Here is a 72,089-nt window from a genome sequence, read left to right on the forward strand (position 1 = left end):
TACTTATACATACCAAATATTTTTGACTTACCAATAGTAGTTCACCATAAACTAGACCTAATCACAAACTAATACATTGTTGACGTCGCCGTCGCCGCCACCACCACCGACGCCGGAAACAGCATACTTATGTCTCGCTTTTTGACTCCGTCAAGCGAGACAAAAACGTTTCATTTGTCTACACGTTACACTACAATTTTTAATTCTCAATTGAAAAATCGAGTACATCGTCTTAATAAACAGTGATTTTTTGTACAACATGTAAATTGAGACACACATTTCTTGTAATGACCTTTCATACGCTATTGAAGTCTTACGTAAAAAGAAGAATAGGTGTTATGGTGAAAAATATTTTACACTGTCACGTAAAAAAAACCACAACCAAGGAGTCCAAATATCACACAAAAATTCCAAAACATCACCTAAGTACATCTTTAAATTATCCACAAACTACATCACAACGGAAATAACCGAATGGCAGGAAATACGGACAACTGGGTCAACAGCCCGTACTTCGGTTTTTATTAGACTGATTACTTTTTATAACAAAAATAAAGTCGTGCACTTATGTCCAAATAGCAACATTCTTCAAAATAATGTCAACTTCTGTAAGTGGCGGTCTCAAGTAAGGAGACTGAAAATTCGTGTTGTCGGAAGCTTTCTCTTTTAGTTTTGCACATTGTTAAAGGCCATGTAGAATGACACATGATAGTTGCTTGCACCAACGTCTTTTGGTCACTTGTTACAAACACGTTTTGGAGCTAGGCAATACATGAAGAAAAACATGTTTTATAAAATACTACACCAACATTTATGTTAATTTCACCATTTTTTTTTGTTTTCATAACAAATACTGAAAGGCAACAATCGTATTCTTATCGTTTCATTTATAAATAGAGTCTTAAATGAACGCAATTCACTTTATATTAATTTTTCCCTTTTATCATAGGCGATTATTTAAGATAGAAATTTCCTTTCCCTTCTCAATCGAGAAAGGGTAAAATCGCAAAAAAACTGATCTCTGAGGAAAATTAAAAAGGGAAAGTCCCTAATCAAATGGCAAAACATATCAAACGAATGGATAACAACTGTCATATTCCTGAGAATATATAATTGATTCCTGAAAAAAAAAATTGATTACCTTTCCGAGCCGTATTATTCTAAACTCCATTTTCTAACATTGTTCGTAAAAATTGAATATTAATTGTTATGAATATGTTGAAATAGCTTACCAGTTAAAATCTTTAATTGTTTTCCATAAATGTTTATTCGTTATGTTTTAATAAATATTTCAACACGGCGAATCTTTATATTATCTGCGTTCAGATCGAATTAATTGTAATCTTCAATCAATCTTCAATCAATCAAAAATCATTGAATGACGCAATGTAATAGTATACACTGGACATATTTTAACATGACAATGTAAAATGGCAAATTAAATTTAAGAGTTATAAAGTCATTTGCATTAGATTACTGTTGTTGTATTTGGTAATACCTTTTGGAATTTTGGATCCAGTATGCTCTTCAACCGTGTTTGTTTTGCACACACATCATTTCTTGTTCATTAAGATATAGGCTGTCTCGTCTTTATATACATTGATTACTAGCGTATATATATATTATGGAATGATATGCGACAGTCATAAAAGTGAGAGGTTTAGCTACCGATAAAACCAGGTTTAATCCATCCACCGTTCTACACAAGGAAATGTCTGTACCAAGTCAGAAATAGGACGGTATATCAAATACCGAAAATGCTAACCGGTTAATTATATAACCGGACTTTTTTCAATTTTGATAGATTTGATATAAATATGTAATATGGCCAACCTCCGTGTGTAGGATATTAACGCTGCGTTGAAGACCCATTGTTGGCCTTCGGCTGTTATCTGCTCTTTGATCGGGTTGTTGTCTCTTTGATGATCTTTGGTATGTTCCCCATTTTCATTTTCAATTTATTAATCATTTCAAATTGAAACACTCAACATTATTTTCTGAGACATCAAGGGAAAATGAAAGAATCATCGGTTTCAGACTTTCAATTCGACGAGATCATGAAGGTTTGTATTTTTCAATCTGAAGTTATTACAAACGCCATAGTAGATCAGGTGTATTGCATTATTAAAAATAAAACTACGCCAGGCAGTTTATTGTAAATATGCCCTTCAAACATCGGTCGAACGATCATCCGAGTACCCGGTTAGGCAAAACTGTACGATTTGACAACACTAGTAATTATAATATTTTATAGAAAGAATGGTTTATTTGAAAAGCAAAAACATTAGTTTTAATAGCTTGCCTTGTTCAAAGACTGAGTGTGAATTCGAATGGAATAAATTGAGAATGGAAATGGGGAATGTGTCAAGAAGACAACAACCCGACCATAGAGCAAACAACAGCCGAAGGCCACCAATGGGTCTCCAATGCAGCGAAACTTCTCGCTCCCGGAGACGTCCTTCAGCTGGCCCCTAATCAAATATGTGAACTAGTTCAGTGATAATGGACGTCATACTAAACTCCGAATTTTACACAAGTAACTAAAATTGAAAATCACAAGATTTACAAGGCCCCCAACTTGGAAAAGGCGCAAAATTGGAAGGTAATATACATACACAACACTTAGTCTTGTCTGAAATTCAGGCGATTCCCTCAGCCTACTTTTGTTTGTTATAAAATTGAGAACACGAAAATGAGGAAAAATGTGTCAACAAGAGATATCAACCCGATTATAGAGTAAAACTCAGTCTAAGGCCACAAATGGGTCTCCAATACCGCGATCCTGCACACGAAGGTGTGCTTCGGATGACCCATACACAAAAGTGTGTCCTAGTGAAGCGATAGCGGAGCACATACCGGGTTCTAAACTCGAATACCTTGATTTGTCTCCCCTTGGTCAATTTAAGAGATATGAACATCGGTAAACAACTATCATTAATTTATCATATTTGGCCAAAGAGTTTGTTATTTTTTAAAAGATGTAAATGTACATGTAACTCTATACAAGTTTTGTTCTTATGTTCGATCACGGATTCGCAGCAGATTTTTGCTGAGTCATTTAACAAAAATTACTCAGAAATTTTATATTCTGTTTTCATTCTGTCATTTACTTTTACCAAATAAAATGCATTGTACTGACGACAGATATATATATAATACACAGGACAATGCACAGACAAAAATAGTTTTCGATGTTTATAAGGGAAAACAGTATAAAAATATTAGGTAAACAAATGTGCAGTTACAAAAGATCATATTATCAAAAGGTGTATGATACCATAGGAATAATTAAAGTAAAAAGTCAATTTCAAAGGTACAACCCCATCGGTAAGTCTAACTCGGACATTTATGAGGAGAAGAGGACGGAACTTTGATTACCACAAATGGGACATATATGTCGTCATCTGTGAAAGTGAAATTATATAATGGTCAATTCAACACACGAGGGCTTAAAATTTCCGAACAGATGACTTCAAGATCCCTATATGAAAACCTTGATTATATAACTTCAATATATTAAATAAGTAACAACCCTCTTTTACGGAAATCATGAAAGGACATGCTTGCCTTTGAATATTGTTTTGACTGAGATATATATACTTAATACTCTAAACAAAAATAATAGTAAACCCTCTGAATTACGGTTACAACTTTCGTGAGTTTGTTGGGATGTAACAGTTTTAATTTTCTTGAATTATGCCTTCGAAAAGTGGCACATAATTATTTCCAAGAAAGTAAAAAGTGAAATTACAAAAAAACTGAACTCCGAGGAAAATTCAAAACGGAAAGTCCATAATCAAATGGCGAAATCAAAAGATAAAACACATCAAACGAGCTAGATAACAACTGCCATATTCCTGAATTGGTACAAGCATTTTTTATGTAGAAAATGGTGCATTGAACCTGGTTTTATAACTAGCTAAACCTCTCACATGTATGACAGTCGCATCAATTATGTTGACAACGATGCGTGAACAAAACAAATAGACATATTAGGTAAAAATGTCAAAAATTCGGTGTACAGTAGATATCATTTTGTTATTATTATAGTCATCTATAGTACGTTGTATATACCAATAATTGTACCAATATATGTTAATGTAACAGCTAAGCTTTTAAAACAAGTTGTGTTTCACCCGTGACGCTCAGGGACAAAATTAATTATCTAAACATTAACTAAGAGCTGATGTAAACAAAACGACAAAAGCTATAGCTAGTAAATATGAATTTGAAAACATTAACTTTGATTTAAATCAAACTTTGATTAAGTGTTATTCAATTCTTTCAGTTGAAATATCACTTGATGCTATATTCTAATGTTTGATTGATTTCAGTTTTAGAAGACGTTCCCTTTTTTGAATTAACAATCGGAGTTAGGTTTTTATTAACAAATACTTATATATAATTGCAGATCTATATCGAGTATGTTTTAGATCGATTTTATAAAAAAGAAGATGTGGTATGATTGCCAATGAGACAACTGTCCACAAGAGACCAAAATGACACAGACATTAACAACTATAGGTCACCGTACGGCCTTCAACAATGAGCAAAGCCCATACCGCATAGATGTATCAGTCATAAGGTTCATGTGGACCCTTTGGCTAAAATGGCTGCATTTTCATCTCAAAATTTACTTTAAATACAAACAAACGAGTGCATCTAGAAAAGTTTTAAGGCATAGCATGCCCGAGATAAATAAATCTCAAATATGTTTCAAATTCAAAATTTAAAACTTTACTGGATTTTACAGTCCCTTTTTTCCATTCCTCTAGAAGATGTCAAAAATAAACTAAGTTAGGAAAGAGGTTTGAAAACTTCCTCACATGTAATAATTGAAGTGAGCTGTATTGATGGAGAATAGATGGACAATAGATACCTGACAATAATTCGTGAAGTGAGTTGTATTGATGGAGAATAGACGGACAATAGATACCTGACAATAATTGGTGAAGTGAGCTGTATTGATGGAGAATAGATGGACAATAGATACCTGACAATAATTGAAGTGAGCTCTATTGATGGAGAATAGATGGACAATAGATACCTGACAATAATTGGTGAAGTGAGCTGTATTGATGGACAATAGGTGGACAATAGATACCTGACAATAATTGGTGATTCAAACTATGTACCTGAGTGGAACATATCAAGTGAAACTCAACTGTTTGTAATTGTATCACCTTCTTCAGGGAAGAAAAAATGCACTACAAAATCCAGTTAAGTTTTGAATTTTCTAAATTTTACAATGCATTTGAATTTTATTTACCGGTATCTAGGGCATGCTAAGCCTTAAAACTTTTCCAGATGTACTCAGAGTAAATTTTGAGGTAAAAACGCAGTCAATTTAGCCAAAGGGTCCACATGAACCTTGAAGTCTGTGGATTTCTACAAAAATCTTGATTTACTTGCAACAAAATCCCCTTTTTCCATTAAATGCAATGAAACAATAAATAAAAATGCTTTGCACGAAATTCCCCCTTGGTATATAAACAATATGGCCCATCTCTGTTATTCATTATTTTTGCTGGTTTGATACTATTGCAGTTTGAAAATTTCGTAATTCACTTGGTACCGAAGGTCATAAACCTTAAGTTAAAAAAAATGAGTGAAAGATAACTAATTATAGATCAAAATTTTTAACTAAAAGGGAAACCGGAATTATCTCAAGTACTGGCCTCCTTAACATGATCATTACCGGATAATACAATGCCCTTGTATCAGTAGTGTCAGATACTTTTAAGTACTTTTTACTTCTGAGTAAGAAATAAAGTCATAGTTGTCGTAAAATTTGTTTATAAACAAAATCTATCTTAAAATATCTCTTCGACTCTCTTCTTTTGTTTTTACGATGACTGTAGTAGCACTGGTGTTAACTGATAACCATAACTGGAATTACGACGATCCCAATATGGCACACCGTTACGATTCAAATATGATGTAATGGTAAAGAAAAACCTTGCAGCTGAGTAACTATTGAAAAAAACATGCTACATTTGAGAAAAATGAATGAAAAGATTTTACCTATTTCTGTCGTCGCCATATTGGGATCGTCGTAATTCCGGTTACGGTTATCAGTTGAACACCCCAGTGAGTAGGCGGATATTGTGCTGATCAATATACTTATACATAAGCATTGAAACCTATTGACTGTTTCCGGATCATATTCTTACTTACTTAGATAATTTATTTGATTATTTCATATACAATTCAGTTAACTCAAGTGAATTGTTCCATAAATTTCACGTCGAGTCTTTGTATAGCCGACCATATCGTATGGGTTTTTCTCATTGAAGAAACGGTTGCCTAGAATTGCTTACATGTATGGATTTTTCTCATTGATGAAGGCCGTACGGTTGCATAGAATTGCTTAGTAATACATGTCATTTGAACTTCGGTTGATCGTTGTTTAACTGACAATCATACAACATCTTCTTATTTTTTATTGCTCAAAAGATGATTTTGAATAAATAAATTCAGAGTACTGCAGTTTCAGAAATTGCTAATTGTAAGTATTTTTAACGATGGTAAAAATGCTACATTAAATAACTTTATGCTTACTACCATGATGACAAGAATACAACAGAACAAAAAAGCTACCAGAACAAAAATGCAACCAAATGCTCCCAGAACAAGACTGCTACCAGAACAATAATGCTACCAGAACAACATTGCTACCAGATTAAAAATGCAACCAAATTCTACTAGAACAAGATTGCTACCAGAACAAAAATTCTACCAGGACAAAAATGCTACCAGGACAGAAACGCTACCAGAATAAGAATGCTAACAGTACAAAATGATATCAGAACAAAAATGCAACCAGAACAAGAATGCTACCAGGAGAAAAATGATACCAGAACAAAAATGCAACCAGAAAAAAATGCTATCTGAACAAGAATGCTACCAGATCAAGAATACTACCACTACAAAAACGATACCAGAACAAAAATGCAACCAGAACAAAAATGCAACCAGAACAAGAATGGAACAGAACAAGAATGCAACCAGAACAAAAATGTAACCAGAACAAGAATTCAACCAGAACAAAAAAATGCAAACAGAACACAAAAGCAAGCAGAACAAAAAAAAACACAACAGAATAAGAATGCTGCCAGAACAAGAATGATTCCAAGAATGTTACCAGAACAAAAATGATATCGGTACAAAAATGATACCCAATCCAAAATGATATCAGTACAAAAATGATACCCAATCCAAAATGATATCAGTACAGAAATGATATCTCAAATGAAATGATACCAAAACAAAAATGCTACCAGAACAAATCAAAATGTTATCAGCACAAAAATGATACCACAACAAAAATCTCATGTATCTTAATCCTTAAACTTGTACAACAAAATTAACGTCTATGATAGTTATTTAGCCTGGTAATGTCAATATGACAGTAACATATAAAAGAAAAGCAAAAGTTATCAAAGAGTCATTCAAACTCATAAGTTGAAAATAAACTGACAAAACCATGGTTTAACCAGTCAAACAACATTACTCTAAACACAACATTGAAAACTTAAGACTGACCAACATAAGGCCCACCAAAAACTGGGAGTACTCTGGAATGAACGCTGCTATATATGCGCTCTGGGGGGATAGACATATCCTGCTCCTTATATAAACGTTTAATATCAATTTTAATCAAAATGTCTGGAGAGTCATATCATTAAAACAAAAGAAGATATATAAGAATCATTATCAGAATAATGACTAATTACACAAATGGATTTCAAACTGAAATAAAAAAGGAAAAAAAAACTATTCCGAGTCGATTTTTAAGTCAATGGCAATCCTTAACAAAACAACGAGTAGTTTCAATTTCATTTACTAATTGTTTATATATCTTTAAGGAAACAAAATAATAAAACATGCTATAATAAAATGTACATGTTTTTTTAAATTAATTTATTACAATCCATTGTATAACCGTTTGATTTCCTTCCGGAAGGTATCATCCCGGAAACCGTATATAAACGGATTGATCGCACTGTTAATAAAATAAGACCAAATAAAAGTGTAGTATATTATGGCACCTGGCAGACTCAAACTACAATCGAAGTTAGGACTTGAAAAAAAGACCAATGCTAAAATATGATATGCTAAAGCACTTAGTATGTAAACCAATGTCACAAGTAGTAATGTTAAAGTTGACCTTTGTATACTAGTTAGTCGTGGTGCGTTCTCTTTTGAAATATCCGTATCGGTATATGGCTGTTGAAAACTTTGCCGAAAACTTCCATGAATGCACATTTGACGCGAGATTAGTGAATACACAATAGTCAGTAAAGCCGTTACTACAAAGAAATAAATGAAATGTACCATATTGAAAACTGTGACTTCTTTTGATTTGACGTATTTATCCTCAATTAAACAACGTTTTCCTTTTAGTCCAGGTATTCCGGTTCGCTCAGAATAGATTCCAAATAGAATAGGCGCCGGCCATGCAAGTACCAATCCAACAAAAAGGCTCATTATACACATCATCTTGGCTTGCGTCGTAGTAATCTGGGATTTTAATGGCGAAAGGATTTTTCTTCCTCTATCAATTGCAATGGGAATAAGAGAAGCTGTAGATGCTACGTTGCAAAAGTAGAGCAAGAACCGAAAAATCTTACAGAAAATTTCTGATGGGAATGTAACGGGGTGCAACAAATAGAATATCACACAAGGAGCACTAATCCCACAGTTAAACATGTCCAACATCGCCAACCATAGAACGTAAATTCGGTAATTCGTCAGACGGAACTTCCGGTAGTAGATGTACAGCACATGCGCATTTCCAACAAGACCAGTAACGACTAAAACAGAAAGAAAACATATTCCTCCTAGAAAACGAAGAAGTAGTATGTCGTTCACTTCGGCTAGTGTTACGTTCTGTTTCAAATAGAGGTCCATCATCCATTTGTGGCAGATATCACTTTCGTTTGCCATACTGGTCAGTCTCAAATCTAATAAAAACAACAACAACAAAACTGTAAGCACATAGTTCTAAATTTGATATATGCTTTTTGCGTTTCTTTGTTTAATGTGTGTTTGTTTTTGTTCTGATTGAGATTGTGACACGGTGATGACTGCTGAGCACGTCTGCTGAGCCCCGATTTTAATAATTTTATCTATAATGTCTGTTTTGTTCACGAATCGTTTTCAATATATAATGGAATTTGATGCGACTGTCATTCAAGTGAGAGGTTTAGCGGTATAAACCCCGGTTCAATCCACCATTTTTTACATTTGAAAATGTCTCTACCAAGTCTTGAATATGACAGGTGTAGTCTATTTTATCATTTGATTTTGTCATTTGATTAAGGACTTTCCGTTTTGAATTTTCCTCGGAGTTCAGTATTTTTGTTTTTTTACTTTTTTCTAATATGAATATGAAAGAAAACAAAAAGTTCGAAATTATTAAGTCGAATGCATGTTTTGGTAATAATACTTCCATCTGTGAACTTTCGCAATATTATCGATGACAGAACAAATTATCGGTAATTGTTTTACAATATTTTTAATACTAAAATACTACTTACTAAAATATTTGTTTTAATTTCCCTTAAATAATAAATCCTTCAAAACATTTTTCATTTTTTCATGACATTCAAATTGTTTCCCATGTATTAAATGCATTACAATAGCCGGAAATCCGAACGGAAGTGTCTCATGTTTTCACTCTTTCCGCAATTAATGAATGAAAACAATTGTAATCTTTTTATATATATTACCTATTATTTTTAGTAACTAAATGATGAATCCTTAACTGCAAATAGAGGTTTATGTGCTAATTCTCTACTTAAATGATGCGTCCGTTTGGATGCATCGGATGTTTATGGGCATACGATACAGTTTTGATCCCATATTGAAATTTTGATGAAAATTTGCAAATAGGCTATTGTTTACCGGATGAAATCAAATATGTAATTAAAAATATACCTTCATGTGCTACTTTTTGAGTACAATGAGGTCGAATTTCAGATATATGCCCAAATTTCGGATTTGTGGACGTATTTTTTCTTCCGACAGAAATGCACAACTTTTTTTGTTTTAAAAGATAAACACAAGCTGTTTTTTGTTAAATAATTTATAATTTCTCTTTATCTTTTTTCAAGCCAGTTCGCATTGGAAAAGATGAAAAAGAGAAAAGATCTTTTCTTAATCTTTCCTTTGCCAACAAAGGTCTCGATGGCGTCAACCTAGGCAATATCCTTCATCATAAATTAGTGCAATCGAAAATACCTCCTTATTTCAAAGACCAGTCTGTACCAATAATTTCTTATACCTATACCAAACCTATTGCAACTAAAATTTTCAATTACAAACGCGTTTTGCAGGATCTCGATATTGACGACTTCAAGTCTAAACCTCCTGATTGCACTTGTGCTAGTTCCAAATTAACATATAATCCTGCTTACCACGTTATTACCGGTGACCTTAACATTGTTAATAACACTTCTCTACGAAATGTGTTATCGAAAGGTCCAAAATATCGTGAGCCTAAATCCATCAATTGGAAATACAACTTCAAAATTTTGATGGATTCAGTCGAGGATTATGCCAGGCAATGGGCTAAGCGCGAGAAGGAAGACGTAGACACTCTTTCCGAATGGATTAAGGCAGTGAGGTCGTTGATACAAATCAGAATTAAGAAACTGAATGGGTCCATCAATGCCCATGCTACGTCAATCTTTAAAGACCCAAATGTTGCAAAACACCTATCCGACCTCCATGACAAATATGTTGTTGTCCCTGCAGATAAAGCCCCAAATAACATCGTTTTTGTGTGTAAAAGTCACTACATCAACTGCTTGATAAACGAATTAGGTATTGACAATTCACTTGGTAACTCAACATATACCCTCACGACACTTACCAAAGAGGAAATCCTGGATAATCATAGGTCTGTTCTATGTTCCTTTGGAATTTCAACCAAAGATGAAGAACTGGATCTTCCATCACTGTATTGGATACCTAAACTACATAAGTGTCCTTACAAACAACGGTATATTGCTGGGTCTTCCAAGTGCTCCACGAAACCTCTTTCTAAATTATTAACATCTATTTTATCAGCAATCAAAGACGGGCTTCAAAGTTATTGTGAAACTGCCTATTCCAGAGGTGGCGTGAATCAGATGTGGATACTTAAAAATTCAAAAGATCTTTTAGAGTACATACAATCTAACTCTCTTTCATCTTGTAACAGTATTAAAACATTTGACTTTTCTACCCTGTACACAAGTATTCCACATTCCAAACTAAAAGACAAATTGAAAGAGTTGATATTACTTTGCTTCATAAAAAAGAATGGCCAACGTAGATACAAGTATCTTGTCTTAGGGAGGGATAAATCCTACTTTGTAAAGAATCACTCTGATTCAAACAAAAAAATTCTCTGAAACTGATATTATCAAGATGCTTGATTTCTTGATTGACAACATATTTGTTACGTTCGGAGGACGTGTTTTTCAACAGACTGTCGGCATTCCAATGGGAACAAACTGTGCCCCTCTACTCGCCGACTTGTTTCTTTATTATTATGAGGCTGACTTCATGCAGGAACTTCTTAGGAAGAAAGATAAGAAGTTAGCAATATCCTTTAACTCTACTTTCCGCTATATAGATGATGTTCTTTCACTAAACAATTCAAAATTTGGTGACTATGTGGAACGCATCTATCCAATCGAACTAGAGATAAAGGATACTACAGATACAGTTAAGTCGGCTTCATATCTTGACTTACATCTAGAAATTGACAATGAGGGTCGGTTGAAAACAAAACTTTACGACAAAAGAGATGATTTCAGCTTTCCAATTGTGAACTTTCCATTTCTAAGTAGCAACATTCCAGCAGCACCTGCATACGGGGTATATATCTCCCAATTGGTACGATATTCCCGTGCTTGCATTTCCTATCATGATTTTCTTGATAGAGGTTTGCTGCTCACAAGGAAGCTATTAAACCAAGAGTTCCAAATGGTGAAGTTGAAATCATCCCTTCGTAAATTTTACGGACGCCATCACGAGTTGGTTGACCGTTATGGAATAACCGTTTCACAAATGATATCGGATATTTTCCTTACGTCGTAACTACAATCCCCTTCCCTTTCATGAATATGACCTACCGAATTAGACTATTTACCGGATTTGTAATCACTTAAGCAACACGACGGGTGCCACATGTGGAACAGGATCTGCTTACCCTTCCGGAGCACCTGAGATCACCCCTAGTTTTTGGTGGGGTTCGTGTTGTTTATTCTTTAGTTTTCTATGTTGTGTCGTGTGTACTATTGTTTTTCTGTTTGTCTTTTTTATTTTTAGCCATGGCGTTGTCAGTTTGTTTTAGATTTATGAGTTTGACTGTCCCTTTGGTATCTTTCGTCCCTCTTTTATATAAGTATCATATAAATTAATGTTGGTTTTTTTTTTTGGTTTAGAATTAACTAAAATGTATCAAATGTTCATGAATGTAGAAAAAAAATATATTTATCAAATTTAAAACAATTGCATTTTTCACTTTTTCATGAAAATTTGTACAAATAATCTTCATACGTACATTTTAAGATTTATAATCCTTATTTTGTCAATATTATGGAAAGTTATCAGATTTTTTCTGTATAATTAAAAAAAAACGACAAGCTTAGATATATCTAATTTCTCACAAGTTAATCAGAGCTTCAACCTATTATTCGGGTTCAGCCTGAATTTGGTACAAACAGTTATACATTTTTATCAGTTTTAACACAAACCGGAAAATCCGGAAGGGTCTCCGTTATTCACTCTTCCTCATTTTCGTTAGTTACAACTAATGTATATATCACAGAGTTGGAACGGAAGTATACATAATTTTGAATCGAATGCTTGCGGACTTTTTTTTAAACTTCCGTGAAGATTTGTACAGATAGTAGTTCGAAGCGATTTTCTAAACCCCATGCCATAATTTGGAAAAGTAATCATAGGATTTAGTTACAAGTAACTGTTAGAGGTGTTTAAAATACCAATGGCAAATCCTTATTTTAGTATATTTATAAAAGATTGACCAGATATATCAGTATAATATACTATATACCGGTATAGTAAAGTCACAAATACTGAACTCAGAGGAAAACTCAAAAAGGAAATTCCCTAATCAAATGGAAATATCAAAAGCTTAAATTATATAAAGAGACATTTGACAATTATCAAAACTTTGTTTTGATTGTTTTTATGCACTCTTTTAAAAAAAATAAAAACAATATTATAGTTTATTTTTGTTTCTTATGTACATATTTAGATTTTTTTTATATATCACAGAGGTAGAGGTATGTAAAAGATGTTATCTTACAACTTTTAACCTGATTACGTATCAACATCCGCTGAAGTACTTAACTAGAAATTTTGAATCCGTTTAGTTTTTTCGCATACTTTTGGAATAAAAAAACCCAGATAATAATGTATTTGATCTAAGTATGAGTCGATCGTATACAGACCATAAGCGCACCTAGCATATTAAAGTAATAGCCTGGTATCTTTTGTGAGTTATAACAACTTGGTCGATACTACGGCAATTGAATGTATCGTCCGCGAGTGTATCACAAAGCATCAGTAGGGAATGAACGGTGGTTATATACAATTTTGTTTTTGAACATCCTCTATATTTTACGGAAAATGTGGATTATTTTACATGAATTTAGTCCTCGTTTATACGAATTACACCCTTGTCGTACGCGTGACAACATAAATCTTTACTTCGTTATGAATACAAATATTTCCGTAAGATATTTGTGTTGTATTGTTTCCATAGTTATCAAAGGTACCAGGCTTATAATTTAATACGGTAGAAGCACGTTTCGTCTACTTAAGACTCATCCGTGACGCGCATATCAAATAAGTAGAAAGCTGAACAAGTACAAGGAGCATTGATGTCCCAAAATTCCCAAAAGTTGTGCCAAATACGGCTAAGGTTGTTTATGCCTAGGATATGAAAATCCTTAGAATTTTGATTAATTTATGCTTTTGCACACAGTAAATTTATAACTAGAGATAAAGGATACTACAGATACAGTTAAGTCGGCCTCATATCTTAACTTACATCTAGAAATTGACAATGAGGGTCGGTTGAAAACAAAACTTTACGACAAGAGTTGATTTCAGCTTTCCAATTGTGAACTTTCCATTTCTAAGTAGCAACATTCCAGCAGCACCTGCATACGGGGTATATGTCTCCCAATTAATACGATATTCCCGTGCTTGCATTTCCTATCATGATTTTCTTGATAGAAGCTATTAAACAAAGAGTTCCAAATGGTGAAGTTGAAATTATCCCTTCGTAAATTTTACGGACGCCATCACGAGTTGGTTGACCGTTATGGAATAACCGTTTCACAAATGATATGGGATATGTTCCTTACGTCGTTACTACAATACCCTTCCCTTTCATGAATGTGACCTACCGAATTAGACTATTTACCGGATTTGTTATTGCATAAGCAACACGACGGGTGCCATATGTGAAGCAGGATCTGCTTACCCTTCCGGAGTACCTGAGATCACCCTTAGTTTTTGGTGGGGTTCGTGTTGCTTATTCTTTAGTTTTCTATATTGTGTCATGTGTACTATTGTTTGTCTGTTTGTCCTTTTCATTTTTAGCCATGGTGTTGTCAATTTATTTTCGATTTATGAGTTTGACTGTCTGGTATCTTTCGTCCCTCTTTTATAAAAATGACCATGTAATTGATATTCATGTCAACACCGAAATGCTGACGTTTGGGCTGATGATACCCTTGGGGACGAAACGTCCACCAGCAGTGGCTTCGGCCCAGTGGTGTAAATAGTTATCAAAGGTACCAGGCTTATAAATTGATACGCTAGACGTACTTTTCTTCTACATAAAACTCCCCAGTGACGCTCAAATTAAAATAGGTAGAAATCCAAAGTCTGTTTAAGTCGGTTGGAAATTACATTAAGATCAATGTATATTTTTTTAGGCTGTACACAAAAATTTTGCTTTTCCACCTCAAGAATAGATGACCGAAGCTGTATTTGGCAAAACTTTTAGGAATCTTTGGTCCTCAATGCTGTTCAATTCGAACATTATGGGGGCTTTTTAACTTTTTTTATTCGAGCGTTTTCGAGTTTTTTTCGCACCAGTAGAAGTCCTTATAGAATATGAAGTTTAATCTGAATTCATTTTAAAGATAAAAAAAAGTTATTGAGGTTTTGGAAAAAGGTAAATGTTTATTTTTTGAAGTCGAGGTAAGGGTTTACACATAGAATCTCAAATATTTGACTTTCACAATTGGCAACATTACTCATTGTTTAATTGTGTACTTTAATCCAAATCTTAAGTTGAATTAATGTTTAATTAAACGGTAAAAATACAATGAAATGTTATGCTTCTATGATTCTATATAATCCTCACATAGGATTAATTAATGATACTTAAGTTGATATACATGTAGTAATCAAAAACATAGTAATTATTTGGTGTGTTCTACGTAGTGAATTGTGTGTAAAATAATGTAACTGGTATTGTTATTGCGAAAACAAGATAGTAAAGAACACTTAAAAAGTAAGTAAATTCATTTATTTTCGAAAATTAATTGTAGAATCTTAGTTTGATAAATTTGGTACTTGATTCTTCGGTGCATGTATCCCCTGAGAGAGGTGTCTGTTACTTCTAATTAGAGGAAAGAATACACAATTGTTAATTAATGTTTTCATCGTGCTAATTTCTACAAAATTTTAAATCAAGCATGTTGGTTTTCCCGTTTGAATAGTTTTACACTCGAACACTTTTTGGGCCCTTTGTAGCTTGCTGTTCGGTGTGAGCCAAGGCTCCGTGTTGAAGACCGTACTTTGATCTATAAAGGTTTACTTTTACAATATGTTACTTGGATGGAAAAGTTGTCTCATTGGCATCCTAACCATATCTTCCTATACATATATATGTGACCTAATAGGGGGAGGGTTGAGATCTCATAAACATGTTTAACCCCGCCGCATTTTGTGCGCCTGTCCCAAGTCAGGAGCCTCTGGCCTTTGTTAGTCTTGTATTATTTTTAATTTTTGTTTCTTGTGTATAATTTGGAGTTTAGTATCACTGAACTACTATATATTTTTGTTTTGCTTTCCATTCTAGTGTAATAGTGTTTATAAGATGATAATATGACTATTACCAATACAAAGCATATATTGTATGTCGCCCATACAATGCATTATTTATTTTATAGTCATATATACCATACAATGCATACATTGTATGGGCGATAGTCATATATACCAGACAATGTATAAACTATGATGTATATATGATGCTATTTTCCTCCTTTTGTAGCGATTAGAGCAGAAACAGAATGAGTTCTTTGGATGAAGACGATCATGCAGGTAATCTAAAGATATGAAAATTTAATTTAATAACGTAAAGTGACAGTCTCAGATGCACACAATGGTTATAGTTATCAAAGATACCAGGATTATAATTTTGTACGCCAGACGCGCGTTTCGTCTACATAACATGCCTAAAGAACCTGGACACTCTTTCATTTGAATGATAGACATGTGGCATGCGTGAATGAGAAAGCTAATTAAGGAATACAGAAAGGAAGAACCCCATTCCAGACCCTCATTATTTCTTAGACTGTGTAGGTGTTACGGTAGTATTTGTATTTCAGATTGAGAATTTATGTTGCTCTTTTGTGTACTGTAAAAGTCAAATTGAAGGTTACAATTATTTGTACTTCATTTTCCATAGGACCCCAGTCGTATTCAAACATTTTTGAAGAATGGATAAACTAGAGAAAAATTGGAAGCAGTTCCTGTGACTATAGATGTCAGCCTTTTATTACAGCAAATAAAAGTATATGGTCATGCGGCTAAAAGTGCCCTAAAATGCAGTTGTTATCGAAGTTTCCTATAATACCGCACTAAATTGAAAAGACTAATTTCGAATGGTTCCTCAGTTAAAAAAAAATTATGAATTTAATTTTCACCTATTTTCCAACCTAAATGGATAAGCTTTCAAATTAAAAAAAATCCAACCTGAATCATCCAATCAAGAGCTTCAAATTTTTTGTATTCAGAATACCATCTTAAAAAATTTGCCGGGTAAAAATTTTCCCGGTTGAATGAAAACAAATAATTGCGCTCTTGTAACCTAAATATATCTGCATGAACAGAGTGATTGGACAAAAAATCAACTGCAAATACTTTCCCAAACAGAGGGATATATCAGGTGTAAAAATAAGGAAATAATTTCAGGTGCAAATTATTTTTTTTTATTCTGTATTCACTGCATGATATAAGACCAAAACGCACTAGTAGCCTTATAGGTTTTTGAAGATAGAACAAAAGTAAACGATCATGATTCATATACAAATTTATTTCTGAATAGTGTACATAATGAAAAAACTTCAGTTAACCGTGTTTGTAGAGTTTTGGGCAGACGATGAATGTTGGAACGTGGTGATACTCTAAAAGGGCTATCATTATCCCTTATGGGACTTGAAATATTTCCGTGCCACCTGTAGCAATATGTATCACTGTGTATATTTCCAGCTATTGCTAAAACATATCATTCCATGGATGAAAATGGCGACGGTCGTGTTTCTATGGCGGAAGTGAAGAGAGCATCAAAAAGAATTGGTATCGATCTATCTACAGACAAACTAAAGCAGATGATGAGAAATGTTGATAAAAATGGTAAAACAATTTAAAAGAACAAAAAAATAATGTAATTTTTTACCAGATGAAATCGGCAACACACTGTGACGGTATAGAATCAGCTGTACAAAATGGCAAAATGCTCATTGTTGTAAAAAAGTTAAATCATAAAAATACTAAACTCTGAGGAAAATTCCAAACAGAAAGTCCCTGATCAAATGGCAAAGTCAAACGCTTAAACACATCAAACGAATGGATAGCAACAGTCATATTCCTGACTTCATACAAGCATTTTCTTATGAAGAAAATGGTGGATTGAACCTGGTTTTATAGCTAGCTAAACCTCTCACTTGTAAGGCAGTCGCAACAAATTACTCTCAGAAAACTGCGAGTACTCTCGGATCTGTTCATTGTGTCTTTTTGTGTCGGGATGTGTAAGTACCCGGCCACGTCCACTTGTATTTTTGTCCATCTGATGAGTTAAGCCTTTTACAACTGATTTTTATAGTTCGTTCTTATGTTGTACTGTTATACAACTGTCCCTGGTTAGGGGGAGGGCTGGGACCCCGCTAACATGTTTAATCCCACCACATTATTTATATATGTGCCTGTCCCAAGTCATGAGCCTGTAATTCAGTGGTTTTCGTTTGTTTATGTGTTACATGTTTGGTTTTCGTTCATTTTTTCATATACATAAGGCCGTTAGTTTTCACGTTTGAATTGTTTTACATTGTCATATCGGGGCATTTTATAGCTGACTATGCGGTATGGGCTTTCCTCATTGTTAAAGGCCGTACGGTGACCTGTAGTTGTTTAATGTCTGTGTCATTTAAGTCTCTTGTGGACAGTTGTCTCATTGGCAATCATACCACATCTTCTTTTTTATATATACAATAGGTAAAATGTTTAACATGGGGGTACAGATTTTAACATTGTGTTCTAATCTTAATCACTGTAAAAACAAACAAATGTAGCAAAGAAGCACAAAAAGGCATATACATCAAATTTAACAACCTCATTCATATCTTTTTTATTATACGATTTGATTTATCAGCATGTAAAATCCACCCCAGTAAAAAATTTGCTGTGCACGATAGCATTAACAATCGACATTAAATTGGAAACTTGGTTCTGATTAAAGATTTACACACTAAATGCGACAACATGTTGGATGTACAAATGTAACTCCTTTGGTTGTGTCAAGGTATCGTGCTCGACTTTAGTATGGAAGGTGGTTGGTTCGAACCATTGACAGGTCAACACAATGACTTTAAATGGTATTTGCTGCTGCTCCGTTAAGCATTTAGCATTTAGAGTAAGAAAAATCTGGTTGCCTCGAAGTCAGAATAGTTGAACATTCATTCCTCCACCTGTTGACTATTTAAGAATTGAATGCTCTTTTTTGTAAATTTATTGGGGTGTAAAAGCGTTGACCGAAGTACATTTTGTATGAAGCACAGAAGCGCTTCATACTTAAAATGTGCGCACGGTCAACGATTTTACAACCCTATAAAGTTACAAAAAAAAAAGCATTCAATACTTATAATTACATTTTTAACTATAAGATCATGAAAACACGCCTTTTATCAAGTTGTTATTTTATTTACCTGTGCACTTTATTGTTGGACCTCGTGTCATCATGAATGAGAAGTTTTATTGAGTGATACAACTGCTAAGGAATAACACATGATGTGCAGTTAGCCAATCAGAATAACGTATTGTAATGAAACATACATCTAATGTAATTATTACTAGTATAAACCTTGTGAACTAGCGTGTTTAAAAAATCACTCTACGTGTCGGCTTAGTAAATAGCAGGGTTAATATTTGTATAGCATTAACATAGTTGATCAAGTATAATATGTATAATCTGCACTTTTTTATTTTACAATTAGCTGAAGGCATATTGATTCCAATACACTTTAAAGCCAATGGTCATTCAGAATTCGCCAAATAATAATATATATGTCAATAATCATGAGGATTTATGAAGGTCGCAGTATTTTTCCTAAACCTGTCAAGAATTAATCTTATTTTTTTTTTCATTAATCTATAGATATAGGAAGATGTGGTATGAGTGCCAATGAGACAACTCTCCATCAAAGTAACAAATTATAAAAGAGTAAACAATTATAGGTCAAGGTACGGCCTTTTAATACGGAGATTATCTCACACCGATCAGCAAGCTACAAAGGTCCCCAAAAATTACCAGTGTAAAACCATTTAAACGGGAAAACCAACGGTCTAATCTATATATGACTGTTTTGCTGAAAATTCCATACAATTATGAATTCCGAAATACATTAATTACAAAGGACTAAGCAAAACTGTCAAGCTGTAAAACTTGTCAATTTTGTAACAAAATCTCTCGTACATGTATATATCTATTTTAGGGGATGGGTATCTGGACTTGTGGAGAGTTGTCTCACTTGCAATCATACATGTACCACATCTTCTTTTTTTATATTTGAAATAATTTATGAAGGTCGCATTACTTTTCAAATATCTGTCAATTAAATCGGTAGGAATTAATCTTAATTTTCAATAATCTATTACTGTTTTGCTCAATATTCCATACATTTATGAATTCCGAAACACATAACCTACAAAGGGCTGAGCAAAACTGTCAAGCTGTAGAACTTACCAAATTTGAAATAAATCTCATGTACATGTATATATCTATTTCAGGAGATGGGTATCTGGACTTAGGTGAGTTCGAAAAGTTGATCACAGAATATATGAAGCATGACCCCAATGATATAAAGACAGCACGGAAAATATTCCAAGCCATGGATGTTGACAAAGATGGAAAAGTAACGACTTCAGAAATTATGAAGGCTATGAAAGTCTCCAAGTCAGATGCTAACGATCTCTTAGCGGAGGCAGATGCAAATAAAGACGGGAAAATGTCATTTGAAGGTATGATTTGTTTTAGTGTTTTACAGACTAGAGACTAGATAAAGGCAGTTGCGGATCTAGGGGGAGATCTCCGTGGGTTGAAACACCCCTTTTTTGACGATCAATGCATTTGAATGTGTACTTATGGTTGGAACCCTCCTCTTTATACTAGGTTGCCCCTAAAAGAACAATTAAATATGAAGAAAAGAGAAAACCGACAACTCGACACACTTAGTTTTACATAACACGGTGTGTTTGTAAAGGGAAAACGGTACTATTTATTCTGCCATAGGCGACAATACTAACATTTTCTAATTTTACCACTTTTTATAATAAAAACCTGGTTAAAACAGTTATGTGTGGTGTTAGTACTTTATTACTCTATTTTAAAAATTGAAGCCAAATAGTATCATGACCAATTTCCAACGGAGCTTGTTTATGTTATCCATGCCCACCGTCATTTTGCAGCAAATTTATAAAATTTTGAAAGCCTTTTCGAATAATTCTCTAGAAAATATTTCAATAGGTTTTAAAATTTATATTGTAAATATAAACACTGCAGTTATTCATAGATAAATAAAAAAATATATTGTACCCTTACATCCAATCACGGCGCTCCTAAGTTGACTTCCTTCACCTGTCTTGGGTACACAAAAGGCCAACCTAATGCTAGGAAAATGTAACCCTATAGTTTCGCATACATAATCACGATATTTGAACAAATGCACGCGGATTAACAACAACACAACAAATACAGGTTTACACACAAATGTTGACATCATTTAGAAACGTTAGCACGTGATGGTGTATGAGTGCATTAAAATCGTATAAAAATGTAACTTCAACTTTTTGTATTCATTTCAGAATTTGTCAAAGTTATGAAAGGACAGACCGGATAAATTCCCATTTTACCATGCAACCTGTTTGTCTAACAGTCGGAAGAGTAATCTTGTCTGAAAATCAGCAAAAAGAGATGGATTCTGTAAACTATTAAAAAATATTATGTGTATGAGCTGGTTCAAAAGACTTTTGAAATGTTACGTGTAGATTTATATATTTATATCAGTGAAACATGACCATGATGATAACATTTGTAATAAAGAAAATTCAGAAAATAGAGGAAAAAATACAATTATTTATATAAAGTATAAGTGATATTTTATATTGAATCCAGAGTATGAAACAGATTATATTCAAAGTGAAGCATAATGTAATGCCCATTTGATACTCAACGTGCGTTTTTCGACAGATAATGTCTTATCAGATATACTCTAGACTCACAATTACGAATCCTAAATATAAAGCCATAGTCTAGCAAGTTGAAGATCAGCATTTGATGAGGAATAACTATAAATTGCCTTGTATGAAAAACTATATGCGTTCCAAAATATTTAAAAGAAGAACTACAAGCATTGTCAGTTTGTATTTGACTTTTTTGGTTTGAATATCTATTTGGTATCTTTCGCCTCTCTTTTCAAGTTTTTTCGTATTTGTTATCCACTCTATATCTATCTTCTTGAACTTATGAATTTGGTTTGGCCCTGAGTTATTTTTTAATTGTCTCAAGGTTGGTAAGAGGATAGACACATTTATGAATATAGAATTTGAGAAATAAGGAGATTGGATTTTGTATGATCTAATTAGACAACTTCGGAGTCCCTTCACCGTTCATATAAATTGGATGTAAACAATTATAGGCATACGTACGGCCTTCAACAATGAAATAAGGCTCCTGAAAAGGTGGTGGCTTGGGAAAACATGTTTGGCGATGCCAACCCATCCCCTTATTCGGGACAGTGGAACATCACATTCCTTAAAATATAAAGAATAATGAGAAAAATACAAAGAATAATGAAAAATGACCTAAGAAGGTAAAGAATACATAATTATATGAATGACCAAGCATCAAGACCCTCTTTAAATATTCTCAATTGGTAATTAGCTATAACGCTGACACTCAGTATATGATCACTTAAAGAACCAACAATACTTTATGAAAATATTTTTTTATGAATTTAAATAACTATAATAATGGCAATTATAAATGTATGTATATATTTTGTTAAAGAACATTTGTAAATAAGACACTGGGGTCAACTTGTCAATCTTGAACAATATCTGACTGTGTTTTATTCGTACGTATCTGGTGTGTTTTGTTACAATCTAATTGGTTTCATAATTTGTTACGTCACTCCTGAAACTCATCATATTTTTTATTTAGACCAAGTTCAGGTGATTACAAACAGTTATCAAATGAGGAATAATAATTAATTAGACTGTTTTAATTACAACTGTGACACACAATAGTGTTTAAAGGTAAGTTCTACTGAATTGCATTGGAATTTACATTAAACTGTATTATCATATTTCGGATTCGAATTATATGTAAAGTTAAGAAGAGTTCAGAATATCATGCAATACGAGATCGGCACAACTCGGAACAGATAAACACATGCACACATTCGACCTCCAAAGCAAGGTTTTCGGCTCTCCGAACATCCCCAAAGTCAAGCCTGCATTTTTCTTCGGTCTTCGGTTTCATAGTCGGCTGATATTGCGTTGGTTTTGTCAATTTTATTGACTTCCTGTTTATGAATCTATCTTTGAGATTGGTATTTTTAATAATTTGTTATTACATTTTTTTAAACTTCAAACATGTCAAACGACCCAATAAACTACAGGTAGAGAAAATTGCCAATATATATAAATTATTGTGTCAATTGTCATGTTGATTTAAAGTTGCACGGTGTAGTATATTTTTTTAAAGCAATTGCATCTGTTTTCTCGTTTAAAATGTTTCAAAATTTTCTTTGAAAGCCGGTATAGGTTTTTCTCGTTGTTAAAGGCTGTTCGCTGCTCTATAATAGCTTATTTACATTATGTACACTTCAGTTTAACTCTGCATGATGAAGAGTTGTCTCATGGGTATCATACCACATCTCCCTATGTATTATATCTACTGCAGCGAGATTTATCAAATAATCGCCTACCGTGTGCGGGATGTAAATCAAGTCAAGGTCGTTAAACACTTTCGTCATCAAATGACTCGTATAGAACATTGCAATTTTGTTGCTTAGATAAGCATAATAACATTTCTATGCCCCACTAAAGTCATTATGATTCTCGGTCTGTGTGTCCCTTCGTTCGTCCGTCCGTCCGTCCGTCTATCCCGCTTCAGGTTAAATATTTGGATCAAGGTAGTTTTTGATCAATTTGGAACTTAGTATGTCACGGAATAGAAGTTCCTTCAAATTATAAGATCCAAGAAAATAAAATCTGGAATATCATTTCCACAGGGATAAATATTACAGTAGTTGTTCCTAACGGTATATATATATATATATATATATATATATATATATATATATATATATATATATATATATATATATATATATATATATATATATATTTAGAATTTATATTCCTAACGGTATAAATGGTATAGAATATTTGTTCCAACAGGAATAGATTATGACACTGTTTATAACAAAGTTTCTATTGGAACTTCTGTTAGGCGGAACAAATATACGTTGACAAGTACACTTGATCCTTTTGATCTTTCAAATTTTAATTCGAAATTAGAGTTTTGACCCCCAATTTGACGGTCGACTGAATATAGAACATGAAAGTGCAAATGTGGCATCCGTGCACCATGGACACATTCTGTGCTGTGATTTTTGTTTTTTTGTTTTCTTCGTACAATTTTTATTCTAGCAAAAGTTTTCATGACCATTTCAATTATTTATTTTATTATAATCTTTCTGCTAAATTTTTAATATATTTTCGCTTTCTATGTTTTAATTTTTTTTTTTTTTTTTTTTTTTTTTTGTACTTATTATTGATTTTAATTCTATTATTTTTCTATCAATATAATTATTTATGTTCATATATCTTTCATATATATGATTGCATCAACTCAACTACATGTACAAAATGTATGTTTGATGGGTAGTATGCAGAAGTTCCAGAGGTAGAAGGATCATTTCCATTATAGATTTCAGTGATAGATTGTTTTAAAAATACAACAAAAATAAAAACATTATATATAAAGTAGAACATTGTTTTAGTACTTTTCGCAGTACCCAAAGCTTAGCTGAATCATAACATCAACCGAATACAATGATGACAATGATTCGAAGAACAATTGAAAAAAGACAATAACAAAAAAGAGAAACCAACTAAAGTATATTATTGAATAAATTGAAAAAAGAAACCCCCATAATACTGAAAATTGGCTGTTTCAGAATCTAAAGCATCATGGGTAATTTCATTGTTCGTACCCCAAAGTGAAAATAACGTTACGTCATTGGTTGAATTTCCATTGTTTATAACGTTTTAAACCAATCAAAACGCTTTGGTGTACGCTTTTGAAAATATTACCCAGGATGCATTAGATTATGAAACGGCCAATTTCAAAATAATATTAATGAGAATTCCTGTCTTTTATATTGTAGGACAAGATATTTATGTTTAATGTCTTACAATCTTGGGATAAAATAAAAAAAGGCACGAAAGCAAACCAAAGAATATTTCGGTCATATTATTTTGCCCAAAATAATACTATTAATTTGATGACGTATTGATATTAGTTCTAAATCCTTTCCTCTCTCAAATCCTCTTTATATTTTTTTTTAAGAAAACTTTTATAAATGTTAAACAAACGAAAAGTGTAATATTATTTCTTAGTTCTTTTATGTAGAACAAAACATTTTTTTACACTTAAAATAGACTTCGCAGTATTGGTGTGTCGATGGAATTATATATTTGTTAAGATGTTTGACCTGGTTAAATAAATATGGATTAAAACTCGTGTATACCCTCTGTTTAAGCTGACCGTAAATCCAATGTTTAAAGGACCTTATTTTCTTATTCGTGCCCTCAAATGCAAATAAAGTATTTATGAACAAAAACTCAAACACATATCTATGGGAAAGAGCTCGCCTAGACGAAAGTTTTATTATCAAATAATTCAACTGTCCTCAAATCACTTTGCCAGCACACTAAGACCGCTGCAGCATACATGTCTTACAAACATATCTACAATGAGAAATAATGAAATAGAATCTTTCATATCACAAAACCATAATTTCATAATTTTCTTTTTAATATCTGCAGAAAAAGCATAATGCATTTACAATATTACATCTACACAGGAGGGTGAGGGAAGGGGGGTGGGGAAAACTTCACTGCACTAAGACTGAGCTTCGAATGGTCAGGCTATGAAAATGTATTTTCAATGTTAACTTTTACCGCGAATGACCAGTCCGTGCTATCATACAAAGAACTTTGAACTCTTAACTTTGTTAAGGTGACTTGTTGTTGTGCTAAAATAATTTAAATATTATTGTAAACATAAACACATGTTCCCAATATAACAACAAACTTATGTGCTATCGATAGTTAATAAATACATTTATACATCATAGTAAACCCGCATTTTTTTGTGGTGTTATTTTTTAAGATATTGTAGAAGATTCTTTTTTTGAAATTTATCATCAGTAAGAAGTCTGTATTTTACGTTGGTCAAACGTTTCGGATCCCAAAGGAAGTAGTTACTCGGAGGTTTCATGAATCTTTTCTAGTTCATAAATTGCATTTTGGATCATTTTTGTTTGTGTGATTTAGCATCCGATTTCAACTTATAGAAAGAGGTATAGGTTGTATATCTGTAAATATAGATACCAGTATGCAATTTCCCATAGGAATTCCATTTACGTCTTAAACTGTGCCACTTTTCGCGAAGGATTATCTCCTAGAATGGAAAGTTGTCTGATATGCACTTTTATTATATCTCAGATATCAGTTTCTATACAACGTTAGTACATAATGTTTTGATATTTTTTTCAAATTGCAAGCGTATGACTATTTGACCGGTCAATAGTTCACAACTATTTGACCTCGATGGAATTACTTGACTGCAAACGTCATTATATTTCGTGGAACTTCAAATGCAGCTACATGATTGGAGAATGCTTTAGAAACATGCGTAGTTGGTATAGTTCATAATGTTTTCTCTTAATCCCCTTTAGGAAAATTATCGGCTACTTTGTTTCGAGAATTCTGTATGTTTTAATTAAGGAATGACTGTAATATTTTTTATGTCTATGAAGAAATAACATAAAAAATTTGGTGCACACTGAATAACGCGCGTAGCGGGTTATTTAACAGTGTGCACCACATTTTTTATGTTATTTCGAATAGACAGAAAAAATATTACAGTCATTTCTTATAATTTAATTCTAAATTCCATTTTAAACCGTAGAAAATCATGAAAAAACGTTGATGACGTCACGGTCACATGACTAAATTATGTCAATGGGCTGATAACAAAATAACGTCAGACAATCAGAAGACGCGTTACATTTAAAATTAAATTATTAACCTTTAAAAATTAAAAGATGTGGTATATATGATAGCTAATGAGACAACTTTAGATCAGACACTACGTCATAAGACACATATATTCACAACATATAGGTCATCGTATAGCTTTAAACAATAAGCAAAACTCGGTGTCTGCAACCTATGCCAACATTTGAAAAATATATATTCAACCTAGTATGCCTACAAACAAAATACAATAGGTGTTGTTATAACAAGTAATTATTAATTACCTGTTAAATACAGTCAGTATTTTAAAGCATTACAACTTACTCCTTTTGAATAAAACAACACCAGTGAAATACTGATTACAAATTATGTTAATATATGGAAAATAGGATGAAGATATTACAATAAAACACTCTTTTTTTGGTAAAATACTTCTCAAATTTTGATGTTCTAGACCTGCAATTATAAAAAAAAAAAAAAAAAAAAAATTAAATGTCAGAGTAAATGAAAAAAATTTTATAAAAGAATTGAATAAGAAAAAGAAATATTCAGGATTTTTTTAATATACAAGATTTGCCCACTTATTACTTTTTGCTGAGTAACCAAGCTAAATAGAGTTTTTAGGTTTTTGAATTTTGTCAGATATTCGGACTAGCTATATAAAGCCCGAAATGACAAGTGTAATACCATTCAAACGAGAAAAAATAACGGTCAATTTTATACATACAAAAAATGAACGAAAAACAATAATGATGTACAGCTAAAAACGAAAAACAATTATGATAAAAACGAAAAACAACAATGATGTACAGCAACAAACGAAATTCACTCATAAAAAAAAAAAAAATACTGACTTGGGACTGGCATATGGGAGGGGTTAAAAAGGGCGGCTCCAGCCATTTTAGAGTCGAGGGGGTCCAAACCAGGGATTAAAGGGGGTCCAACTATATATCCACATTCAATTGCATTGATCTTAAAAAAAAGAGGGGGATCCGCCACTGCGTTAAACATATCGACAAAGAATGTTTTATCACAATCATTTAACTAAATGATGTAATGCCTGAATGAAGCGATTCGTTTCTTAATAGTTTTATTCTTCTTTTTAAACTGAGTGTGACCCTTTCGAAAAGACTTTAAAATAATCAATTAAAACCTGTATCTTAAGTGCCGATTTTACATTTATTAGCTTTGTCTGGACGGATTATTACTAATCTGAAATAATCTTATAACAGCTCTATCTTGATTGTTTGATCTTCTAAACAGTGCGAATTTTAACACTTTCAAATTTGGATTATCTAAATAAAAGGTATAGTACATTTATGGTGTGATCATTTAGCACTAGCTTGTTTGTATCAAATTTGTCAGTGGCGGATTCAGTCGGAGAGGAAAAGGGGGGTTATAAGACTCCCATGTTGATTCGAAATTATATTTTTAGAGCATAAAATAGAAAGTTGTTTTCGCTACGATCTGCACTTATTGTTTCGTTAATGCAATTATCCCCTTTCAAAAATCGTCGATCCCCACTGCATATACCTACACGCACGAGGTAATGTTAAAAAGTGAATATTGGAGTGCCTTGTTGTGCTGTTCATTTTTATCCACGCAGATTTTTTTTTATTGAAATCAAATTATCATAAAACATGTACAACACCTCTCTTCTAAACAAATATCAGTTTACATCTTCAGAAAAATCATTTAATATTTGTTTGTGGTCGTGTGACTATTTCTCTTTTGTACACAATTATTTCCTTCATTTTGTTGAATATAGAAAAAGAAACATTTTTATTGTATCCTTTATTGCGCAAAGACATTTTTGTCATTTTTTTCCAGCCATCTCGAAATATTCAATTTTTAATTCATCCACTACATGTCCCCCCCCCCCCCCCCCCCAAAAAAAAAAATAAGTAGATTTCCGGTACTACATATTTTTGGTACAGAAATAGTACCTATGCAAAAGTAGCTGTGTAAGGCTTGTCTTTGGGGATTCCTGGATTGAGGAAGTTTGACTTTTAAAAATCAAATACACCATATCATCTATTATAGCGTCTGTACCAACTTCAGATTGAAAAATTAAAAAAAAAAACTTCTTGATATCGTAGAATTAATTGTGTCTGAAACCGATTATTCTTCCTTTTCTCTTGTTGTCAACACTACTAATTTTGCTTATTGATATCTGCATATTCATTAGTTTGTAGATTAATGACCTTTGATTATAATTTTCGTTACAGTATCGTACTCCTGTATGAAAAGTTACAAATAAGATGGAATTACCAAAAGAAGCACGTGATGGTAGGTTGCAGTTGCCATGGTATTTATTTCTCGTGAAATTTTAAGTTTTATGTTTTTTTGAATTCAAAGTATTATAGAGAAAACCACACAAGAACAGCATTGGAAAACATAATATATTAATAAAAAAATATGTGATGTTAAAATAAATAAACACAACAAAAACTGAACAAATAAATTATAATTTATTCAAAATGGAAAGTGGTGTTACTTTGAACAATCCAACCAACAGCATAATGTTTGAAATAGAGAGGCGAAAAGCATCAAAGGAACATTCAAACTCATATGCCCAAAATAGACTGACAACACCATGGCTAAAAATAGACTGACAACACCATGACTAAAAATAGACTGACAACACCATGGCTGAAAATAGACTGACAACACCATGGCCCAAAATAGACTGACAACACCATGGCCCAAAATAGACTGACAACACCATGGCCCAAAATAGACTGACAACAACATGGCTGAAAATAGATTGACAACACCATGGCTAAAAATAGACTGACAACACCATGGGTAAAAATAGACTGACAACACCATGACTAAAAATAGACTGACAACACCATGGCTAAAAATAGACTGACAACACCATGGCTGAAAAAGAAAAATACAGACTAACAAACAATATTACCCACAATTCAATATAGAAAACTAAAGACTGAGTACCACGGACCCCACCAAAACTTGCAAGGGTAATTGTAATTTAACTGAAGCAAACCCAAGCACACATGTAAATATTAGACTAAAATCTGGTTCAAGTTCTATATATATAAAATTAATAATCAGATATCTTTTCAGATCGAAAGGAAGCTTAATTTTTAAAAATCTTACAACTGTGTTAAGTTTAAAATAAAATGAGCATTCTCCAGTTATTTTGATGCTGTTGTTAGAATGTTGATCGTAAATTTGTTTTATTGCACTCGCAACAGATTTAGACTTATTGTTACATAAAAGAAATATGTCATTTATTGAATGTCGTATTATTTATATATCGTTAGGTTTCTGTTGTTGTTTGGTTGCTGTCTAATTGACAATCAACCCCTTCAAACTGATAAAATGACAAGATTTAACTACACATATCTTCTAGCTTTTGGCCATGTCTAAAATCTTGATCTTATATTATACATCGTTTTAAAAATCCAAGTTTGCAGTTTATCTCAAGTTTTCATAATCTACAGCAACACTTTGAGCAAATTGTGAAGAAGCTTGATGCATGAACATCACAATAAAAAGACTAAGTAACTCCGAGATCGTTACAGAGACAATATTTCCCCCAATGACAGTGCAAATTTTCCGCCTTCTTGCCGGATGATCAAGTCCTAAATATGCATGAAATATTTGCCACTGCATGGGCGTTAAGCAAACTTCCACCAATCAAAGAATCCTTTTAGAGAAACATGTATTTGATAATCTATGAAATGCTGCTGCTACATTTTCCGTTTCAGAATCTATCGACTTGGGTAATATAGCATGTGGCATTGTTTGTCACGTGACATCATAATACAAATTACTTTATTTCAATGATAATTGTGTCTTTTTGAGAACGATGTTAACCAGTCAAAGCTATTTGAAATACGCTTTAAAATAACTCAAGACGATATGCATTAAATTCTGAAACTAAGAAGTTCAACTATTTCCTATAACCTTTTCTAACATAATTTCGACGTTCTGATTTAATAGCTATAAAGAAGACATATCGTGCTATGGATGAGAATGGAGATGGTCGTGTCTCGGTAGCAGAGGTCAGGAGAGCTTCTAAACGTATAGGAATAGAGTTCAGCATTGATCAGATCAAGCAGATGATGGGGGAGCTAGACGATAACGGTACAGTATAACTTGTCTCTATCGGTCAGTGTTCGCTTAGGAGAACACTGATTTCTCTTTATCGATCGATAGCGAGTCGGAATATAAAAACTGGATTACCTTTTTTTTAGTTTGGTTATGTACATTATCGAAATATCTAATGTTAGCGAAACCTCGTTTCCTTTATTTTGTATATGTAACATTACCGAAGTAGACATACACAATCTAACCGTGACTGAATGTGAACCTACGATGAACAATACGACAAGTGATACACAAAAAGCAGATGGACTAAGGCACATGATACACCCCAATTTTAATTATTTGCTTTGGGGGAGGGTTCGTGTTGCTTAGATTTTCTTTTCCAATGGTTTTGTCGTAAAATGCTCAATCAAAATGCAGTATTCGGAGTTATCTGTTCTGACATTGAAACATTATACCCAACGGAAAAGCCGTTCGTTGATGTATATAGTATTTGTCTTTAGTTTGTTGTATTGCACATACATCGGTCTGTTAGTTTTCTCGTTTGATTTGTTTTTCATTCGTCATTTCGTTGCCTTTTCAAGTATATTTCGGTATTAAACAGTATCGGTTTTGATCTTTGTTGAAGACTAAACACATATAATACAATGAAATACAGTTACTAACTTGCATGTAATTAGTCTCTGGTGGAGAATTTCATTGGCATCATACATTATCAACTTTTTTTTGTATATATAAATTATATTTTTTACCAAATATATATTTTTGCAGCTAAAAAAAATAAACATAATGATATAATTAAAGATACTGAAGTCCTTTTCTGCAGACTTCAAATAAGGAAAGCATTAATCATAGTCATGAACTAAATTTGTATGTTGTTATATTTTAGGTGATGGTTATATAAATTATCCTGAATTTGAGAGGATGATTACAACCTTTATTCAAGAAGATTCAGAAGAAATAAATGCAGCAAGAAAAATATTCCGATCTATGGATGTAGACGGCGACGGCAAAGTGACAGTTCCGGAAATAGTATCTTCATTAAAAGTATCAAAAGCGGAAGCCAAAGAGCTTATGGAAGAGGCGGACACGGATAATGATGGGAAAATGTCGTTTGAAGGTATGCATTTAAACAGTTTTTACCAATAAAGCTACCCTGTGTAATTTTTGTTTCACTCACAAATTGAAAAGTGCATATAATTGAACACATTAACATCCCCCCGCAATACATGCGATACTCATAGCCATTTGAACAACCAGTTAGTGTTGAATTTATTGTCCTCTTTGGTTAGCTTTGGGATTTAGTTCGATTATTGAAAATGACTGTATGATATTTTTGTTGTTATGACTCGAACCGATCCAACTGTTTCCTTCTTCAAGAAATGTACCTTGATCAAATTTCTGTTTATAACTTTATAACTTGTGGGATATAGACTTAGTGGTTCAAAATCTTAATTCATTGCCTGACACATCTAAGCAGACAAAAGAAGAAAAATGTCTAACCAAATTGCAAAGCCATGCCCATGTCGGTGACTGACACTCGTCTTGATGTTATTAAACAGAGTCTGTTTGAGGTACTGAAGATTTGGCCGATACTCATTTGTTAGCTTTTCTACTTGTTGTCATATCTATATGGTCATCTGCCTGGTTTCCGTTTCTGTCAGTATTACAAAAATGTTTCCTTTTTTTCAGAATTTTTGAATGTTTACAGAGGACAGACTGGATAGTCAAGAGATGCAGAAACTGGTGCATTTATTCAATTTCTAATCTGCATTGTCATATGTTATTTGTGTTTGATAGACTGTATGAGAGCGTTAACGTGTATGATGTTGAATAAAAGAATTTCTCAACTTCTTACTTCCTTTACTACATATATGGTCCATGATTCTCACTTAAGTGAGTTCATGAGTCCTGAAAATACGTATAGACTCCCCCTTTTTAAAACTGGTGAGTCCAAAAATGCAACAAGATTGTAGAATTTTGTATAAACTGAACACACATTTCATCATTTTAAAGCAAAGGTTTAAAAGTATTTTGAATATTATGTCATTGCTCTATTAGGTCATGGAGACTAAAATAATAAATAATATTGCAATAAAATATCTTTTTTACTGTTGGACTTACCATGCATAAAAATACCCTCTGACTACAGTGTAATTCAAATAGGAAGACTATGCAAGAAATGTAAAGGGTCAATATTTTTGAATAATGAATCTTTTAGGCAGCAACCATTTGATTTTCTGGGGGGCTATGGATTTTTTTTTCAGACAAACTTTTTTTTCGCCTTTCGTCGAGAAACAATCTTTTTTTTTCACGACAAGTCAAACACAATTTTTTTTCAATTATAGCATTACATATAGTGCCATGCGGAGGGTGAAACAAACTTTTTTTTCCAAAAAAATCCACAGCCAAAAGAACAAACAAGAGTGCACACGCTGAAATGTATCACATTTTTTACTAACCATAGATATTATGTTGATAGTCCTAAATATAAAGCTTTACTACAACTGTCACATAAACTTAACACGATCCAAGAAAATGAGGTGAAGGTCATATAAACAAAACGAGAAATACATGTGTATCTTACACTTATCAAAACACTTAATATAGTTGACATATTGCTTAGGTTTTGTAAGAAATAGACTTAACTTGGCATTGCACAAGGTCATGTTTTTCTCCGACTATTTATGACGTCTTTACACTAAATCCATTGGATGTTGTATGTGTACAGATAGTTTAGTCTTAGATGCATGATTTTTTTATAAAGTGTTAGTGGCTTTGTACTATCTTTCAGATAACTACGAGTACTCTCAGATCTGTTCCTAGTGTCTTTTTGTTGTCGGGATGTACAAGTACCTGACCACGTCCACTTGTATTTTTGTCCGTCTGATGAGTTAGGCCTTTTTCAAGTCATTTTTATAGTTCGTTCTTGTGTTGTACTGTTATACCACTGTCCCAGGTTAGGGGGAGGGTTGGGATCCCGCTAACATGTTTAACCCCGCCGCAGTATTTATGTATGTGCCTGTCCCAAGTCAGGAGCCTGTAATTTAATGGTGTAGTTTGTTGATGTGTTACATGATAGAAGTTTTTCAGTCATTTTTTTATACAAAAAGGCCGTTAGTTTTCTCGTTTGAATTGTTTTACATTGTCATATCGGGGCCTTTTATAGCTGACTATGCGGTATGGGCTCTGCTCATTGTTGAAGGCCGTACTGTGATCTATAGTTGTTAATGTCCGTGTCATTTTGGTCTCTTGTTGATAGTTGTCTCATTGGCAATCATATCAAATCTTCTTTTTTATATTAACCAACAAAGATAACTAAACATTTAAACCAATGAACCATGAAAATGAGGTCAAGGTCATATTACCATACCAGGCAGACATGTACAGCTCACTATCTCTCCTTGCAAAAAATATAGTTGACATATTGCTTATAGTTTAAGAAAACACAGATCAAAACACAATTACTTAAATAAATATTTCCATACACCAAATATAGTTGACCTGTTGCATATACTATTAGATTGATAGATAGTTGGTTGCTTTACGCCGCATTAGCACAAAAAGGCTATATCGCGGCGAGAATACTTTAAAAAAAAAAGACCAAACCTCAAAAACTTAAATTTGACCACAAAACCATGAAAATGAGGTCAAGGTCAGATGTCAACTGCCAGTTGGACAGGTACACCTTACAATCATTTCATACAGAAAATATAGTAGATCTATTGCAAATAATACAAGAAAAACAGTCCAAAAAAAAATAAAAAATAGCTGAACTATAACCACTGAACCATGAAAATCAGGTCAAGGTCAGATGACACCTGCTAGTTTGACCTGTACACCAAATATACTAGACCTATTGCTTAAAGTATCTGAAATTTAATTAACTTTGCTCATTTATCCATGAAATGAGGTTGAGGTCAAGTGAAAACTAGACGACAATGAGGACCTTGAAAGGTACGCACATACCAAATATAGTTATCCTTTTACTCATAATAAGGGGACGACCATTTGATATTCTGGGGGGGGGGGGGGGGGGGGGGGGGGGGCAGGAGGATTTTGAAAATAGATAACTCAGCCATGATAATCACAAAAATAAATGGTTTGTTCTGTGGTAGTTTGAAAATAAATTACCTGACTGGCAATGTATTGAAAATAAATAACTCAGCAGGTCTAATCGAAAGTATGAGATGGCACCAGATTCTTCGTAAATTCATCTTTTTCCAAAAAAAAATCGTGAAACACTTCCCAAATTTTTTTAATAATAAAAGTATAAATATTATTTAAATATACTTGATATGTCTGAAAATTGGTTTTATTTAACTTGAGGTATCTTGTCTCAGGAAACCTTACCTCACTTTTATTTTAACATATTTTAAATGCTTCATGTAGGAAATTTCAAAACTAAGCGCTTATCTCAATATCAAATTGTGTTCATAGCGAGTGCCTTGCAAGAAGCAAATTCTGTTTTCCCTCAGACGTAGCCCTGATTTTTCGGGATCAATATTTCTTATTTATTTGTCTTTTGTTCATTGATTGCCCTTCTGTATTCTGTTAGTGTTGCATTCCTTTTGTAATGTAGTAACTTTGTTATGAACTTGATCATGAGTTTAAAAAAAAAACAGCAGCCACATGAATTCCATTTTTACTTTTTTACTTTATCATGCACATTGGTCTTTTGATGTTGTCCCTAGAAACTTCAGTCTTACACTGAATTTATACATTTTGCTTTGAGACCAAAATATTGTCAAAATATTATTAATACAAAATTTGCATTTTCATATTATGAAAGGGTCTTCGGAACACTCAGAAAGCATGATTTTGCATCATTTGTTCTATAGCTTCTTGGGCCTTCAGTGGCTCCAAAACACTTTTTAAAAAAAATTGCCTCGCTCCGCTCAGCGAAATATGTTTGCAAATACTTTTAAAAGAGGCGTTACAACCAAACTTTAACACTATGTATGTATGCAATACATGTATATGCAGTTGGGAATATAAAAGATTCATTTCTGCAGAAGATGATGATTAATTCTGATTAAAATGGTACATAATGACTTGACTATACATGTATTATTTATAATAAACAAATCATTTAAAAATTGTATGTTTTCGAATATCATAAATATAGTTGTGAAAATGAATAATCAGTCCCTTGCTTTAATGAAAATGAAAAATCTTGCTTCAATAGTGCAGAAAATGAATAATCTGTCCTGTTAGTTTACAAAAATAAATAACCAATCAAAAACAAATCCTCCTGGGCCCCCCCAGAATATCAAATGGTCGTCCCCTAAGGGATTAATGAACATAAGAAACAAGAATGTGTCCATAGTACACGTATGCCCCACTCCTACTATCATTTTCTATGTTCAGTGGACCGTGAAATTGGGGTCAAAACTTTAATTTGGAATTAAAATTAGAAAGATCATATCATAGGGAACATGTGTACTAAGTTTCAAGTTGATGTAACTTTAACTTCATCAAAAACTACCTTGACCAAAAACTTTAACCTGAACTTTGCACTATCATTTTCTATGTTCAGTGGACCATGAAATTGGGATCAAAACTATAATTTGGCATTAAAATTAGAAAGATCATATCATGGAGAACATGTGTATTAAGTTTCAAGTTGATTGGACTTCAGCTTCATCAAAAACTACCTCGACCAAAAACTTTAACCGGACGGACGAAGGGAGGCACAGACGGACGGACGGACGAAGGGAGGCACAGACCAGAAAACATAATGTCCCTTTACTATCGTAGGTGGGGCATAAAAATCTTAACATCTATTTCAAGTAGTCACTGAGCCATGAAAATGAGGTCAAGGACAATGGACATGTGACAAGCTGAAATTTCATAACATAATGCATCTATAACAAAGTATGAAGCATCCATGTCTTCCACCTTCTAAACATAAAACTTTCAAGAAGTAACTTAATGCCACATCCGCCTTTGTCGCTGTTGCTGCCAGATCACAATCCCTATGTCTAGCTACGACAAAAGTTAACAATAAACCATTAAAATGAGGTCAAGGTCAGATGAAATCTGTCAGTCTGACATGTACCCCTTACAATCATTCCATACAGCACATATAGTTAACATATTGCTTGTAATATCTGTAAAACCTAATCACGTAAGGGGCACTTAAAATGAGGTGAATGATAATGGGCATATGACAGACAGAAACCTTGTAACATACAGTATCTGTATAAAAGATATGCAGAATCCAGGTTTTCTACCTTCTAAAATATAAAGCTTTATACAAATAGTTTATGCCGCAACTGCCATGTAATACCTATGTCTGGCATACTGCAACTAATGTCACAGGTGAGACTAAAAACTTTAAAATTTTGTGCTGATAAGAAGAAACTCCTTCCAAAGATACAGTGTAGGACAACTATTTGACAACTAATACTGAACATTCAAAAACATATCATACTATCAAAATACAAGTTTTTATTGTTTTAAAACCTATTCCATCCAACTTTTACAATAACAACCAATTTCTTAATTTACAATATGACAGAACCTCTGTTGATACAATGGTAAGGCCTTATATATATATGAGGGGGCGTTACAGAATAGAGAAAAACAATGGGTAAAAAAATAAAGAGTAAAATGGACATAAAAAATATTTAAGAAAAGTGAGGTGCTTAATATAAACATAAAAATATAAAGAGAATAATGGGCACAAAGTATATTAAAGATAGAGAAAAATGGAATTAAAATTAAAGAATACAGAAACAAAGGTCATTCAACCAGATAGTCGTATACATGTATTAGTTAAGTCTGCCAATTGATATTTTATCGTATGTTTTTCTTTGTTGTGATGTTATGCTATTGTTTCAGAAAAAGGGAGAAGGTTTGGATCCATTAAAACGTTTAATCCCGCTGCAAATGTTTGCACCTGTCCTAAGTCAGGAATCTGATGTACAGTAGTTGTCGTTTGTTTATGTAATATATACGTGTTTCTCGTTTCTCGTTTTGTTTATATAGATTAGACCGTTGGTTTTCCCGTTTGAATGGTTTTACACTAGTAATTTTGGGGCCCTTTATAGCTTGTTGTTCGGTGTGAGCTAAGGCTCCGTGTTGAAGGCCGTACTTTAACCTATAATGGTTTACTTTTTAAATTGTTATTTGTATGGAGAGTTGTCTCATTGGCACTCACACCACATCTTCCTATATCTATATATCAATATCTGTAAAAAGCCACATAATTATCAAGCCATTTAAAAATTTAACACTTTAATAATAGATTAACAATATAATATCATGAACAAATATCTTTTTGTGTCATGCACTTGCCATGGTCGAGTAGCCTAACTTATCCTCTAAGTCTTCATAATGTGTTTTGAGACGTTCCACTTGCTGATTAAAGTCTGTATCAATCTCATCACAATTATGATATTGTTTCTTTAGGAATTCATCCCATCTCTCTTTCCTTGATGCTCTGTTCTGTAACAGCTGTTTATTCTATAATGAATAAAAACATCACATGGGATTTTGCAAAAAAATGTAAATTTACAATTCTGAGAGTGTTACTAAGCAAGTTGATAGATTTTTATCTATATTTTTAAGTCCTATTTATGGGCATTATATTTTCCGGTCTGTGCATCCGTTTGTTTGTGTGTCTGTTCATCCATTCCTCCGTTTGTTTGTCTGTCTGTCTGTCCCACTTCATTTTAAAGTTTTTGGTCAAGGTAGTTTTTGATGAAGTTGAAGTCTAATCAACTTGACTTAGTATACATGTTCCCTATGATATGATCTTTCTAATGTTAATGCAAAATTATTGTTTTTACCCCATATTTACAGTCCATTGAACATAGAAAATAATAGTGTGGATGAGGCATCTTAAGATCTTAGCTAAATATCCTTGTTTCAGTGTGCAAATTTTCATGTGTGTACTCCAAGAACTCTAACAATATTTTGCTGTATATCAAATCAATATAAGTAAATGTATTAATAACATAACCAAAATATTGAGTTGTGGTAAATAAAGTATAAATAAGAGCCTATTATTTGCACTTGGAATTATTTTTAATTATGAAATTTGCATAATTTCTTGTGCTTGAAATGTTTAATAAATCCCATGTTTATTCTATACTTAAATGTTCTGTGCTGCGCACAACACTTTCTATTAAAAAGAAGATAGTACCTTTTCAGTAGAATGTACTGTGCCGTGCACAACACTATCTATACAAAATACATTGTATGGAAAGTGTTATGAACTGCTCAAAATATTATAATACCAAATAAACATGGAATTTATTAAAATTTTCAAACACAAGAATTTTTACAAATTCCATAATTAAAAATAATTCCAAGTTCAAATAATGTACTGTTATTTACTTATTTCACATTTATTCAAATGGTAAGTGAATCTTTGGCGGGATCATTGATGGTGTTGTTTTTACTAAGTTTGCTAGTTACTTTTAATACACCACAAGGCCACGGTTTTTTAATTGGTTGGTTTACGGATTTTCTCCATGAAAAAGTCGGGTCGGTCGGTCGGAAAAAAAAAGAAAAAAAAAGATCTTTCAAGACAGAAAACTGATATGCAGAATAAAAATATATTTCACCTTTCTAATAATATGTTTGTCATACTATTTTTTCATCGTTCTTAAATTTAAGTTTGATGAAATATTATTGCTCAGCTGTAAACATCGCATGACATTGTCTAATAATCTCCCGTAAAAGGGGGGGGGGGGGGGCGGTACACTGACAAAGACGAAATTAAATCGTCATTTCACAAACAAGAAAAACAGATTCACGTCAGTTATTTGACTTAGCTTTTAATCAAAACTTGGTGAAAAATAATAAGCACGAAAACTGATAAAGAAAAAAAAAAGTAAAAATGTCGTACGAAAATAAGTTTCAACACACGTGTCAAAAACGTAATAGACTCGTCCACTGGAAAAACGAGAATATCAGGTTAAATAATCTGTTGTCATGCATTCCCGTTTTTTATCCAAATGGACGATATTTTTTTATTATCTATAAAACAAGAAAATATCAAATGATTTGTTAAAATTCAGTATTTTAACTTGATGTCTTGAACTTCCACCTGTCCACATTTGGTCAAGTCTATTTATATGAAACATGCATCTTACGGACTGGTGACAAATAAGGAAAACGAACTAAATGTGTAATTGGTTTTAAACACAGGTTTCGTTCCGCAAAATTATTTGCGCAAACGACATTTCAAGGTCATTAATAATTGATTTGTCTATTTTTAGAAACGTAAACTGAAAGTTTCATTTTTCACAACAGAAAGTGTCATCACTTCTGTTAGTGATTAATGCATTTCATTTCATAAAAAAGGACATTTTAATTTTTTTTCAGGGATAATGCATTTGTTAGGGTCGGCGAGAATAAAAAAAGCCTGAAAATTCGATTTTATTTTTATTTTGGAAATCTGCAAAATCGGGTCGGCGGATCCGTAAACCAACAAATTAAAAAATCCTGGCCCAAGGTAGGAAATACTTTGTTTTAATGGTTGATTTTTAAAGTAGAGTTATCTCCCATATTTGGTATTAAAATAGAAAGATATGCTTGCCAATGAGAAAACTCTCCACCAGACAACTAAAGAATGGTGTAGAGGTTAGAAACTAGTTTACCTCAAGTAATTCACCATCTTCAATTTTTCTGCACATTTCTGTTGCAACTTTTACTGAAATAAAAAAAAGAAAGATTAAAAACTATATATTTAATTTTCGAAAAACCAGACTTTAAAAATCTATCTGATGTAAATGTAATGTTTTTTTCTAATTTTTGAAGGCTGTATTGGGACCTATATAATATATGAATTGCTTATATCTTTTTCATTTGAACTCTGATAGATAGTTGTCTTATTGCCATCACACCGCATCTCCCTATTTTATTTCAAGTTTAATAGTGTGTGATATGTCAAGTTAGTGTGTGATATGTCAAAAGTCCCATAACTCTGGAATGACTGCCACATATTTTAAATAGTACACATTTTTATTTAGGGGCCAGCTGAGGCCCAGATCTGGGTGTGGGATTTTCTTTCTGCATTGAAGACCTATTGGTGGCATTTGGCTGTTATCTCTTTGAAACTTCATTCCTAATTTCAATTCTCAATTTCAAGAAAATTGTCATCCCTTACATCATTGTACATGCATTAAAAACTGTCTAAGAGAAATTTAACTTTCAAAATATAAGCATCTTTATTTTGAATACATATGATTTCTACAATTTTGACTGCTACCCACTATACATACAGTACACTTTGATACTGCCAATTTAGAAAGTAACGTGTACATTGGTAAATAAAAATTTACTGATTAATGATAAAAGTTAATGAGATTGCAAAATTTTTGTGAAGTAAGGCCGAAAATAAAATTCAAATTGTTTCATGTTGCCTACCGTACCTACTAAAAGTATGACACAAACTGTTTTTATTTTTCCTTTTTTTAATATATTTTTTCCTGCTCTACTATTATTTTCCTTTGTAAAACATGCAATTTTGTGTTTGGCCATACCTTTGGCAGAAACATCAGGTAAGAAGACCTGCATAGCTTTCTGACTCTCTGGGATCAGTTTTTCGTTCATTTCTTTAACATTGTCTAAAACTTTTTGTAATCTCTCTGGTTCCCTGTTTTGTCTTTTATCCTGAAAAAGCAAAATAAAATAAAAAACAGCATCTGAGTGTTATATTACACTTTACTTTTTTACAGATTAAGATGTTGGCAGTCATTGAAAGGTTTCTAATAAATTTATGTACATAATGTCAAGAGCTTGACAATAGTTGAATGATACTAATTTGGTTACTGATGTCTAAGTCTTGAAAAGACTTGGCTAGACTGAAAAAGTTTGTCCTGTACTCTTTGTCCTGCCTTTTTAGTGTTTTCTTTATTCGGTCCTGCCTCTTTTATTTTTGGTTCTTTAATTAATTATCCTGACTATTTTACATAAATTGTCATCCTATCATCCTGACATTTTTTTTTTATTTCAAAAGAATCTACAATAACTTACAGGTTTATGTTTCAGACGTCAGAATGCAAGTTTGTTAATTGCCATACTCACCCTGTCACATTATTCCGATTAATAAAAACCTCTCAATGATTACTGAATTTTCAGTGTAAGATCTGATCAGTGTAATGAAAAAGATTCTACAACATACTCACCTCAAATTCTTGTACAAAGTGGTTGATATGTCCTTGTAACACTGGTCTATGGTCCAGCAGTCTAGCATGAATCTCATTCACATCTATGGTTTAAGTATGAAAAACATTCATTAATATAATAATATTGTATTTCTAATTTCTAATTTGGGAATTAAACAAATTCATTAATGATAATTTGAAACAAGTTACTAGTATTCAGTCTTCACAATAAACTTTGAATCTACCATAGATGGATCTACATTTTACATGTTTTAGGAGGGAGAGCCTGGGCCCCCACCCTTTTGTGGGAAAAAAATGGTTGAATATATAGGGAATCACTGAAGCATGACTGGAGCCCTCCCCCCCCCTTTTGGGTCAGTCAGTGGGCCCTCCCTTATGAAAAGTTCTGGTTCTGCCACTGTCTACAGGACCATAACTGAATTTATCTTGTTTATTGGCCTGTTTATTATTTAATAATGCCTGTTGAAATTGTTAAGCAAAGACTAGTATTCCCTGTTGCAATGAAGGGTAAACAAGTGAAATTGCGAGCTACTGCTCACTGATGATACCCCTGCCGCAAGTGGATAATATTAATTGTGTAAAAATATGCAAGTGTTCGGTAAACAGAAAGTTGTCAACTGATGAATCTGAAAACGCATCACACAGTATAGCTGACTTATATTAACCCTTAAACCAAATTTCAGAAATCCTTGTATTGTAGTTCCTGAAAAAAAATGTGACGAAAAATTTTCAACTTCAAGTTGGCTATCATGTGTAAAATCAATCAAGTGTTCGTTAAACAGGAAGTTGTTGAGTGATGAATCTGAAAAAGCATCACACGGTATAGCTGACTTATATCAAGCCTGAAACCAAATTTCAGAAATTCCTGGTAGTGTAGTTCCTGAGAAAAATGTGACAAAAATATTCATGGGACGGACGGACTGACTAACAGACTGACGGAAGGACAGACAGAGGTAAAACAGTATACCCCCCTTTTTTCAAAGCGGGGGTATAATAACTGAAATTGTCTTCAATGAAAAGTCAACATGGTCAAGTTGCAGCAGTTTTTAATATCTCTAAACTTCACAGGTCTCAACATTGGATTTTGAATACAGATGTGCAGCTAGGATTTTCTAACATCATTCCACAATGTCCCAGTCTTGTGAAAATATTGATTCATGAATAAAATTTTGTCATATCATTTATATATTTTCTATTATCAAATATATACATTTATTTATTACGTAAAACTACATACAGCATACAGCCCAGTATCCAGTACTTCGGTACTGGCATGAAAATACGGATGTTTTGTGTTATTAAAATTTCCTGTTACAAAATATTAGAAATTATTATAAATTAAGGAATGAATCTCCCTCATGCAAAGCTCTGATTCCTTTCACGGATTTGGCTATACTTTTTGGACCTTTTGGATTATAGCTCTTCATCTTTTATATAAGCTTTGGATTTCAAATATTTTGGCCACGAGCATCACTGAAGAGACATGTATTGTCGAAATGCGCATCTGGTGCAAGAAAATTAGTACCGTCAATTTTATTACTACCACTGGGTCGATGCCTCTGCTGGTGGACTATTAGTCCCCGAGGGTATCACCAGCCCAGTAGCCAGTACTTCGGTACTGGCATGAAAATACGGATGTTTTGTGTTATTAAAATTTCCTGTTACAAAATATTAGAAATTATTATAAATTAAGGAATGAATCTCCCTCATGCAAAGCTCTGATTCCTTTCACGGATTTGGCTATACTTTTTGGACCTTTTGGATTATAGCTCTTCATCTTTTATATAAGCTTTGGATTTCAAATATTTTGGCCACGAGCATCACTGAAGAGACATGTATTGTCGAAATGCGCAATTTTTTTAATACAGATGTTTAATTGAAAAAAAGAAATATTTCACTCTCCAGAAATGACACATCCGAAAAAGGCATGCCTGTGTATACAGTCATATAGAAAGAAATGGTAGTTGAATTAACAATTTTAGACAGTCAATAGTTTAATTATGATCATGTTGATGGATAGTTTCAGTACACATTCCTATTATTTAAGGTTATTATAAAGGATCATTAAGGTGCTGCTTAGTCCAAATAATTATGACGTCTGACAAGGCTATTTTAATTTTTTTCTGGGACGCCTTCCTACGACTTGCCAGACGTCATAATTATTTGGACTAGGTGCTGCTGTGTATTAACAATCAGTCAATAAAGTCTCAACGCAAGTGTAAGGATTAGAGCCTGAGTATTCACACTCACTGGTAAATAAAAACACAAATGTTCAAAAAGGCAAACATATAACACGATCTGAATAAGACAAAAACAGATAAAGGTACCTTTAAATATTGTTTGGTCAATCATGGTTTAGAGAAAGCCCCGCCCACTTTTTGTTGTCTCAACGTCAAAAGATTTCTTTACCAATAGAATAAAAGTAGCCTTTTTCAAACGCGTATATGATCCTTTTTTAGTCGTAAACCGTAATCGGATTTTTTCCGGAAATAGATAACATTGATTTTACAAATTTGAGCTTTCTAAAGAGCAGTGGACTACTGCTCTCTATCCAACTTTAAGATAATATTATATATATGTGTGTATGTGGTTGTTAATTTTTAATAGTATTGGAAATGTCGTATTTCTAGATATTGATTGATATAAAATCGTTTTTTTTTTCACTTTACAACTGAGAATCACTTCAAAGTATTGAAAATTAAAACCTTTACAAATAGACACCGTTTAAATATAAAATACAGATTATGCATTTTTGTAAATATTGTATAGGAACTTGTGACATTGTTTGGCAAACAAAATCGTGCATATCGTAGATAAATAAATAAATTAAAAGCGTATCAATAATTCAGTGATATTTCAATAATAATTTCAGTGTGCAATATTCGACTGAAATAAGCAATAATACATTGTAAATACCATGAAATACTACGATTACATGTTACTTTTGAAGGCGAGAGGTCGAAGATAAAAATAGCAATTGTTTGACTGTCATAACAATAAAATTTAATGCTATTGACACTACTAATATATTAAGGCAGTCAACACCATGCATGCACACACTTATATATCAATCTCATATTTGCATGAAATATTTGCCACTGGACGTTAAGCAGCCAACACTCAATCAATATTTGTATAATAATCGAATTGTATAATACATGTATATCTCTGCCATGTCTTTGTCAGAAAAATAAATATGTGAAGCGATCGAGCATATGTTGTTTATTTGCAAGTACGACTGAAGCAGCAGATGAGAGCCATTATGAAACGAACTCATAATATGGTATACAACCGACAACAATTTACTGCTGCACTTTTTATACCAGCAGTTGTGATTCGCCAATAATACTAGCCATGAACACTCTCTAAACATATAGAACCACCTGCATCATGTTAAGTTCTTTCCTACTTATATAGAAAGTTTGAAAATATCAGAGTGCATGAGTGGTCGCGGTCAATTGATGTTCAAGACTGGAGCAGTTAAAATATGCATTTATCAAAGGAGTTCTTTATAAATATATAGAGAAATACACTTGCAGACACTGAAAGAGAAAGCAACAAAGCGTAACACGTCTTGAAAATGTCCCAAAAACACAAAAGAGTTCTACAAACACGATTGATTCAATCCAATTCAATGAACGTTTAGGTAAGTTCAACTGGGACTACTGTGAGCGAACAATATTTAATGTAACGAGGGCAATGTAAAAAATGCATAATGAGTACTGACCTATAGTTGTTAATCCGTGTCATTTGGCCGTTAGTTCTTTCGTTTGAATTATTTTGAATTTGTCATTCCGGAGCTTATATTAGCTATCTATACGGCATGGGTTATAGTCGTAGACCTATAGCTATACACTTTTGTGGAGAGTTGTATCATTGGCAATCGCACTACATCTTCTTATTCTTACATATATATATTGTGAATGAAACCGTGAACTTTAAACTAAAAGACACGTTCAATTCCTATGGAAGCATAAAAAAAACCCACAACGTTTCCATGGATTTAGGACTTTAAAGATTTATTTATAAAGACTCACAATACTTGCGAAGTTCCATGAATTTCTCGTCTATATCATGTTTAGGTCCCGTATCTATGACAACCACGGACGGCTGAGTTCCTCACACAATCAGTCATTGAAAGAAGCCAAAAGAGTCACCCAGCTACGGTCCATGAATTCATTTACATTTCAGTTTGTTCTTTTAAGTTTTGTCACATTTTGTAATTATGTTTATATGTGAAGGCCGTATGCAGGGGCGGATCCAGCCATTTTAAAAAGTGGGAGGGTTCCTAACCCAGGACAAAAAAAAAGGGGGGGGGTTCCAACATTATGTCCCCATTCAAATGTATTGATCGTCCCAAAAAAAGGGGGGTTCCAACCCCCGGAACCTCCCCCCCCCCCCCTGGATCCGCCATTGGTATGAGAACATGCATTGTCTTCTCCTAATCCTTCGATCTTTGGGGTATATAATTAATCGAATGTTTGCCACTGTTGTCGCTGTATTAAATTGCTAGCATAATTTTGACCAGATTGGTCTCTTTATATATTTATATGTTACGATAAAAGAGATTTTAGTTAAAGAGGGGACAGGAGGTCAGTAATACAAGGCAAACTAAATTTAAATAACCCTCCCAAATACTAAAGACTTTGATTATTATTCTGTATTTAAATATATTTAGATTGCTTTAGTACGAATTAAACTTTTAAGTTTTCATCTGTGTTTTTATTAGAAATCAATTATAAAAACGTACAGATAAAAAAATGCTTTGTTTGGAATATCCAAAGCATTAAATCAATCTAAATTTAAGCATGATATAAGTCCCTTTTAAAGTGCAATAACAATTAAGATTTACAATCTTTGAAGTAGGTGAATCAAGTTAGTTTTTATAATAGAAATCTCACTTTTTCTTTAAATTGCGGAGTAAAACATTATAAAAGTGTAAGTATTGATAATTTAATTTACTTTAATATTGGATCTTCACAAAAACAGTACCGAGATCATTAAAAATAACTTTACTTCGCTCCGGCCGTTTGTATTGGTTTCAAGTGAAATTAGATAGTCACAATTTATAAAATCTAAAGGTGCTGAATGACAAGACATTTTGTCTGTGTCATATTATGGTCTACCCATTATTCTCTATTCTTTATGATTTAGTACCAAATCGTGCTTTGTTATCTAATTGTTGGGTTATTTTTTTTCTATATCCATTACCATTTATAAAGGTCCGTTGTTTTCTATTCCGTAATCCCCACCCATACTCTCTGATATAAACAACCTCCCACGAAATTTTGATCCAATTCCCCGTGGATGAGTTATGCCCCTTGGGTATATTCTCTCTATTCTATCCCGCTGATGAGGCGTTAAGAAATGACCAAATCAATCTCTTCTACCAAACGATTATCCACGTTTATGCAAAATCTTGAAAAGTTACACAACAATGTACAGTATACCTTTGAAATTGAATTAAGTTAAACTCTTGTTTTTTGGCACTTTTTATAGCAAAATGTATTACTTCCTGTGGATTGAATGTATGGCATCTTGCACAGAGGTCAATGTTAACAGTGTAAGAAAAAAAAAACAACTCCATACCAACATATTAAGAGGATTGAGTTTGTGTTCAGTCAAATGTAAATGAAGGAGTTGTCGTTCTTGTGTCTAATTATGAAATATGCCGCATATTTTATAAACTCAATATTGTATTGTACGTTTTTTATTGTTGATAAAAGATGACACAAATGGAAGGGTTCAGGACTGAATAAATAAGAAAAACACACCTGTCCCAAGTGATCAACTTCCTTAGCGGTTGTCTCTCGTAATATCTTGAGGTCTTTTCCCGTCAACATAATTGGTAATGACGAATATATTTTTTTATAACAGCTGAGCCACTTTGAAAGAAAACAAATATCTAGTTTGCCAAACGCAAATTATTAAGGCAACACTCAAATATAATAAGCATGATAAGGTAACCAAAATGAACATAGTTGAATGTTAGTTATAATGGTTACTCTTTTCACTAAATCAAAAATTAAACATGATATGTGTGTATTGTGACATGCTCGATCTTTAAATAGTGTTTTGAAATGCTATACGTTCATTGCATATTAGATAAAAATAATTTTCATATATACATTCATACATGCACAATGGTCTAAAAATATGTTTGGTTTTCCAGGTATTTGAATTCATTTCCTTATGGCTAAATTTAGTATGAAGTCACCAGCAAAAATCAATATATTCCTTAAAGTGACTGGCACAAGAGGATCGTACCACGAAATATTATCAAGATTTATTCGGTTACCAAATTTGTACGATCAAATTTGTTTTGAATCTGAAATATGTCGAGAATTAACAATTGAGGGCAACTTCTCGTGTACACGAGAAAACAACAGTATTTACAGAGCATACGTTGCTCTTTTAAAGAGAATTTCCGAACCACAAAAAGTTAAAACATTTTTCAAAAATCACAAAATAGTAGTCGATAAGCACATCCCTGAGTGTGGTGGCCTTGGTGGAGGTCCCTCAAACGCTGCAACGTTTCTGCGCATGACAAATGACATTTGTCGTCTTGGCCTTTCCAAAGACGAACTAGCAAGCATCGGTTCTTTTATAGGGGCGGATGTTTCATTTTTCATTTATGATATCGAAAGTGCCAATGTAAAAGGCATAGGAGAAGTTGTGGAAGAATTTAATGATGATGTCCCAAAACTTTACATATGCACACCTAAAATCAATTGCAACACTGCCAAAGTTTATGCGCATTTCCGTCAGTTTTGTTATAATCCGGATGTGACGTCGTTTTACACAGAGTTAGCAGACGTGAAGAGTTCAGACATCTTACTGTCGTTACCGTTTAAAGAAGCAAACGATTTGTGTGAGCCTACACTTGCACTTTACCCAGAGATGGAAAATTATTTAAAAAATGAGTGGTTCATGAGTGGAAGTGGTAGTACTGTGTTCTGTATTGACAACAATGAAACAAATAAGTGTGCAGAGATGTGAACTATTTTTCCTGTTTCTGTACTGGCCTTGTTTTAATTAAAACATTCCAAAATGTATACGCAGATTACTTATATACTTTTGTGTATTTTTCGTGTGAAATTGAAAATATACAGAAACCTAAAGATTCAACAACTCATGTTCAACGAATAACAAAGGGTGAACTCAACTACAACTAGTATTGACCAAACGTTTAAATGCACAGTTTATGGTTTTCTCTGAAATAACGTTGCTAGGTTTATGTTGGATTGTATTTATATTAGTACTTTGATTAAGATGATCTCTTTTGTTAAAATGTGAATTGAATTTCGCCGGTCAAGCAAGATATTATAGAACTAAAAATAAAAGAAACAACAGACACGGCTCCCTCCGCCTACTTTTTTTTTTAAACATGTACCTCGAATTTGACATAAGCGGTCATCTCAGTACTAGAATCTATGACAAACGAATTAATTTTAATTTTGAAATTATCAATTTCCTCCATCATAATAGCAATCACATACTTCACCTGCATATGGGATATGCATTTCTCAAGTCTTTCGGTTTTCAAAATCACAACTCCCAGGAAAATCAAAAACAGAAAGTCCCTAATCAAATGGCAAAATCATAAGCTAAAACACATCAAGTATATGGATAACAACTGTTATATTCCTGATTTGGTACAGACATTTTCTTATGTAGAAAATGGTGAATTAATGCTGGGTTTATTGCTAGCTAAACCTCCTACTTGTATGACAGTCGTGCCAATAGCATGTAGATGCTACTCAGACTTTATAAAACGTCAACAGTGTCTGAGCAGTAAGACGATGAACCAGGGTTATCCAAAAGTACGTCTCGGCCTTAAAAAAAAGAAGGATCATCGGAAAATATTAAGAGCTAGTTGATAAATATTCCATACCGACTTCACAATTGATATACGATGATCTCAACGTACAGATTCTAGGTTCTTACGTTGTTCATCATCGTAATAACATGCTATAGAGTTCTTTTAGTTGTCTTTGGCAATTATTACCGGTTTGTTTAAAATAAGGACACGTGGTGTAATTTCCAGTGAGTATATGCAAACAATTATAAGCAACCATAGGCCTTTAACAATGAGAAAACTAATACCGTATGGTCAGCAATAAAAGGTCCCGACATGCATTATAGAAAACTATTCAATTAAGAAATTCATGGCATAATTCAATTAAAACGAATGTGACAAATATGAACAAGGAGTTAGGTCCATTGTTTGTAATATCCTTTCGGCGGGGTTAGGTACTTATGCATCCCGCGAATTTACTGTTGTGCTGAAGACATTTTTTGTTTTCTTGTCTTTTATTCTTGCTGATGTGCTTTGTCTATATGCCATTTGTTGTCAATATAATTTCATTCGACTATCATACAAGAGAGAGGTTTAGCTATGAAACCAGGTTTTATCCACGATTTTCAACATATGGAAATGCCTGAACCAAATCAAGAATATGACAGTTGTTTTCCATCCGTTTGATATGTTTGAATTTTGTCATTTGATGAGGGTCTTTCCGATTTGTATTTTCCTCGGAGTTCGATATTATTGCAATCTAATTAAAATTAAATATCTCACTCGCTCATTTTTTAATGCCTGGTCGCTGCCCACATTAAAAAATGAGCGAGTGAGACATTTAATTTTAATTAGATTGCTATTATTGTTACTTTACTTTTTATAGATAACAATTAAGCGCCAGTTTGTGAAAAGTAATAGAAGTTTCTTGTATAAATATACTATATAATATCATATATTAAAAATGAAACAGTTGTCCCCTAGCATATATGTAAACGATTAAACATATTGAACCGATACTTTTAAACGTACTACAGCTACCATAACCTAATAGATTTATAATTAAGTTATAGTACTTATTAACGATCTTTAATTAGATATGCACTGGATTGTTCCGTATTGTTAAAGTATTAAATGGCGTGTAATTCGGGTAAGTCGCTCTATACTATGTTTATTATTAACTCAAGACGATATCGTTTATTTTCTCTTTTGATTATCACATTTACTGCATAAATTTACTGTAGTACTGATATAGCGGGGGTCTATTATTCCGTAAACATTTATTTTTCACCCCTTTTTTCTCTAATCTTTAAAAAATTAACCCCTTTTTTCTCTAATTTTCAAAAAATTAACCCCTTTTTTCTCTAATCTTCATTTTTTTGCCTGTAATTCTCTAATCTTCATTTTGTAAGGGCATTATTCTTTAATCATTTAACCCCATCCAAACCCTCTTATATACTTTTATAAATCGTAACATGTTTTTAGAGTTGTCTCATTGGCAATTATACCACAACTTCTTATATCTATTTCATAAACAAAGTTTGAGGTTAGCCTATGACTACTAGTTTTTACAGTTTGTTCTTACATTGTATGTTGTGCTTTTACACCACTGTCGCAGATAAGCTTACACACATTTTTAACTCCGCGCCACAATCTTTATGTGCCTGTCCCAAATCAGGAACCGATAGTTCAGTGGTCGTTGTAGGATAATGTCTCTCGTATTTGTTTTTCCTCAATTTTCTTGTGACTTTTTCGTTTGAATTGTTTCACATTTTTCAGGCAAGGGCTTTTTAATGTCGACTATACGGTATGGAATTTCTTATGTTTGAAGGCCTAAAGATTGCCTATGATTGCTTACACCCACTGCATTTGAATTCTTGTGGATTATTATCTCCTTGTCAATTATACCACACCACCTTATTGATATAACACTTAGGACCAGATGAGAGTTTAAGAACCGGACATTCATCTTCCTGCGCTTTCAAATATTCGGCTTTACACGTTCTTATAACGGTTAATCCAAAAAAGTCAACCGGATGCATGAAACGTAACTTATCAGATGGAATTTTTTTAATGCAGACGACAAAATACTTTCAATTCTTTATTTTATTCTTAACCATGTTAACTCATATGCGTGTATATCAGTTTAATTTTTACAGATTTTAGACATGTACCCTTATTCATATGTAAGAGACAGGACTACTCATGACCATACAATTTACTAAAACAATATCAACAGTGCCTAACAACTACAATATTTGGAAATACTATACCTGTCCTATTGAGAATTTTCGTGGAGTATTAGAAACTCAAAGTGGAAATAATCAATACTTCAACAATTTGAATTTAACATCCGGGGAATGGCTAGATAAGCTTGCACCTGATGGTGAACATAACATCCAAAGTTTATCTGAAAGCGAGACCAACCCTAGTGAAGCTTCCTCCGATTTAGAACCAGATACATATACCGGAGAAGACGACGTTGAAGTAGACAATGGAAGACCTGAGAATCTGAACTTGAAATTAGAAAAGGTATGTAAAAGTAGAAAAATGCGACACCTATCCTATTCAAAAAGTAGATAAAGCTTGCTGTTTTCAGTTAATCAAACAATAACATCGAAGTAAAATGTTATATGATTTAAATTTAATATTTGAAAAAGGACTATCTTAAAAGTTCGGCAAATGACAGATCTATTTAAAAGAGGGACGAAAGATACCAGAGGGACAGTCAAACTCATAGATTGAAAATAAGTAGGCGTCAAATGTGTGCTGCAAATAGTTCACTACTAGTAGCTTGATTTTTATGCTATTCACTATTCATTTGTTTATCATGTTTATATGCCATTTTGTGTATCTTTGCTGGAACAGTTTTTTTGTTTTGATATCGGTTAAGATTATATTACAACGTTAACAGCTGTACCACAACTTTTGACGTTTTTACCTTGTACGCCTGTTTGTTTTCCTTTCACATCGTTGTCAATATAATGAAATTCTATGCGACCGTCATACAAGTGTGAGATTTAGCTAGCTTTAAAGCAGGTTCAATTCACCATTTTCTACTAAGGGAAATGCCTGTACAAAGTCAGAATTATGACAATTGCTTTCCATTCGTTTGATGGTGCACGTTCTTAGATGGTGTTTAGTTACACCTAATAAATAGTAAAAAAATAAGATCGACGTGTTTACAAAAATAGAACATAAATGATAGAAACTTATTTCACTTTTGTTTTCAAGTGTTTCAAGTACTTTTTTGGTATTTCCCTATTCATAACAAATATAAAAAAAGAAGATGTGGTATGATTGCCAATGAGACAACTCTCCACAAGGGTCCACAGAAATGAACAACTATAGGTCACTGTTCGGCCCTCAACAATGAGCAAACACCATACCGCATAGCCAATTATAAAAGTATCCGAAATGACAAATGCAAAAACGAGAAAAAAATAGGCCTTTATGTACAACACATCGAAAAACACATTTGTAAAACACCCATAACTGACAACCACTGAATTACAGGTTCCTGCGTTGGGACATGCACATACATACAGAAAGTAGGTTAAGCATGTGAGCAGGATTCAAGCCCTGCTCTGACCTGGAACACTGTTGTGACAGTACAACATATATACGAACTATACAAATCCGTTGAAAAAAGGCTTAGCCTTAACTCATCAGATGGATATATATAGAAATACATCCTTCAAAAACAGAGTGGACGTGAAGCATGCTTGAACTTCATTTTTAATAAACGATGTGTAAAGGAAATGCATTATTAATGTAAAATGAAAATAGTATTGAAATGGAAATTTTTGTCACAAACACTTGTGAAAATTGTTAACAGGAAATCAAGAATAATAGATAAATTTTAGAAAATGAGTCTTAGGAAAAAGGTATTATTCTCAAACGAGGATAGTTACATCTTTTAATTAATTTAAAAAGATTCGATACAAATTTAAAACAGACTGGTATAATATATATTATAATGTCAAATACAATTACTACAATTTATAAGATAAATTAGGCAATGAGTTGGTCACTTTTTAAAGCGAATTAAAAAAAAACTGATATTGGAAAAAGATATGAGACAGTCTGACGAGTAAGACTATTCAGAAAGAAAGAAATTTTATATGTTACACTTTAACATCATTACTGAAACATAAATAATTTATGTTTCAGTAATGATGTTAAAGTGTAACATATAAAATCTAAATTTTTCAACAAAATGTTGGGCAAATAGTGTAATATAGATTTATGACGAATGGCCCAATACGTAGTTTAACTTAAATGTTTTGTATCTGAAATTATTACATCATATTTTTGTAGTAGTTCAATGTATTTAGTTTAATAAGAAAAAAAAAAACGAAATGATATGGAAGCACCTGCATTGGAAAATGTATTTCATCGAAGTATGATTAAAAATTGTGATACATGTTTTGTTAGTTACGAATTAAATAAAATATTTGAAGTACTATATTCGTTTTTAAATTAACATACTAGGTGCTAGGATAATGTTGCTCCATGTTGAGGGCCTCACCGTGACTATGTGTGAATGTATTTTTTTACTCCACCTATTCTTGGTCCTCCCTCATTCCTATCCACGGTAATGGTTTCAGTTCAAATCTTTTCATGAAAGCAGGATACATATACTTGAGTATAAACATCATACAGACCGTACTGCAGTGGACGCTGAAATTTTGGATACACCAAATCAGGCAATTTATATCTGAGAAACTGGCTACTAATGCCCCCAAATTTAGAACTAATTCATACATTAAGTATTATTAAAAATTATCAGTAAATTGTGTGTTCAATAAGGATCACAAGTACTTCAACTTTCATTTGATAATTTAACATTAACCCTTATGCATAGGAACAAATTTGTTTTAAATATGTACTACTTTTCAGTATGTTCTTTTTTTCACCGTGGGCCAATTAGTTGGTGTTACATCTTACAAAGTCTTCTAAATTATTTTTGAAAAGAATTCTGCTCCATCCAGTGCCTGGGTCTTTTTGCAGTGAGGTGAGAGGTTTCTTTTGCTCCGTCTTGAAGGCTTCATTGTGACTTTGGGTTTAAGAACATCAATAAAATCGCATTTCCTATACTTTTTGTGTAAGTGAAATTTGGATCTTTTCTTTTTCTTGTGATATTTGCATAATTGAAAAGCCACAAAGTTGTCGTTCGGTATTTTTGTAATCAAACTTTTTAAATACAAGGACATTGTTTAATAAGCATAGTCTAATTTAATTTGTGTATGCTGAGTTAAGTGGTATAGTAACACAAATATAATTGCAAAAATAGTTTTGTAACATCATTCTTCTTGCTTAGATTGTTAAAATTGGTGAAATGAATAAAAAACATTTAAAAGGTATTACATACATTTAATAGATTTCAGATGAGCGTTATCGACAAGACTTGAGTGACCAATGCCAGTATTTACAGGATCAAAAATCAACATGTTTGAAACACACAGATCTAGATGAAGTACTGAGGGAATACTTGAATGTTTTAGATACCTGGCAGCAAGAAGTATATAACATTCGAATAGCACATCATAAGATATGGAAGTACAGCCGCGTCAGTCGTAGAATTAAGCAACACCGAGCCGGAAGCAGGGTGGAATCACAGACACGTATCCTTCCACCGGGAAAGGATACGGATGTTGATTATATGTTTGAACTAGATGGTATACTAGTGAATTGTGATGACGAATGCAAAGGCATTTACTGGAAACATAGCAACGATTCTCCAGCATTTGGAACAGTTTACGTCGACAAAGAGTACCGCAAACAACTGGAACAAAACCACAGTGATATATTTACTGCCGATACTTTTGAATGGAAGCAAGATGAAAATGCCTTTTTATTATTACCCAGGAGATTCAAGGAAAATGTCGTTAATGCAAGTCATTTTGAGTTTTCAAGAGACAAAAGCGTTTCTTTAGCAAGTCCATCAATATCTGGGAAGGGGGCTGTCAATGAATATGATACAGTTCCATGTCTTAGGTTATCAAAATGGCCAAAACTTGCAGACTCATGGAAATCGAGAGGCCCTTATAGCGAAAGATACACTTTCAATTCTAAATGGAAAGAAGCACTTGTGAATGTCGTGCCTTTATTTCTTGTTCCAACTGGCAACCCACTGTCTAGGAATAAACAGGAGCAATTTAGACTTTCTTTTTCAATGGTCGAAATTAAATGTTTTGATCAACTGACGGCTAAAATGAGAACGAATTATGGTATTGCAAAATATGCTTTTAAACGACTTTTCTGTTCAGAAAGTTATGACTTACTAAGCTCATATCATATAAAAACCATTTTCCTTTGGATTGTTGAAGAGCTTAGTATTAATGACTGGGACCATATTTCACCAGTAAATTTTGTCAGAACAGTGTTTTCTGAAATGAAAAGTTGTGTTTTAAAACAGAGCGTTCGTCATTTTTTTGTAAACGGTTGTAATATATTTCCTTCCCACAAACTTTTGGACGACAACATTTCATTTTACAACAAAAACTTTGAACGCGATACCGAAATTATTTCACAAGCAGTAACCGATTTGCTAAGAAGTGATCTTGATATTTCATCAGACAGTGGAAGCATGCTGAAAGATGCAAGGTCGCAACTTCGGTTGTTAGCCTCGCAAGAGATAATGGACAGCTATATCGGAGGTTACTTGACTCGCTTATTAAGTATGACCACGTTTTCCTTGTTGGAAAATGAGCTTCAAGGCACATTAACGGAAAGTATTGATAACATAAGAACAGTATTCAGTTTTTATCAGGCAGATAAACATTTGAAGAAAATAGTAAATGCGATCAATATTTTTATTGTAAGTGTACAAACTCGCAATCCAACAATCATAAAATTAATACCGAACCATTTCAATTGGTTTGATGACTTAACTGAAACCGCACATGCCGCTTTTGAATTGTATATAATGAAAAAATACAGTCATGTTGCTTCAATTGTCAACAGCAGCGAATGTTACCAGTTTAGACCCGGTGAAATAGGAGTTTCTATAACGAAATATCACAAAGATTATGAACTAGACACACCTATTCACTTTGTGATATTTGAACTGGAAAAGAGATATGGTAGTTGTCCTCGGTTTTATATCGATCCTTATCTTATGATCAAACACCTACAAATTCAAATTAAGCTTAAGGAAGTTTCTGAATGCCGTAATTCTGAAACGCTTTCTACTTTTCAGAGACAATTGTTAGAAATGGAAGATATTATCAAACAACTGTCGGCAAGAGTACCATATATTGGTAAATTGTCATATAAATTTGCTGCTGTATACCTCATACATGGCTACAGAAAACAATTTAAAGAATTTGGTATGAATATACGTTTAACTGTTCCTGAAAATATTAACTTAGATTCGTTTAACCAAAGAATGTTTGCGACAAATTTTGATCTCAGATAGGAGTTCAATTTATGTTAGGGTATCTCTTGATAGTCTAGTTACCAACAGCTATTCGATATATACAACTGTTGTTGTTTATCATATACAAGTATAAACGCGCTTGTAAAACAAATTTTGATATTCATTGTAGCCTTTCACGTTATGTTCATTCATATATTTTTTTACCCATTACAAACCTGCTCGTGCATTTTTCATTGTTATTCAAAGCAAAATAATTTTCTAAGATACCTGGGACGATCTCATTTCACATAGGATTTCTATTGTCTACTTATTGTACCTCGAACTTATTTACCCGGTGTAGGTCTTTAAGTTAAGGTTCAATTTACTTAAAGTTAATCAAGCATGATTAATTAAAATCAGGGGGTCCGAAATAGGATCGGGAAAAAACACCAACCAAAATACCATAATTTACAATTTAAGATTTTTTTTTGATTCTAAGTGCTTTTGGTTGCTTCAATTATCTCCGATCAATAATCAAACGGTATTTTGTGGAAATAATAAGTTAACCTGTCCCGAACCCGGGGATGTTGGCTGCAATAGGAATTTATTTATAAAAAAGTCCATATCTCATTTACTCATATTGGCCGTTATTGCAAAGTAAAGTAAATTAATCTTTATTTAAATTGCGTTGCATATATACATAATAACAACGAACATGAGCTCTAAAGAGCTTTTTAACCGACTGATTGAATGTAAATTCATGACGTCTTGTTTATGGAATTCGTCTATCGTGGAGAAAAAAGAGGGAAGGAGGGCTAATAGATTAACGTACGAGTTCGATCATCATTGTTCAAATCTATTCTATTACGGCATACGTTTTACCTCTAGCGAAGGCTTTGCCTTATTGTAAAAAGTGCTACTCTAAATTTGTAAGCATTTTCTTCAGAGTGACCCACTTTGCATCTAGTCGTAAATATGCATGACATATTTGCCACTGTGCAAAAAGGAGCAATAAATTCATAAGTTTCATTTAGTGATGTATAATCATTTGTCCTCAGTTGATTATTGTCTCAAACAGTTTTCCAATTTTTATATATTTCATTTTTATTTACATTTGAATTTTTAAGCGTAAATCTTCCATCATTTTTCTATTTGCATTTAATCTTTTATTTTAACATTAAAAAACGTTGTATTAGTACACATCAGGGGTTACATTGTATCCATTCCAGCAAAAGTAATGGGGGAAGGGATTTGAACAGAAAAACAATCTTCATTGAGTGGCAATAACTCATACATTGAGGCGTAAAATAATGGCTGCCTCGTCTAGGTGACAACAATTGCTGTTTCAAGTCTATTTATATCTCAGATTGGTATAATAGTTGTCATAAAAGCAAAAACAAATGATAAAAAAATGTTTTGTTATATTTCTTTTCATCTACTATTGTCCTAGCAAAAGTCACAAAAAATGTTTTTGAAATCAGCAATGCGACTTATTTGAAAAAAATTAGCTGACCTTTTTTGTTGTTTACACAATTCAATCATTCAACTCGTGCGTAGATCGTCTTTCCCTCTCATGTTTTTTAAGGTATAGATAGCGTGAAATTCTCACTACTCAGGCATCGGATATACATTCCTATTATACTTTGATCGGACAAAGCTGCGTATTTATATACCCGATAAGCCATTCGAACGCACCCATTTAGCAAGGATATATTGTGGGACGGGAGAGGTCCAGAGTTGTCAATATTTATATATCCAAGTGAATCATTTGGTTTTGAATTAAAGTAGATAAAGGTATACATTAATGCGACAGCAACCAAAAAACACAGATAAATCAAAATATTTAAAGTCAGCATTCAGTCTTTTTTCTATAGAAAGATGCGTATACAGAATAATAAGCTCAAAACCGACGCATGACTAAAGAATAGTTATACGGAGTTAATTCAATATTTTTTTATCGTCAAATATTATATATCCGAAAAGACACAGTTGATCTAATATCATTTACCGTCAAAGATATCCCAACAAACACAATGCAAACACAAGTGTTTGGTTAAAAAAATTCACCTGCCCTATTTTAATTTTGATCGGTGAAAATTTAAGAAGATGAATATAAACCAGTAAAAAAAACAAACTTCACTGTATAATATAACGGTAAAATAAATGATGATAATGGATAACGACCAGCGGCAAACAAAATTAATATTCAGAACGATAAGATGTAAATATAATAAGAGTATTAACTCTGTTTTTTACTAGACGCACGCTGAGTCGGTTTTTTTTTATAGTGTAAGTTCACAAGATATTAGTTCACAAGAAAAAGGTCACCCGACCCGAACACATTTCCGACTTTTAGCCGGCCAGTTTGTGCTCTTACTCTATGATGCCACGTGTTAGCGTTGAAATAGAATACAAATTTAATCAACGTCTTTGTTTGACCCGTTCGGGATTCGAACAAATGACCTCCCGCTCTCGAAGCGAACACCCCCACACGAGACCAACCAGAGAGCGGTACTGATCGGTAGTACAGAATATCATACCAAAAACTAAAGTACAATACACAATACAGTTTCACAGAATTCTCACAGTTGCTAAAGCGAGCTGAAAGTATCTAACCTAAATTGGATGTGTGAAATTATATTGTAAACTACACGTAAACATCGATGATCGACTTCAGAGTAGATTTTATGGATCAACGCTCTATGCAAATTAAAAACTCTTGCACCTTCTATTTGAGTTGTCCGAATGTGGCCACATGTTGCAAGTCTAAATTTCTGTCCTTATTCAATATACCCTCATTTTCCAGTGGTATTTTAAAGTTTCACGTCTAACCGCATTGTCGACCTCCTATTGCACGACCTACCTATTATATTTAGAATGTATGAGCTATAGTCATAAACATGCATTACATATTTGGTACTGAACGTAAAGCAAACAACAATCAATCATCTTAAATAATTTCTCTGTACTAGTACTTAGCACACAAAGACAAGATCTTGTAACTTGCTATAATGTACAATTTCCATTTAAATTTTTATGGTAATTTTTTTTCTTCAATTTATTACATAATAAACCCATCATATATATATATCGGTATAACTGACTGCTTATTAAAAAGTTTTAAATATTTTTTTACTATGGTTCTTAACTACTGGTTTTAATACGATTTATAACATATGATTTTTTTGTCAGCCAAGAATAAAACTAAGAAAGATAAAAAAAAAAATTCAGGTGTTTTTGCTTCATTTAGACATGAAAAGGGAATAACGGACGACAAGATCTATTAATTAATTGGACTGAATAGGCAAAACTAATTATTTTGCAGTCGTATGTAACGTAATGTAGGAAAATTACCAAATCAGAAACAAAATGAACTTTCACCGGATGAATAATGTGAAGGACCTTATATGCATCTAGGTCTGTCCGATTAGAAGTTCTGAAACAAGCTGTTTAAAAAGCTAATTGTTGGAAGAGTTTACTTACTGTTTTCTAAGGTCTGATTTTTTTTTCTGTTTTTTTCTTCTTCTTTCTATATAGCACTCAGATTGTTGTTGACTTTATAGAAAAAATAACGATCATATGTAAAACATTAGCACACAATTTAACAAAACAAAATATAATAAGTAGCGGGTTATAGAGTGATAGAGTCAAAAATAGAATACAACTGAAATATAATAAAATTCCTATAGCAAAAACACATTTTTTTAAACATCATTTCAATCACCTATATTCGGGTCGATACCGATGTATTTTTGTCAATTTTCTCATCATTGTGCTTTTTTTTTTTATTTAAATTTTATTTTTAGCAAAAAGAAACTACTGTACAACATTATTCAAATGTTTGTATAAAAGTTCATCTTTATAATACTTTAACATAAGTATTTCTGATAAGTGTTCTTCTATTGGCATATATCTACAAGCCCAAATAGTATGTACATATCCATAAATTTACGGAAACAAGTCTATATCAATATTAAACAGTATACTTGTATTTGTATTCATACTAAAATTTTGACATTTTTTTTCATTTTGTATAATACTGCAAACTAAGGTTCTGAAATATGTTAAAGTAACACATTTTGTAAATAAATGTTCTAACGTCTCAACATGTTTATTACAATATCTACATTTGATATGTTTGCCTGTAAAATTTTCTCCTGAGAGCCACGCCCCTGTTGGCAGTATCATATTTACAACTATTTATAAATAAAATCTCTTATATACAGATTGTTCACCCTTTGTAAGTTAATTCATATATGTTGGAAATCTACATTTGGGTATAATATTTCAATCTTGTTTATAACATTGTTCAATTCTAACAGCTGTAAATATACGGCTTTAAAACTTTTCTTATTAAGTAAAATATTACTTTGATATTTAAGATATATGCATTTTAATCTTTCATATTGCCCTATAGTGACCACAGAATGACTATACATATTTTCTGCTAATTTTGGAAGTATGGCTCTTGTAGTGATTCCTATGAAATAAATGAATAATGATGTCCATGCAGATGAATTTCCAGTTAAAACTTGAGATATTCTGTTTTCTAAGGTCTGATCTTTCCGAATCTATTTCATGATTACTGACAGATCAAAAACATCAAAAACGTCTATTATTAATTGGAATGAGTGTCGTAATATCATCCACGACTCACTCCATACTTACTGTATGAAATGGATAAAACGGGAAAAAGCTGACAAAAAATCTTTGGACTCTTTTTTTAATTCAGTAATGAAGATAGTTGATATACGTATTCAACATTTTAAAGAACATTTTACTATTAACAATAACCACAATAAACCTATTTCTCGTATCAAACATAAACTAAAAGAACTAGCCAAGGAATTTGTTTTTGTCCCGGCCGATAAAGCTGCTAATAATATTATTATTGTTTGACGTAAATTTTACATTGAGGTTCTGAAAAAGGAAATCACCAATTCACCAACATTCCAACTGACTCCATTTTCAGAAAACGAAATCTGTAACATGTTTAGGGGCCAGCTGAAGGACGCCTCCGGGTGCGGGAATTTCTCGCTACATTGAAGACCTGTTGGTGACCCTCTGCTGTTGTTTTTTTATTTGGTCGGGTTGTTGTCTCTTTGACACATTCCCCATTTTCATTCTCAATTTTATTTTTTACAGAGTTTGTCTTTAGTGCCGTGTGGAGGCAATAAAGTGCCTCCCCGTGCTTCAGGTTTATGCTCTTATAATATACTAGATTATGGAGTGTGTGTCCGAGCGAGAACTGCTCTAGTTCATTACTTTAGGAATATTTATCAAAAAGTCGTATTTCAATATTCAGCCCCATTCTACTATTTAGTCAGCCATCAGTCCTACCCTGATATACCCTATCTTTTTCGGGTAATTTATACTGATAGCGTTTGACATTTTTAGCCGAACAAATTTATCCATTTTATATAACTTAAATTATTGTATGCTGGTTCATATTCTGGACGCCAATCTTTGCTCCTTTATTATATAATTCACTAACAAAACAATTATGAAGCTTAGAAATGGAAAATTACTAAATACTAAACTTGTTCAAAGGGTATCTACACGTCTCAATCTTCAAAATCGGTTATCTAAAAATACTACCATCGCTAACATTTTTAACAATAAAAATCGTGGTTACCCTTCTATCGATAAGTGTCATGCAAAAAAATGACTTACATGTCCCCGTCTTTCCACCAACAATACGGTAAGGTCCACGTTTAATGGTCGCACATTTTCTTTAAATTTTGAAACTGATATAACTTGAAAAACAAACAATATTATTTATTTACTCACATGAAACAAACCGGGGTGTGGTATTCAGTACGTAGGAGAAACTGGACGATATTTATCTAAACGCACTCAAGAACATCTGTATCGTTTTAAAAGACCCAATAAATTCAAAAGTATCATTTACCAACACCTTAAGAAGCACAACCATCCTTTTAAATATTTAGCAGTTCAACCTTTAGAAGTAGTAAAGAAGCAGCCTGGTGAATCGCATTCAAAGTTTGTACGATCACGGAAAATAATTGAATTAAATTGGATTAAAAAATTACAGACAGTTTATCCTCTCGGTCTAAATGATAATATCATGGGAATTGGTAATATATCTAGAACCAATTCCGTTAACATTTTGGATGTAGTTTCTAAAACTGTTCGTAAAAAACGTTCTCACGGTCGTAGAACAAATCGCAATCAAAGAAAATTTCGGGCCAATCATACCAATATTTCGGACCTAATTTCTATTTCAAAAAACAACGGCAGACATTATCTGTTAACAAAACTCTGTTCGTTACCGGTTAATAAGTTAAATACAATTTTGGAGGATTGCAACACAATTTCATAAAGCAGTCCTAAGTATGAAATTGTTCAAATTATTATGGCATATTGTTATTCTAAATTATTTCCCAAAATTGATCGCCCTGAAGATCATAAAAAACATTTTATTAAAATTAAGTATGTCAATAAAGGCTTTGATTTTGTAAATATTGCCGGTATATTTAACGACCATTCTGTTAAAGAGCAAATTCCTGGATATTTTGACAATACTGAGCTACCTCTTATTTGTTATATTTACAAGAAATCTACCCGGAAATTTGTGTTTAATTATAGTCAATTGTGTAAAGATGTTAATATCAGTGAAAATACACCTACTTCATGTAATTGCAGTAATTCCGAATATATTTATGGACCCATTTCCCATGTTATAACAGGAGATCTTAACATCGTTCAAGACCGAGAGTTAAAATCATTCCTCAGTAAAGGACCTAAATATCGTCCCCCGTCTATTATTAATTGGAATGAGTGTCGTAATATCATCCACGACTCACTCCATACTTACTGTATGAAATGGATAAAACGGGAAAAAGCTGACAAAAAATCTTTGGACTCTTTTTTTAATTCAGTAATGAAGATAGTTGATATACGTATTCAACATTTTAAAGAACATTTTACTATTAACAATAACCACAATAAACCTATTTCTCGTATCGAACATAAACTAAAAGAACTAGCCAAGGAATTTGTTTTTGTCCCGGCCGATAAAGCTGCTAATAATATTATTATTGTTTGACGTAAATTTTACATTGAGGTTCTGAAAAAGGAAATCACCAATTCACCAACATTCCAACTGACTCCATTTTCAGAAAACGAAATCTGTAACAAACATAAATTTTTAGCCACCGCTTTACAAGCAGAGCCAAATACAATGAAAGTCCCAACTATGTATTGGCTTCCGAAGCTACACAAAACCCCTTACAAATATAGATTGATTTCCTCTTCAAGCCATTGTTCAACTACTAAATTGTCTGTTCTTCTTACCAGCACACTTGGTACAATTAAAAACCTGATAATAAATTGTTCAAATAAGGCCTTCGAAAATAGTGGAATAAATTACTTTTGGAGTGTCAAGAACTCGTTGGAAGTACTTGATAAATTGCATGCTTATATTGGTGATTATGAATCTGTTCAAAGTTTTGATTTTTCTACACTGTATACCACATTGCCTCACATTCTCATTAAGAAAAAATTCACACACCTAATTAAATGGGCATTCAAAAAATCAGAATGTGAATATATATGTTCAAACTCTTTTAGGTCATTTTTTAGTAGCAATAAACAAAAAAACTATGTTAATTGGACATGCTTTGATACTATATATGCCCTTGAATTTTTACTAGATAACATTTTTGTTCGCTTTGGGGATTCCGTATATCGTCAGATTATCGGAATTCCAATGGGGACTAACTGTGCACCACTTATTGCGGACCTGTTTTTGTATTGTTATGAGTTACAATTTATGACAAAAATAAGCAAAGACCCATCGAAACAACATCTGATAAACAAATTTAATAATACTTTTAGATATTTGGATGATATTTTGGCTCTCAATAATGACGACTTCAGTATGTATATTAATGAAATTTATCCTGTTGAACTTGCTTTAAATAAAGCTAATACTAACAATGACCACTGCCCTTTTCTCGATCTTGATATCTATATCACTAATGGAAAGCTGAATACTAAAATTTATAATAAAAGGGATGATTTTTCATTTCCTATCGTTAATTATCCGTTTTTAGATGGTGACGTTCCCTTGTCACCATCTTACGGTGTTTATATATCTCAACTTGTACGATTCGCTCGTGTATGTAACAATGTTTTAGATTTTAACGAGAGAAATTTATGTATTACTGAAAAATTATTACACCAGGGTTTTCGAGATCACAAACTAGTCAAAACATTTACTAAATTTTATCATCGGTATAAATACATCATTCGTAAATATAGCTCAACATGCAGACTTCTAATACGTTCAGGTATTTCACATCCAATTTTTTATGGAAATATTCTTTATAAAGCACAAAGGTGTCAGTATTCACCTCAGAAACTTACAAAACCTTTGAATAGACTTATTAAGAAGGGATATAATTACGATACTGTTGTCAAGTCATTAAAGATTGCATATTTTGGCGTTAATATTGAGTCACTGATAAGGTCTTTGCATCGGAACTAAACACATTTATTCTAAAAACAGTTGTTGGCATGACACAGGTTATGTTCTTCTCATATATGTTATGATGGTATGATACTAAACCCCTAACGGGAAGGATTGTGCCTGATGTTCATATGATGAAATCATAATCTTTCAGTCAGTTTAATTGAAGTCTGGAGCTGGCATGTCAGTTAACTGCTAGTAGTCTGTTGTTATTTATGTATTATTGTCATTTTGTTTATTTTCTTTGGTTACATCTTCTGACATCTGACTCGGACTTCTCTTGAACTGAATTTTAATGTGCGTATTGTTATGCGTTTACTTTTCTACATTGGTTAGAGGTATAGGGGGAGGGTTGAGATCTCACAAACATGTTTAACCCCGCCGCATTTTTGCGCCTGTCCCAAGTCAGGAGCCTCTGGCCTTTATTAGTCTTGTATTATTTTAATTTTAGTTTCTTGTGTACAATTTGGAAATTAGTATGGCGTTCATTATCACTGGACTAGTATATCTTTGTTTAGGGGCCAGCTGAAGGACGCCTCCGGGTGCGGGAATTTCTCGCTACATTGAAGACCTGTTGGTGACCCTCAGCTGTTGTTTTTTCTATGGTTGGGTTGTTGTCTCTTTGACACATTCCCCATTTCCATTCTCAATTTTATCAAGTATATATAGCAAGACGTTGTTGGGCAGAATATTCATTGGTCAGTTATAAATGAGGTCTGTATGGGGTTTTGATTGCCTCATTTATTAAATAAGAAATCGTTATTTGAAAATTCGGCTTAATTTTTTTTAAATTTACCCCCTAATTTTGTAAAACTATCATTTCGTGTTATTTTAATGCTAAAAATATTATGATAAATAAATAATTATATGATGTCATTAAATCGGTCCGTTTTCATTGCAATTTGGTAACTGTTAATTGTATATATCAGTGTGAGTACTGTTTAACTATCGTTTAAGTTGAACATATTTAGACGCGTCCAATTCAGGGGAATTAGGTTTCTACAAGTTCTTTTTATATACTTTTCTTATATTTTTGACGGTTTGTAAGTCAGTAAAAGTTCAATGATAAGTTAATATTGACATTGAAAGACCTCCTCACAAAAAGGGATGTTCATTGAACTTTTACTATTACTTATACTTGATACTGATAATACCGAAACATAGGATCCCGGAATTATGATTTATGTTCATTGAAGATCAGTTTTAATTTGTCAATGGAAAAAGTAAAAAAAAGAGAGAAAACACAGAGCAAAAGGCACATATAGAGGGCAGCAAGACAACAAAAAAAATCTCATTTTTATTGTGTCCCATTTTTGTCACACTGGGGGACTTAATTAGCCTACTTTACAGTATTGGATGTGCCAAATGTCTTATTCGTATCATGACATACACAGTGAGATAAAAAAAAACCTAAAATTGACACTCATAATTTTTAACCACCCTCTTTCCTTTCCTATCTAACAAATAAGGCTGAATATTTGTGTTATGAATGTGTATATTTATGGAAGGAGCATATTTCATGGATCTGAGTTCCAATAGTTATAATGGTGAAATATAATCTCTTGTTGGTGTAACCATGGCAACAATCTGCATTTATTTGATACAAAATATTGCAAAAAAAGGGGAGGTAAAATGTCAAAAAAGTCTCGAATATTCGAGAGAATTTCAATCCATTAAAGTAATTCATTTCCTGAAACCATATTCATTTACCTATCAGGGGGTAAAAAAAAAACTGATATTATTTCAGCTCGTTTTTTCATAAAAGGAAAAGATGGAGGATCAAATCTGTCTTTAAAAAAACTACAATAATTGTTGGACCTATGGGGCGGTACGGGTGTGGAAATACGGACTATAACACAGAAAAAATGGTATTTAACCGCTCAAGTTCGTCCCTCCCGCAAGTTGGTTGCATCATTGTTTTCATTTATCGCATATGCGGAAGACCCGTGACGTCACTTTCCAGCTGATCTACGTTCTATATATATATATATAGTAAAGAACAACGTGGAAAAGTGAAACCTAAACATGAGGTTGAAACAGGTAAATAATCATTAAAATAAAAAAATCTATGCGAAAAACGCCATTTTTACTAATTCCCTTTTCTACCTATCTTTAAATTGATTTTTAAATAGTAAAACACAGGGAAGATCCCTTCCAAACTGAGTTGCCGATTTGTTTACATTCCAGTGATCAAGACTCGTGACCAACAAAAGTGTGACAGGCCAAGCAAACGTAAAAATCGTATCTAACAAATATGGACATTTTAATGAATTTTTTGCACACATTATAAAAAATTCGGGAAAAATAATGAATTATCGCGATAATAGTTATCAAAGGTACCAGGATTATAATTTAGTACGCCAGACGCGCGTTTCGTCTACATAAGACCCATCAGTGACGCTCATATCAAAATATTTATAAAGCCAAACAAGTACGAAGTTGAAGAGCATTGAGGATACAAAATTCCAAAAAGTTGTGCCAAATATGGCTAAGGTAATCTATGCCTGGGATAAGAATATCCTTAGTTTTTTGAAAAATTCAAAAGTTTTGTAAACAGAAAATTTATAAAAAAAATGACCACATTATTGATATTCATGTCAACACCGAAGTGTTGACTACTGGGCTAGTGATACCCTCCGGGACGAAACGTCCACCAGCAGTGGCATCGACCCAGTGGTGTAAATAGTTATCAAAGGTACCAGGCTTACAATTAAGTACGCCAGACGCGCGTTTCGTCTACATAAGACTCATCAGTGACGCTCATATCAAAATATGTATAAAGCCAAACAAGTACGAAGTTGAAGAGCATTGAGGATCCAAAATTCCCAAAAAGTTGTGCCAAATATGGCTAAGGTAATCTATGCCTGGGATAAGAATATCCTTTGTTTTTCGAAAAATTCAAAAGTTTTATAAACAGGAAATTTATAAAAATGACCACATTATTGATATTCATGTCAACACCGAAGTGTTGACTACTGGGCTGGTTATACCCTCCGGGACGAAACGTCCACCAGCAGTGGCATCGACCCAGTGGTGTAATTAGTTATCAAAGGTACCAGGATTATAATTTAGTACGCCAGACGCGCGTTTCGTCTACATAAGACTCATCAGTGATAAAATTGCTTCTACTGCCAAATGTGATTTTCCTACAACATCATGGTTGCAAAAAAAGGTAAGGCTTTGTTAATTTATGACCAATATTTACGATGGAGGGCTCAAAATCTAGCTGAGAATTTGCACTTTACATACACTGAAATAAATATATACACATCCACAATGTCAAAACCAAAAATACAGCAATAAACAAAAGACATCACATTACATTTCAGGCTAAACCTACCTTCCTCAGGCATGATAAAAAGTACAGGCTGTACAGTCCCACGGCTTTGACAAATGCATACATATCAGTATAGAATAATGAAATGTCACAGAGAAAAGCAGCTCTACAATCTAATATCCCAAGGCAAACTCTACGTGATAGAATCACCGGCAAAATAAGTCCAGATTGTGTCACCACTGGAAGGAACCTGTCTTTTCGCTTGAAGAGGAGGTATGGATTGTGGAACATGAAAAGTCCATGGTTTCATATGGATATGGGTACACTAGACAAGAAGTTACAGATCTATCTACTGATTTTGCCCACACAATCAAAATAAAACCAAGGAGTGAAGAATTGACCTTGATATGGTTTGAGGGTTTCATAAAAAGATGGCCAGAACTTAGAGTGGTGAAACATAAAAGTTTGGAGATTCTACGTGCAAAATGTGGTTCTGTTGCTAATGTTTTTCAAGTTTAAAGGAAGTCGTACTAAAATACAATCTTCAGGACAAACCACATCTCATATTTAATGCTGATGAGAAGGGTATAACACTGAATCATAATGTTGTATCTGGAATTGAATGTACCACATCATCAGTAACATCTGGACGGTCTAGTACTATCACCATACTAGGATGTGGAAGTACCTCAGGATTTGCTGTTGGTGCAGTATCAGACTCAGGATGGTCCAATACCAACATATTCAGACAATATTTAACCGACCATTTTCTTAAATATATCACTGGCAAACATAATAAACACGTACTTCTTCTCCTCGATTGGCATAAATCGCATGTTTCAGTTGACATAATTGAATTAGCACATAACACCACATCATCATTCATGTCTTGCCAGCTAATACCTCACATATTTTACAACCTTTGGATGTTGAATGTTAGGGGCCTTTGCAGCGTATTTATGATAATGAATGTCACAAAACCATACGTCAAAACTCCTCAGTAATGACCAAATATAATATATGTGAACTAGCCTGCAAAGCATACCGGAAAGCACTGTCCCCAGAAAACTTTCAGTCAGCATTTAGGAAGACTGGAATATACCCTCTGGATAAGACTGTCATCAACCAAGATCAGCTGAAACCATCAGAGTTATTTACAAGAAATGAGGAATGCAAAGAAGCTACAGAGACTAATGATGAATCAAACACAGATGAGATGCAAATGCAAGTAGTCGAAGTTGATATCAATACAGAATAACGGAAGCAGTTAAAAGAGCTGTGACTGATGTTGTTGAAGATATGCAAGACCATGATGCTGCTGTACCACACTTTTGTGCGGAAAGAATAAACAAACAAAAAAACAAAAAATGAAGTCCGAAAATGACAAGAAAAAAAGAAAAACCCTTGGAAAGATTGACCTTGGTATGCCAATAACTGAAAGTTCGGTAGCAGAAAAGGTTAAACAGCACGTTAAAAACCTAGAGAAAAAAAACCGAGCAACCAGAGTAGTAAGAAAACTGGAAAACAAAATAAAAAGAATACATAGATATGTGGTGTGAGTGCCAATGAGACAACTCTCCATCCAAATAACAAATTAAAAAAAGTTAACCATTATAGGTCAATATACGGCCTTCAACACAGAGCCTTGGCTCACACCGAACAACAAGCTATAAAGGGCTACGTCGACGCCTTTTGTTGACTGGTAGAGGATTGTCTTTTTTGCAATTAAACAAAATCTCCCTAATTGTGAAAAAAAATAACAAAAAGAAAAATAGAAACAGCTGTACAGTAGTCATCAAAATTCAGCACAGAGAACTACAAAAATGGGCAACACGAAACTTTCCAAAAATCCAGAGGTACTCTTGATTGATATATAGATTCCTACACTGCAACAAGTGTATTAGGATATTTCTCCACTCGATTTAGTAGTTAAACTTTATTAGTTAAAGCGCGAGGCGTGCCAAGCTTCTTAAATAATTACAATTTAATTTTTGAGAGTGGAGAAGTATCGTAATACACGAGTTATGGTGTCGGAATCTGTTTCTCTTATGATTTTTATCCTTCTTTTTCAAAGATTTTCAGAAACTTGTGTTCTTTATATGCGACGTCATCAGGCATGGCCGCTTTTTTCATGACGTCACAATAGGAAAATTCATGTTTAAAAAAAAAACCATTTCGACGTTACAATCAAATTTTGACTAATCATTTACCAAAATGTGAAAATAGCACAAAAATTAGAGAAAAGTGATTCGTACTTGATTTGGCTGTTTTAAAACTTGTTTGGATTCGAGCGTCACTGATGAGCTTTTTTTAGACGAAACACGCGTCTTCCGTATATATAAAATTTAGTCCTGGTATCTATGATGGGTATTTCCCACATGGCATCTATACTTTTGATAAAAGTAGTACAAATCCAGGCAAAATCGATGTTAACACACATTACATCGGATAAAGCGCTCTTCCAAAATTAAAAAGTGTAAATAAAGTAAGAATGTACGAATGATTTTTTTTCAATCACAAATTAAATTACTGGATCACGAAATACAGCGGAAACTCATGCAAAACTGTTGTGTAAAAACAGAAAAATTGTCACTGACATCATTTGAAAAAATCTTTTCATCAATTTTATTTTAAGGATTATAATAATAAAATCAATTTATTTTTTAGACACTGTAGACTAAAAAAATTATAGTCCAACGTTCTAACTCTACACTTCGTGCCCTAGCAGGAGTTACACAACGATGAAAACATTGGGATTTTCTGGAGCCGAATCGCTCACTATGTAAAGTTGTTATTTTGCAACGAATAATCGGACTGAAATTTTCAAATGCGTCATTTAGTAGTAAAGATTCTAAATAACACTGATTTAGAAAGAAAAACTACCTTACATTGTCCGTGTTCAGATTCATCTAGAAAGCTAAATCAATAGTTGACAGTGTTACATAATAAACTTATATGCACTGTTGTACCTATGGACGGTGAACAACATTATTTAAAATAATATAATATCAGAATTTGTACATTGATCATATTTTTCTTATTCATTTTTGCATTACAGAAAA

General features: G+C 32.9%; 5 protein-coding genes and 1 long non-coding RNA gene across 8 annotated transcripts; 4 read left to right on the forward strand and 2 right to left on the reverse strand.

Moving 5' to 3' along the window:
* Positions 1 to 7,827: 7,827 nt before the first annotated feature.
* LOC139499088 (growth hormone secretagogue receptor type 1-like) lies at positions 7,828 to 12,693 on the reverse strand. 2 transcript variants are annotated; one of them, XM_071287764.1, is made up of 2 exons: positions 12,560 to 12,693; positions 7,828 to 8,966 (listed from the first exon to the last, which is right to left on the reverse strand). In XM_071287764.1, exon 2 carries the CDS (start codon positions 8,947 to 8,949, stop codon positions 7,927 to 7,929), a length of 1,023 nt encoding a protein of 340 aa, XP_071143865.1. In that variant the 5' UTR covers positions 8,950 to 8,966; positions 12,560 to 12,693; the 3' UTR covers positions 7,828 to 7,926. The 2 variants fall into 2 exon arrangements, with proteins under 2 accessions (XP_071143865.1, XP_071143864.1); XM_071287763.1 differs by lacking the exon at positions 12,560 to 12,693 and adding an exon at positions 9,543 to 9,681.
* Positions 12,694 to 15,432: 2,739 nt separating this feature from the next.
* Positions 15,433 to 21,647, forward strand: LOC139499095 (uncharacterized). The gene is made up of 5 exons (XM_071287773.1): positions 15,433 to 15,553; positions 16,319 to 16,368; positions 17,539 to 17,682; positions 20,332 to 20,562; positions 21,406 to 21,647. The coding sequence occupies exons 2-5, from the start codon at positions 16,338 to 16,340 to the stop codon at positions 21,438 to 21,440; spliced, it is 441 nt and encodes a 146-aa protein (XP_071143874.1). The 5' UTR covers positions 15,433 to 15,553; positions 16,319 to 16,337; the 3' UTR covers positions 21,441 to 21,647.
* A 1,069-nt stretch (positions 21,648 to 22,716) lies between these two features.
* On the forward strand, positions 22,717 to 32,805 carry LOC139499089 (uncharacterized). 2 transcript variants are annotated; one of them, XM_071287765.1, is made up of 5 exons: positions 22,717 to 22,857; positions 29,103 to 29,163; positions 30,847 to 30,990; positions 31,841 to 32,071; positions 32,644 to 32,805. In XM_071287765.1, the coding sequence occupies exons 2-5, from the start codon at positions 29,136 to 29,138 to the stop codon at positions 32,676 to 32,678; spliced, it is 438 nt and encodes a 145-aa protein (XP_071143866.1). In that variant the 5' UTR covers positions 22,717 to 22,857; positions 29,103 to 29,135; the 3' UTR covers positions 32,679 to 32,805. The 2 variants fall into 2 exon arrangements, with proteins under 2 accessions (XP_071143866.1, XP_071143867.1); XM_071287766.1 differs by lacking the exon at positions 22,717 to 22,857 and adding an exon at positions 28,062 to 28,180.
* Positions 32,806 to 38,176: 5,371 nt separating this feature from the next.
* LOC139499091 (biogenesis of lysosome-related organelles complex 1 subunit 5-like) lies at positions 38,177 to 44,536 on the reverse strand. Its single transcript, XM_071287767.1, has 5 exons — positions 44,423 to 44,536; positions 42,096 to 42,178; positions 41,451 to 41,580; positions 40,566 to 40,618; positions 38,177 to 38,421 (listed from the first exon to the last, which is right to left on the reverse strand). Exons 1-5 carry the CDS (start codon positions 44,445 to 44,447, stop codon positions 38,242 to 38,244), a joined length of 471 nt encoding a protein of 156 aa, XP_071143868.1. The 5' UTR covers positions 44,448 to 44,536; the 3' UTR covers positions 38,177 to 38,241.
* A 2,401-nt stretch (positions 44,537 to 46,937) lies between these two features.
* Positions 46,938 to 49,451, forward strand: LOC139498070 (uncharacterized). Its single transcript, XR_011657802.1, has 2 exons — positions 46,938 to 47,033; positions 48,268 to 49,451. It is a non-coding gene; the product is annotated as an uncharacterized lncRNA (long non-coding RNA).
* A 2,449-nt stretch (positions 49,452 to 51,900) lies between these two features.
* On the forward strand, positions 51,901 to 57,439 carry LOC139499092 (cyclic GMP-AMP synthase-like receptor 2). Its single transcript, XM_071287768.1, has 2 exons — positions 51,901 to 52,425; positions 55,277 to 57,439. Exons 1-2 carry the CDS (start codon positions 52,099 to 52,101, stop codon positions 57,314 to 57,316), a joined length of 2,367 nt encoding a protein of 788 aa, XP_071143869.1. The 5' UTR covers positions 51,901 to 52,098; the 3' UTR covers positions 57,317 to 57,439.
* Positions 57,440 to 72,089: the final 14,650 nt, after the last annotated feature.

Source organism: Mytilus edulis, chromosome 12, assembly GCF_963676685.1.
Source record: "Mytilus edulis chromosome 12, xbMytEdul2.2, whole genome shotgun sequence".
NCBI classification, from domain to species: domain Eukaryota; kingdom Metazoa; phylum Mollusca; class Bivalvia; order Mytilida; family Mytilidae; genus Mytilus; species Mytilus edulis.

Coding starts and splice junctions, on each gene's coding strand:
- LOC139499088 (XM_071287764.1), bottom strand. CDS start 8,949: ATGGCAAACGAAAGTGATATCTGCCACAAATGGATGATGGACCTCTAT.
- LOC139499095 (XM_071287773.1), top strand. CDS start 16,338: ATGAGTTCTTTGGATGAAGACGATCATGCAG. Junction 16,369..17,538: donor GGATGAAGACGATCATGCAG/GTAATCTAAAGA, acceptor GTATATTTCCAG/CTATTGCTAAAACATATCAT. Junction 17,683..20,331: donor GAGAAATGTTGATAAAAATG/GTAAAACAATTT, acceptor TATCTATTTCAG/GAGATGGGTATCTGGACTTA.
- LOC139499089 (XM_071287765.1), top strand. CDS start 29,136: ATGGAATTACCAAAAGAAGCACGTGATG. Junction 29,164..30,846: donor ACCAAAAGAAGCACGTGATG/GTAGGTTGCAGT, acceptor CTGATTTAATAG/CTATAAAGAAGACATATCGT. Junction 32,072..32,643: donor TGGGAAAATGTCGTTTGAAG/GTATGCATTTAA, acceptor CCTTTTTTTCAG/AATTTTTGAATGTTTACAGA.
- LOC139499091 (XM_071287767.1), bottom strand. CDS start 44,447: ATGATTGACCAAACAATATTTAAAG. Junction 42,179..44,422: donor TGACCAAACAATATTTAAAG/GTACCTTTATCT, acceptor CTTAAACCATAG/ATGTGAATGAGATTCATGCT. Junction 38,422..40,565: donor AAGATGGTGAATTACTTGAG/GTAAACTAGTTT, acceptor TATTCATTATAG/AATAAACAGCTGTTACAGAA.
- LOC139499092 (XM_071287768.1), top strand. CDS start 52,099: ATGACCATACAATTTACTAAAACAATATCAACAGTGCCTAACAACTAC. Junction 52,426..55,276: donor TGAACTTGAAATTAGAAAAG/GTATGTAAAAGT, acceptor TACATTTAATAG/ATTTCAGATGAGCGTTATCG.